The 57,357-nt window shown below is 53.1% G+C and overlaps 2 protein-coding genes and 1 long non-coding RNA gene across 4 annotated transcripts; 2 read left to right on the top strand and 1 right to left on the bottom strand.

The window, feature by feature from the left end:
• The first annotated feature begins 5,363 nt into the window (after nucleotides 1-5,363).
• SPACA6 (sperm acrosome associated 6) lies at nucleotides 5,364-15,916 on the top strand. The gene is made up of 9 exons (XM_059665857.1): nucleotides 5,364-6,647; nucleotides 7,479-7,556; nucleotides 13,227-13,295; nucleotides 13,893-13,916; nucleotides 14,269-14,346; nucleotides 14,464-14,573; nucleotides 15,000-15,156; nucleotides 15,252-15,462; nucleotides 15,818-15,916. The coding sequence occupies exons 1-9, from the start codon at nucleotides 6,434-6,436 to the stop codon at nucleotides 15,849-15,851; spliced, it is 975 nt and encodes a 324-aa protein (XP_059521840.1). The 5' UTR covers nucleotides 5,364-6,433; the 3' UTR covers nucleotides 15,852-15,916.
• Nucleotides 15,917-21,279: 5,363 nt separating this feature from the next.
• On the bottom strand, nucleotides 21,280-32,358 carry HAS1 (hyaluronan synthase 1). Of its 2 annotated transcripts, none has more exons than XM_059665831.1 (5): nucleotides 32,208-32,358; nucleotides 27,679-28,392; nucleotides 25,626-25,847; nucleotides 24,886-25,022; nucleotides 21,280-22,345 (listed from the first exon to the last, which is right to left on the bottom strand). In XM_059665831.1, exons 1-5 carry the CDS (start codon nucleotides 32,214-32,216, stop codon nucleotides 21,670-21,672), a joined length of 1,758 nt encoding a protein of 585 aa, XP_059521814.1. In that variant the 5' UTR covers nucleotides 32,217-32,358; the 3' UTR covers nucleotides 21,280-21,669. The 2 variants fall into 2 exon arrangements, with proteins under 2 accessions (XP_059521814.1, XP_059521815.1); XM_059665832.1 differs by having other exon boundaries at nucleotides 27,679-28,389; nucleotides 32,208-32,342.
• On the top strand, nucleotides 24,883-27,093 carry LOC132216560 (uncharacterized). Its single transcript, XR_009448768.1, has 2 exons — nucleotides 24,883-25,022; nucleotides 25,626-27,093. It is a non-coding gene; the product is annotated as an uncharacterized LOC132216560 (long non-coding RNA).
• Nucleotides 32,359-57,357: the final 24,999 nt, after the last annotated feature.

Here is a 57,357-nt window from a genome sequence, read left to right as displayed (position 1 = left end):
GATTGAGGGATACCATGGATAGAAATACCCAATCCAGGGCCTGTCTCTAAGTATGTGGTCAATAAAGGGTATGTTTGTCATTATTCCTATCATTAGTAAGTAATAATCAATTTTTTAAAAATATATTTTATTGATTTTTTACAGAGAAGGGAGAGGGACAGAGAGTTAGAAACATCGATGAGAGAGAAATATCGATCAGCTGCCTCCTGCACACCACCTACTGGGGATGTGCCCGCAACCAAGGTACATGCCCTTGACCGGAATCGAACCTGGGACCCTTCAGTCCGCAGGCCGACACTCTATCCACTGAGCCAAACCGGTTAGGGCAGTAATAATCAATTTTAAAAGAACTATTAGTATTTATCAACTATCTAGGTTCAGAGGCTTAAGAGCATCAGAAGCAATCAGTAAAAAAACAAATAAACCCCCAGTGATTTGCATATGCATAAGCATGTTTCTTTATGTAAAAAAGATCTCCCAATTGAATAAGTATAAATACATTTATGCATTGGGATACTGTACAGTCACTAAAATGAACAAGGTAGCCCGGTTAGCGTGGCTCAGTGGTTGAGCGTCGACCTAGGAACCAGGAGGTCACGGTTTGGTTCCGGGTCAGGGCACATGTCCAGGTTGCAGGCATGGGGGGGGGGGGTTGGGTTGCAGGAGGCAGCCTCTCCATGATTCTCTCATCATTGATGTTTCTCTCTCTCCCTTCCTCTCTGAAATCAATAAAAATATTAAAGTAAGTAAATAAAATAAAATGAACAAGGTAACTGCTAACATGGATATAGGAGACTGCCGGAAAGTGGCTCAGTGGATAGAGCATCGGCCTGCAGATCCCGGGTTCGACTCCGGCCAAGGGCACATGCCTGCAGGCTGGATCCCCAGTGTGGGGTGTGCAGGAGGCAGCCAATCAGTGATTCTCTCTCATCATTGATGCTTCTATCTCTCCCTGCCTCTCTGAAATAGAAAATAATAATAAATAAATAAAAGTGTAGAATAATGTGATCCCATCCGGGCATAAAAAGGAAGAGGGTGCTATAATATATGTGCATACAAGTGCTCTGGAAAGATTCACAAGAAATTGGTGTTAAGCTGCCCCCAGAGAGATCTGGGTGGCCAGCCTACAGGGTGGGAGGGAAATGCATTTTTCACTGTTGAGCCCCAGAACTGTACACCTACCACTGCCTGAATGTCTTCCCTACATGTCCCCCTGGACCCCAACCCCAGGCCCCTAATGGCCACTGGGTTCCAAGCTGTGCCCAGCATCTTCCCTCTCCTGTACCCTCTTCTTCCTCCTGGTTCCCCCCTGGACACAGCGCTAGTCCCCTCAGGTCCTGGGCCCGACTCCCGGTTGTCCATCCCCACGCCTTCCCTCCCGGCCACCTCCCCAGAGTCTGTCCGTGCTCAGTCCCTCCAGCCGCCACACACTCGCTGCCCCACCCCTGCTCTCCGTCCCCAGGGTCCCAGCCCCAGCCCCGGCACCCTCCTCCCCAGCCTCTCCCCCTCCACGCATCCCCCACCCCCACCCCCACCGGGCCCAGAGGGGCCTCGCGGACACCCGGCTCTGCCCCTCCCCTTTGCTCCTCACCCTCCAGGGCTCGCGTTCACTCTCAAGAAAAAGTCCCCAGCCCGGCCTCCCGGCGCTGCCCCGCCGGCCCCGCCCACCCCGCGCCCCGTCTTCCCAGCCGCCCGGCTCCAGTCCTCGCAGCCTGGACTGCGGCGCTGCCCTCCCAGGCTCGCCCCTGCCTTCCTGCCTCGGCGCCTCCGGCCAAGCTGTGCCCTCTGCCTGGCACGCCCTCGCCCTCAGCCATTCAGACCGAGCTGCGCCCGGTTCCTGGAGGTCATGCCACCGGCGCTGCCTCCGCCGCCGCCGCCGCCGCCGGTCCTTGGGGCTCGTCTCCAGCGGCCGGGAGTCCTCCCTCCCGCCCCGGGCGCCCACCGGACCCCCATCGCCCCGGGATGGCAACTGCCTACGCCTGGGCCTGCCTCCTCCATCAGACGGTGAGCTCGTCTGCAAGGGCAGATGCGGGTCTGATTCACCTTAGAGTCCCTGGGGGGTGGGTGGATGGGTGGGGGGGGTGGGGGGGGAGACCGCAGCGGAGGGGGAGGGAGGGGAAGGAGGCAGGGAGAGAGGAGAGAGCAGACCCTGATGGGGAGATGGGGGAGGGAGGGAGAGAGAGAGAGAGAGAGAGAGAGAGAGAGAGAGAGAATGCTCCGGGCATGGAGGCTGGCAGAGAGCAGGAAGGGAGGAGAGGTGGAGGGGACGAGAAGCCGGGACGCGAGAGACCGGCCGGGCCGCGGGAGGCGGAGGGCGGGAGCGGTGGGAGCGCCGGGCCCGCCGCCTCCCGGCCCTTTTGTCCCTTCCCTCCTCCCTGCGTCACGCTCCCCGGCCGGCCTCCCGCCCGCGCCCCCGCCCGCGCCTCCTCCGGCTGGATGGAATTTTTTCCCCTGGACCCGGGCCAGCTGCGGGGCAGGGGGAAGCCAGGCGCGCAGGGCCGGCCGGGCGGCGGGAGGGGCCGGGGCGGGGGCCCCCCGGGGAGGGGGCTGGGCCGCGGGTCCGGAGCGGGGAGCCGGGCCGCGGCGCCCGGGGGAGTCGGGAGGAGGCTGGCGGGGACGCGGAGGCCGGGGAGCGGCCGGCGGGCGCGGAGGCGGGCGGAGGATGGAGAGCAGCCAGCGGCCGCGGGGCCGGGGCCGGCCCGGGAGACCGTGCCCTCCGACGCGGGAGCCGCGGAGCCGTGAGTCTGCGGGAGGGGAGGGGAGGGGGCCCGGGACCCCGGGGTCCCCGAGGGAGGAGGCCCCGGGGGCCCCGGCGGCTGGGATCTGGGAGGGGGGGGCGGGGGAGGGGGGGAACCCCAGCTCCGGAATTCTTGGAGGCGGCGGCTGGGGGCCTGGATTCGGGATCCGGAGAAGGAGAGGGCGGAGGACACCCCTGGGTCCCTCTTGGAGGAGGGATGGGCTGGGGTACCGGGTTCCGAGCCGAAGGAGACGGGGGTGGAGGTGGTGTTGTGGGGGTGGGGGGGGGGGCGCAAGATGCCCGCCCGCGCCCTCGGGGTAGGTGCCGGGCGAGCGTCTGGCTTTGGCGGTGCCTCCGGCGGCGGAAGGGTTAACGTCTGTCTGGAGGGCGGGGGAGGGGCAGGGAGGAGGCTGCGGGGCTCGGAGGGGTCAAGGGTGAGCCGTGCCGGGGGGAGGGGGCCGCGGGGGAGGGGGAGGTTGTCTGGGCTGCCAGACAGGCCAGGGTCAGCGGCGGGGGCAGGGGATGTCTGGCGGACGAGAGGCCCTGCACCCGGGCTCCCTGGGGGACCTGGGATTCCAGGCCCAGCCCCCCCCTTCTTCCCTTAAACCTGGGGGTCCGCCACCCAGCCCTTCCCTCCGAATTCCAGAATCCGCACCCCTCCCCCCCCAGCCCCCTTCAGCCCGGGACCCAGAAGTCTGGCTTCCCAGCCTCTCCTCTCAGCCTGGGAGGGGGCGCACACGCCAGCCCCAGCCTTCCACGAACCGAACCCCCAGAGCTAGGGTCCCCCCCCCACGAGCCCCTTCCTCCCCAGAACCCAGGAGTCCCCCACCTCCTCTGTAGCCCCAGCTGGACTCCATCCCTGCGGGGGCGAAGGGGGCGGGGCCATCTGGTTGCCATGGTGCCAGACTGTTTGGGTCTGCTCTCTGACCCTTGGGGGCTCCCCAGGGTCTGCAGGGAGGGGGAGGGGGACGGAGACCTGGGGGAAGTGCCGGCCCCTTCCCCAAATCGCGCCTATGGGCCCAGGGAGTTCGAGTCCCCACCGACGCCCGGCCCCGTGACCTTGAACAAGCCCGACCCTCCTCTCTCTCTGGGCCTCAGTTTCCCCGAGGAGACATCTGTCGGGGTGGGGTGGGGGGGGGTGATCAGGTCCTAGAAATCTTTAAGATTCTCAGCTTCCTCTCTCTCATCCCCCTCCTCAGGCCCCAGGCAGCCCCGGGGCATGCTGGGAACCCAGGCCTGGGCTCTGGGCCAGGTTGTTGGGGGGGGGGGGCGGGGGCAGCCTCCTCCCTTCCCCTTCCTCCCCACCTTGGCCTGACTCTCGCCCCCGCCTGAGGGTCTGGGAGGTTGGGAAGGAGGGAAGGGGGGATGAGAGCTGGGGCCGTGGACCCGTCCCTGGCCCCCCGCCTCCCCCTCTCCTCCTCCGCCCCTTCCCGCCTCTCCTCCCCCTCCTCAGCAGGTCGCTACCCCAGCCCTGGGCCCCTTCTCCAACCACCCCCACCCCGCCCCCAGCTCCAGACCTGGCTCGGAGCGGCGAGGGGGAGGGAGAGAAGGAAGGAGAAAGACAGAGAGAGAGAAGGAGAAGGGAGGGAGACAGCCAGAGAGAAGGGAATGGGGGGGCGGGGGGGGGGGAGGAGAAAGACCTAAGAGGGAGGGAAGGAGAAAGGAGGCGAGGGAAGGAGAGAGACGGAGGGAGAGCCGGAGATGAGAGATGGAGAGAAGGGGGAGGGGGGAGGGAGAGGAGGGGGGAGACTGGGAAATTGAGGGAGAGAATGAGAGGGACAAAGACGGAGGGAGGGGGGGCGGAGAAAGGGAGGAAGACAGACAGAAGGTGAAGGGAAGGAGTGAGAAGGGGGCGACGGGGAAGAAAGCGGGAGTCTGAGAAAGGACCTGTGAGCCGGGAGCCGGGAGGAGGGAGGGAGGGAGGAATGCACAGATGCCGGAGGAGATGGGATCCAGGTGAGGCCGAGGCCGCGACAGCCCCGCGGCGCCCCGCCGGCAGCGAGCGCCAACGGTGGAGCTGGAGCTGGATTTTGGGGGGCGGGGGGAGGGGGACGCAGTGAGCTGAGACCTAGGGCTGGCCGGAGGGAGAGCCCCCAGGGGCCCCGACTCTAAGCCCAGAGGGTTGGGAGGGTGGGTGCTGGGTGCCGCCCACCTGGGAAGCCGCCCCCTCCCCCCACTTCCAGGGGCCAAGTCCCTGAAACTCCCTGAGGCTCACCTGCAAAATGGGGGGGGGGGGAGGGGGAGTGCTGAAGGTCCCTGGGCCCCGGGACCGAGATGGCCGAGGCCTGGGGCAGGTTGGAGCTCAGGGATCAGAGCTGCCTCCTTGTGAAGGGAGGAGAGAGGGGAGAAGAGACCCAGAGACACTTTGAAGCTTTTGTGTCCCCTGGGCCGCCTCGGCCAGATGCCGGATTCCTGCGCCTGACAGGTGGGTGGGGAGCCCCCTGGTCCCAGGGGCCAAACTCCCCAACAGGTGAGGCTTCCTGGACCCGGGCAGCAGGGCTGCCTGCGCCTTCCCCAGGGAGACAGGCCTGGCTGGACTGGGGGCTGGGGGGGCGGGGGGCAGGGAGGCCTGGGGCCTGGACTCCAGGGACCTTGTGGAGGGAGGGAGTGGGGGGGGGGGGGCACTGAACTCCTGGGTCCCTGGTGAGGATGGGCCAAAGGGACTGATTCCCGGGGTCCTCGGGGAGGAGGGGGCCGGGGGCCCGCATTCCTGGGTCCTGGCACCCACCCGTAGAACCGACCTTGCGGGGCCTTCGCCGCACACAAGCTCGTGTCTGTGGGTCCGTGTCGGGGGCTCACCATCGCAGCGGGGGCCTCCCCGGCCCTCCCCACCCTCCCTGGCCCTGGGGGAGGGATCCCCCCTCCCGCGTCTGTCCGTCCATCCGTCTGTCTGTCCACCTGCCGCGCCCCCCGGGCTGAGGTAGGAGGTTGTATAGTTGAGGAGGACACCCACGGAGATCACTATACGGCCTCCTAGCTTTCCCCAGGCTGCGCCCTGCACGGGACGCCCACCCGGCGGGGACCACCCCCCCCCCCCAGCCCCTGCCCCACCCCGCTGGGCTCCTGGGGGGCTGCCTGCCTGCCTGCCGCAGGGACCCTGGGAGGAGGAGCAGCAGCAGCAGCGAGCAGGGCTGCCTCTCCGGTCCCTGTTCCTTCGTTTCCTCCTCCCCTTCCCGCTAAGACTTTCCCCTCCAGAGCCCGCCCTGTCTGCTTTCTCTGTCTCCCATCGCGGCTGTGTCCTGCGCTTCCCTTGTGTCTGCACAGTGGCCTCGGCCTCTCCATCTCTCTCTCATTGTGCGTTCTGGTGTCTCCCCGTGTCTGAGTTTCCATCTGGGGCGCTCACATCTCTCTCTGATTCACCCGCACACACCACGCGCCCCGACCCCCGGGGCCTGTCGGGCCACCGCACACCATACTGCCGGCCTCTGGGTCCCTGAGACCCTTTAACCTGTGAGGACGTCCAGGATCACAGGTGAGGTTCTTGGGAGCCTGGCATCCGGCCCAACCACAGCCTGAAGGTTGCAGGCCCGACACCTGACCCCTGACCCCTCTCTGCTTCCTCCCTGCAACCCCAAGCCTGACATTTGACCCGCAAAAAGAAATCCGGCCTCTGACCTCAGACCACAGGCCCCTCCCCTGTCCCACAGTGACCTCACAAAGGTCACCGGCTTCTTCCCAGGCGGAGCCCCCTCTGCGATGGCCCAGCTGGCTGCAGGCAGCGCTGTGCCCTGCGCCCTGGTGGCCCTCACGGTCTTGGGGGCCCCCGCCTGGGCCTGTCTCCTGTGCTTCACATCCTACAGCGAGCGCATCCGCATCTGCCAGACCTTCGTGGGGGTGGCGGGCCCGAAAGTGGAGAAGTGTGAGAAGGCGCTCGAGGCTGCCTTTGAGGGCCTTCTGGACACTGAAATCAGTGAGGAGACCCCGCCACCATCCTCCAGGGCCCTGGGGGGTGTAGGAGGGAGGGACTGGAGAGACCCAGGAAGAGAGAGACAACAGACTGGTAGATAGGAATGAGGGACAGAGACTCAGATGGGAGGATAGAGGCCGGACAGAAACTAGGGACAAAGACTCCGGCGGACAGGAGGCTAGAGATGGGGGACAGACACCCAGAGGCACAGGAGGCTAGAGATGGGGGACAGACACTCAGAGGCACAGGAGGCTAGAGATGGGGGACAGACACTCAGAGGCACAGGAGGCTAGAGATGGGGTGGGCAGAGACTTAAGGAAAGGTAGAGACTGGACATAGAGACTCAGAGAGGGGAAGATAGAGGCTCAGGGGACAGACTCAGAGGGGAGAAGGATTTTTTTTTTTATTATTATTTTTGTAATCCTCAACCCAGGATATTTTTCCACTGATTTTTAGAGACAGTGGAAGAGAGAGGAGGGAAAGACAGAGAGAAACATCGATGTGAGAGAAACACATCGATTGGTTGCCTTCTGCAATCAACCCCCCCCCCCCCCCCCCACACACACACACACACACACACACTCCCATCAGGGCCCAGGCCAGGGAGGAGCCTGCAATCATGGTACGTGCCCTTGACCGGAATCGAATTGAACTCCGGACTTTCAGTCCTCAGGCCGACACTCTATCCACTGAGCCAAACGGGCCAGGGCAGAGGGAGGAGGATTTGGATGGGAGGACAGAGACGCGTAGCTATAGGACAAAGTCTTAGAGACAGGCGATATGTTAGGGGAGCTACTTCCCTCAGCCTCTGCCCCACCCCCACCCCACCCCCAGATTACGATGAGAGAAGCCACCTGCATGACTCCTTCACCCAGATGACTCTCTCCCTCCAAGAGATAGCCACCGCTCAGGGTGAGTGGGGTGGGGGCGGCAGCAGTGGGAGATGTGGGCTTGGAGCCCCCAGGAGATGGGGGCGTGTGCAGGGGGAAGGGGGTGCCCCTGGGAGGTGGCAGTGGTCTAGGAGCAGATGGCACTGGGTAGCCAGTTTCTTCTCAGGGGCATGATGGCAGGAGGTGAAGGGACAGTCCCCATAGACCGGGAACCTGAAGCCCAGGTCGGATCAGGTAGATGTGAGTTCTGGCCGGGCTGTGTGGCTCTTCTTGGGTATGAAGTTCAGGATGTGTCATTCCTCCTTCTGTGCCTCCACTTACCTACCTATAAGGTGGGACACCTTCCCTGCCTCCCAGGATGGCTTCGGAGCTCAGAGAGAGAGAGGGAGGGGGCCCCTAAGGAGAAGAGCGCAAACAGGAGTTCTTCCTCTGGGATAGAACATATGGTCCTTCTGCCAGAGACTGGAACTGTTGGGGGAAGAAGGGAGGCCCCAGCCCTGTTGTGAAACATAAACTGGCCTCCTCAGAGGTCTGGGGGCTCAGGGCTTATTCCTACAGCTGCCATTACTTCTTGCTTCCTGCTCTTGCCCACCAAGCATTTTGACAAAGATCCCCAAAGGTGGGAAGGGGCCCACCTATCCAGTGGGTGTCTGGGGGTCCAGGATGGAGGAGACTTCAGCTGCGATCCCCTCACCCCCAGGAAGACCTGGAGAATCAGAGCTGGCAGAGATAGGGGGCAAGGGGGCAGGGCAGGACCCCAGGAAACGCCCTTTCTCCCCATGTGGGCCATGTTGTCCCAGAAGATGTTGAAAAGAGGGGACAGTCCAGAGTGGAGGCTGGGAGGACTGGATGGAGGCTGGGGTGGAGGAGGATTGAGCTGGGGTGGGGGCTGTGAAGAGGGAGGTGAGGGGACAGGGCTGAGGGCGTCGAGGGCAGGATGGGTGAGGCTTGGGTCTGATGGGCTGTTCCCTCCCCAGGGAGGGGAAGAGGAAGCTTAGAGGGCAGTGCCTGGGTTGGCTCTATGGGTGGGTGGTGGGTGATGGGTCATCCCTCAGGTGGGGGGTCTAGAAAGAGAAGCAGTGGGGTAGATGGTGAGCTGGGCTAGGACATAGGGACTGTGAGGGACCCAGGGGACATCTAGGTAAATGGGTCCGGGGTGTAGCTGAAAGGTGAGGGAGACTTGAGAGTCTGTCTTGTGAGCCGGGGAAGGGGACAGAGAAACATATGTGAGGAGGGGGTCCCTTCCTCACAGGGTCAGCTCTGGGTATAGAAAGACCCTCTGGGGCTGTGCGGAGGACCTACTGGAGGCCGGGAGAAGCTGGTGCAATACGTTCTGCAGGGATATATTTAATGTGCCGGGAACAAAACTGAAAGTCACCTGCCCTCAGGTTGCTTCTATTGCAGGGGGTGGGGGTGGGGCAGACGGGAAACGCAATCAGTGAACTACTATAGTGTGTCAACTGGTGAACCATGCTATGGAGGAAAACAAGGGAACGGGATTGGGCCCGTGGGTTGGTCATTTTAAACAGGTTGGTCAGGACAGGTGCACATGAGAAGGTCCAATTGAACAAAGACCTTTGTCGGTGAGAGCCACGCAGAAAACCTGGGGGAAAAACATTCCAGGTGGAGGGAAGAGCCAGTGCAAAGGCCCTGGGGTCAGTGTGGTTGGCGTGGTATCACTGAGGGAGAAATCGAAATGAAAATATATTAGTGAGGCAGCCAAGGGCCGCATCCTGTAGGACCTTGTAGGTCAGTAAGATTCTCAAGCCCCAGTGTACGAATTCTCAGAAGCTTTTGGGGGCGTGTAAAAAGGCAGGGTCCTGGGCCCAACCTTCTGCTTCTGACCAGTAGGTCTGAGGTATAGCCCAGAAATGGACATTTCTAACAAGTTTCCTTTGAGAACACACGTTGGGAACTGCTACTTGTACCAACTTGGGCCTTAAGAAGGAGACAGGATATGACTGGGGCCGTGTGGGACAAGGACAGAAGCAAGGGTGACTGGTGGTGGCTCAGACCAATGGCAGTGGTCCAGGTGGGTCAAGATGAGTCTGAGCTGAGGGAGGTGGAACATGAAGATGGAGAGAAGGAAGGTCAAGGATTTGACCGAATGCTTAAACCTGCCCCATATATGGGGCAGGCTGTGTCTGCCAGACAAATGTATTTATGTTACTTATCCTCAAGGATAGCCTCATACCAGTCTGGTGAGATGGGGTTTTATAAACCCCTATTTCTAGATGAAGATGTTGGGGCTCAGCTAGACAAGGAGAACAGATCCAGGAGATAGCTGGACCAGAGTTTTCAGATCTAGCTATCTGATGTTGGGCCACTCTCCTAACCTCTCCATGCTTCCTTTTCCCCATCTCAAACTTGGGGATGGTAAGTGGTCGACCCTTCTGTACCACTCACTGTGTGGCCAGGCACCATTGTAAGTGGTTACAGGCAGTATCTCATGCAGTCACGAAATGGTACCTGGCACATAATTTGGGGTGGGGGGTGGGAGTGCTTTTGTGTTGTACGGCATTAAACGTTCCCCGAACCCAGTGAGGGAGACACCGATATGGTCCGAATTTCCCGAACAAGGAAAGTGAGGAAGGTTAAGTCACTTGGCCAAAGTCACATACGGAGGTGGGTCTGATGATGGGTATCTCAGTTGTGGGTTGGGTGTGCCCATAAGCGGAAGAGCCATGACCGATCCAGACCTTCGAAACACTGGAAGCTTCTCACCATAGACACCTCTTTTGGAGAGATTTCACAGCACCGATCAGAACCACCTTGTGGTTCATGTGATATGACCCCTGCCTCTCGGCCTCTGGACATTTCAACTCTATCTCCCAGAGTTTAATAGATATATAACACCCCGCTCCCATGGCTTCCTTGGTAAATCCCTCGTTCACCCTCACCATGCATCACTTGGTTTGGCCCATAGATATTTCTTGAATGACTCCTCCAGCATCCCGGCCTTTCATTCGAGCATCCCACACTGACCACATCCTCCTAATCATCCTGCCATCTCCCCAGGCCACTTGCCTGCTCTGTGGCCTAGACGAGACCTCTAAGTCCTTGACTCTTCATCTTGAACCCACTTCCTGGTTTCGGTACCCCTCTCTCCAGCTCATACCCAGTGATCATCACTTCAGCCACCCTTGCCAATATCCTCATTTCACTGCCTTTCTATATGGTTTTAAGTCACAGAGGAACCCGAAATGGCTGAAGCCAGCGGGAGGTTTATTTCTCCCATACCAAACGAGGCTTGAGATAGGCACTTAAGGCTAGTATAACAGCTCCATTTTCTTGGGAAGCTAAGGTCCTCCCAGCTTTCTGCTTTGTCATCCTAGGGTGTACCCTTTGTCCTCACGGTCCTCTGTGACTGGTAGAGCCCCAGCCATCCAATCCAAGTTTCAAGCAGCAGGAGAGAAGATGGCACATGTTACTCAATAAGAAGGCTACTTCCCGAGACTCCCACAGGGACACTTCCACTTGCATCTCAAGAGCCAGGACTTAGTCATATGATCATCACTAGGTCATATGATCACAGCTAGCTGCAAGGGAGGCTGGGAAATGTAGTCTTTTGGCTGGGGGTGCTTTTCTGGCTGAAAGCATTCTGTTAACTAAAGAGTAATAGATGTTTGGAGGAAACTGGCAATTTCTGTGTATTAGTTTGCTGACGCTGCTGTACCTACCGCAAACTGGGCGGCTTAAACAACAGGGATTTATTTTTTCACTATTCTGGAGGCTAGAAGTCCAAAATCAAGGTGTCAGTGTCAGCAGGGTTAGTTTCTTCTGAGGCCTCTTTCCTTGATGGGGTTGCTCTCTCTCCCTGTGTCTTCACATGGCCTTCCCTCTGTGTTCGTGAGTCCAGATTTCCTCCTTACAAGAAGTCAGTCACATTGCATTAAGGCTCAACCTAATGGCCTCATTTTAACTTCATTCGCTCTTTAAGACTTTGTCTCCAAGTACAGTCACATTCTGAACTACCAGGGGTTAGGACGTCAACATATGGATTTGGGAGAAGCACCGTTTGGCCTAAAACACCCTCTGCTTTTCTGACTTCCAAAACCAACTTCCACCACCAAAACAATCCAGCCATCCACTTTGGAAAAAGTGACAGAACCTTGCAGTTTGGAAGACGATGGTCAGAACTCAAAACACCCGTAAGGACGGAGAACGTGAAGGAATGAATGAGGAGTGGAAATGAATCCAGGTGGGGATTATGGAGAGGTGTCAGGTACATGCCATGGCTAAGGGGGCGGTTGCTGCTAAGCTCCCAGCTAGTTGCAGCCTCGTGGAAATACAGCTCTTCCAAATGTTTTAAAACATATGCAGACATTTTATGTGACTTTCCCAAATCTTACAACGGCAACTGGTTCATTATTTCAACATTTTCCAGGTTAAATATAACATCCACGGGGTGGAATTGGGCCACAGGCCACCCTCCGTTGTGGTCTCCACCCCAGTTGAATACTGGAGTTCTACACATGATTACTGAACACTTAAAAAAAAAAAAAGTTATAATGTTTTATTGACTTTTAGAGAAAGGAAGGGAGAGGGATAGAGAAACATAAAAGAGAGAAGAACATCTTTGATCAACTGCTCCCAAAAAAACCCCTACTGGAGATTGAGACTGCAATCCGGGCATGTGCCCTCACAAGGAATCGAACCAGCAACCTCTTCGTTCACGGGTTGATGCTTAACCACTGAGCCACACTTTCTAAGACTCAGAGCCGGCTCCTGGGTTCTAGGAGCACAGCACTAAAGGAGAACATGTTTACTTAAGAGATAGGCTTTAAATGATCACCATATATATAAAACAAGTAATTACAACCTGATGAGAGCTATGAATTCCATGAAGGGGGAACTAAGAGAAAAATAGGGAACTCAAACAAATTGGGTTTGTAGTCAGGGAAAACCTAAGTAAATGACACAAGGTATGCCGTGAACTCTTTTTTAAAAAAAATATTTTGTTATTGATTTCAGAGATGAAAGGAGAGGGGGAGAGAGAGAAACATCAACGATGAGAATCATTGATTGGCTGCCTCCTGCATGCCCTGTACTGGGGATCGAGCCCGAAACCCCAGCACGTGCCCTGACTTGGACTTGAACCTGGGACCCTTCAGTCTGCAGGTCAGACTCTATCCAGTGAGCCAAACCAGCTAGGGCTGACGTGAACTCTTAGGAACTCTCAAACGCCTTTGTAACTCATGTCTATGTATGCATGCACTGTCTAGGTAAGGCATGGCATGAAGGATGAAGAGGGGCAGGGGGAAGATGTACTAGAAACAAGCCGGCATGTGCAAAGGTCCTGAGGTGCTAGAAAATATTCCTTCCCATTTAGGAGAAGTGAAAGGTGCACAATAGGGATGAAATGGAGAGTGAAAGGAAACTAGGCCAGACCTAGGAAGCCTTGGTGAGGAATCTGATCTTTAACCTCCCTCTACCCCTCAACAAGATAAGCACAGATGATACAAGAAGGGCTTCTGCCAGAGAGATGGGCAGGAGGAAGAAGGAAAGCGATTGGGAATAGACTAGGTGGGAGGAGGAAATGGTGTCTATACCCAAAACGGGTAGAGAGGGGCTGGGAAAGAGGCACAGACACCATTACGGTGAGTCCAGCTGAGCTCGCCCAACCGTGGAGGGACGGGTTGGTGGAGGAGGGGAGAGTCTGGACCACAAGGCCTCCCCCTCCATCCTCCAGGGTCCTATGAGGTTGCCTTCCCTTACGCTGCAGAGAAAATGCGGGAGGCCATTGCGCAGCTTAAAGAAGGTAAAATGGACTCCAACTCCTTCCCCCAGGTACACACACAATTTTTTAAAAAACTCAGCCTTAAAGCGGCCGTTCGCCTGATGGAGCTCTGAACCGCTTGCCCTGGGTGGGACACAGGTTCTACTCCTGCGGGAACGAACCACTGGGGATCTGGCCCCGCCCCTGCGATCTAAGGCTCCCTCCCCAGCAAGGATCCCTTCGTGGGACGGTCCTGTCCCAGATTAGCCCCAGCCTCTGGCTCGGACCTGGCCCCGCGCGCTGTGAGAGTGGGCTACTGGCTTCAGGCCTGGCCACACCTCTAACCCGGCCCCTGAGGATCGCCAGGGGTCCGGCCCCGCCCCCTCGGTGGAATGCACCGGGGCTCGCCCCGCCTCCTCCCTGCACACAGCAGGCCTGTCGCCCTTAGATGGCCAGAAGCCACCGGGCCTGACCTCCAGTGCAGTTCTGCAGGCCCGGCCGGGCCCCCCGGTGGCATACAGCAGGCCTGGCCCGCCCCCTCCGAGGAATGCACCCAAGCGCAGTAACATCCCCCAGGGGAGCCCCAGGTGGGCACCCCCCTACACTCCCAGGGCGGTAACGCTTCCTCTCTCTCCGCAGTTCAGGCCTGCATCCCTCCCTGCGGTAAGCACTTCCCTCCACGCTCAGGATCGCGGGGGTAAGGGACGCGGTCCGGGCCGAAACGGGGGGCGGGGTGGTTCTAGTGGGAGCGCAGGGGTGGGCTTCCGATCCGATCGGGAAGCCAAGAAGAGCCCTGGAGAAAAGCAGGCATTGCACACCGAGCTCATGGAAGGCGGGTCCGAGAGCCAAAGCAAACCAATTAAAAAAAACGCAGAGGCCGGAGAATGGTGAGAACCAGCCAATGAGCGCGGAGAAGGCGGGGCCCGGGCTCCCGCCGATGGGACCCAGGAAGGCTTAGGGACGCGGCTGGGAAAGGCTAGTGGCGCCCAGCCAGACCCAGCGCTCCCGCCCGCAGGGGTGCAGGAGCTCTCCCGGCGTTTCCGCTGCCGCGGGTGCTACTCCAAGGTCTGCGACCTCCCGCTGGACTGCCCAGGTGAGGGGCGCGGCCCCGGAGGGAGGGAACCGGAGGAACCCGGGAAAGGGCTGAGCTGGAGGCGGGGCGCGGTCGGTTCGAGGGCGGGGCCGAGGTGGTGACGCGGCCCGCCTGCAGTTCAGGACGTGACGGTGAGACGGGGCGATCAGGCCCTGTTCTCCTGCACCGTGAACTTCCAGCTGCCCAAGGAGGAGATCACCTATTCCTGGAAGTTCGCAGAAGGGGGTGTGAGTAGGGGCGGGCCCCGCGCGAAGGGCGTTGGAGGCGAGTTAGGCTTCATTGAAGATGAGGAGGCAGGACGCAGGCGTGGGGTTCGGGGGGGCGGGGGGGAGGATCTCGGCCTAGATTCAGGCTTCGTGCAAAGGGAGGGTCCTGGCATTCAGGGGAGGAGTCGAGGCTCACGCTGCTGGACCCGGGCTGGGGGACTGACTTTGCGTAATTGTTCAGGGCGGGTGCGCAAGTCTCAGACCCCAGGGGCGGAGTCAAGATTCAGGAGGCGGGGGGATGCGTGAACGGTCGGCGAGTAAGGGCGGAGGGTGGGGCCCCAGAAGGCGTGGTCTAGCTCGGGGGCGCGGCTTGTCGGTGCCGGGTAGCGAGTCCGGCGGAGTCCGACCCGGGGCTGCCCCGCGGTTTGCACCCGTGCGTCCCTGCAGGTGCGGACTCGGGACACGTCCTACTTCCGAGATATGCCGCGGGCGCACGGGTACCTGGCGCGGATCCGGCCAGTGCAGCCCACGCACCGCGGGACCTTCTCCTGCGTGATCACGCACGACCAGCTCCCCCTGGCGCGACTCTACTTCTTTCTGAACGGTGCGGGCGGGGCTGCAAGCGGCGCGGGGAGGGGCGGGGCGGGCGGGGCTGCAAGCGGCGATGCCCGCGCTCGGCTGACGTGCGCGTCCCCGCAGTGACGGGCCCTCCCCCGCGCGGGGAGACCGAGCTCCAGGTCGCCTTTCGGGAAGTGCTTCGCTGGGCGCCGCGAGAGGCGGAGGGGGTCGAGCCCTGGAGGCCCAGCCTGGGCGAGCTGCTGGCCAAGCCGGGGGCTCTGACGCTCAGCAACCTGGGCCTGCTCGCGGCCGCCGCCGCCTTAGCCTCAGCCGGTGTGACCCTGCTGGCGTGGTGAGTACCCCGGTCCCGGATCGCAGCACCGGGCTCTCCTTCCTGCCACCGAGTGTCCAGTTCCCTCGTTTTTCAGACCCAGGGTCCAGGCCCCCAGCCCCTCCTCCCTCAGACCCAGGAGTCCAGGCCCCCAGCCCCTCCTCCCTCAGACCCAGGAGCCCAGGCCCCCAGCCCCTCCTCCCTCAGACCCAGGAGTCCAGGCCCCCAGCCCCTCCTCCCTCAGACCCAGGCCCCCAGCCCCTCCTCCCTCAGACCTAGGAGTCCACGCCCTCTCCACCTTTGGGACTCAGACTTCCAGGACTCAGACATCTGCTCCCCAACTTCTCCACACACAACCACCTCTCTATTTCCCCAGGATGTTCTTTCGATGGTACTTCAGTGGCAACTAACAAAGGTATCTTTCTGTTCCCTATCCTGTTTCCATCCCTTAAATAAAGAAGATATTTGAACGCTACCAATGCTTTCATCTTTGAAGGTGGCTACTGCCCGTTTAGGTAGGAGGGGGCCAGCATTGCCCCAAATATGCCCCGGGGACTGTGCCTCCAGAATGACTGTCATATTATCGCCTGTCACCATGCAGGCCCTGTGTTCAGGGATTTAGGCGTAAGCCCGACCAACCCCAGATTTCTGGCAGCCTCCTTGCCATTTCCGGGGGCAGAAGACACCCTCAGCAAGATTTTTCTCACCCCTGCAGGACCGGGGTACATGCTGCTTCCTGCCTAAAATGATGTTTTCTCCCTTTTTTGTCCGATTAACTCGGTTCTGATTCCCCCCCCCGTACAGCCTTTGCATGTACAGTAAAACCTCGAAATTACAGACTAATTTGAGCCAGGGAGTGTCTGTTAAAGCCGAAAGTCCACTATATAGTAAAGTAGGTTTTTCTGAATGCGTATGTTAAAGAATTGACAGATTAGTTTACCTGTTTTTACTTATGTAGACACATTTTTGTAATTAAAATTAAGTATGTATGAAAAGTTTAACTTCACAGAAAAGCTTTCTTTCTTTTTTAAAAAATATATTTTATTGATTTTTTACAGAGAGGAAGGGAGAGGGATAGTCAGAAACATCGATGAGAGAGAAGCATTGATTAGCTGCCTTCTGCACACCCCCTACTGGGGATGTTCCTGCAACCAAAGTACATGCCCTTGACCAGAATCGAACCTGGGACCCTTCAGTCCGCAGGCCGATGCTCTATCCAGCGAGCCAAACTGGCCAGGGCTAGAAAAGCTTTCTATATGTCTTACTGTAATTTCAAGTTTGTACTGAATAGGTGTAGCAAATGCGTGCCTTCACCAGTCACCAAGAATAAACAAATGCACCGGCTGGGGCGTGGCTTAGTGCACCTGGGAACATCCCCTCACAGAGTTAAAACTGCTGCAGAAAGTCAGGCCACTGGACAACAGAACCAATTAACCCACGGGATGCGATGCGATCACATACTAAGCATTCCCCAAACATCGTGTATGAGCAGGGACTCCTGGATTTAAATATGTAGACTATCATCTTAGATATGTAATATTTATTTATGTTGGCAAAATTACTACAGTGTGTTTTACAACATATGGCCAATTCACAATAACAGTGAATAACAACAACAACAAAAATAACCTGTTGATTTCATTATAAGCAAATTTTGGTTAAAAGCATTTTAAAATGAATAGGGTGTTACTTTTCACATATGACACATGAACCGGAAATTTTGTCCGTTGAATCTGAAGTTTGTTGAATCGAGGTCTGCAAAATTGAGGGTTTACTGTATTAACTCATTTAATTCCCAAGACAACTCTCTTTTTGTTCCTTGAACATGAAAAGCTCGGTCCCAGGGGCAGGCCTTTGCATGTGCTGTTCTTTGTACATAAAATGACTACCTCACTGCACAGGTCCCAGCTCATCCTCCTATTTTATTTTACTTTTTAATGTTATTGATTTTTAAAGAGAAAGGAAGGGAGAGGGAGAGAGAAAGAGAAACATTGATGACAGAGAAACATCACCAATCAGCTGACGCCTGTACGCCCTCTAGTTGGGATCAAGCCCACAGTCTGGGCATGTGCCCTGACGGGGAATCGAACCAGTGATCTCCAGTTCCTGGGTCAAAGCTCAGCCACTGAGCCATGCTGGCCTTGCTCATCCCCATAGTTTAGCACATGTGTAGCACTTGCTCGGAGCTAACGTAAACTTTTTTTTTTAATCTGGTTTTGTGTTTTCCCCACCTAAAACATGAGCTCCCTCTGGGCGTGTACTCATTCTCATTCACTGGCGTGTTCATATACTCAGTGAGTCTTTACTAAGTGCTTAGTATGTGCCAGGCATTTTGAAGGTATTGTCAAGACAGCAGTGAAGAGATCAGAACAGATGAAGATCTGCACCCTCATCGAGTTTAGGTACTAGTGGACAGTCAGACAATGGACAAGAAAATTAAGCAAAATAACATTTGCCTTCAGTCATCTATATAAATAAAAGCATGATATGCAAATCGACCAGGTGGCGGAACAACCGGTCGCTATGACGCACACTGATCACCAGGGGGCAGACGCTCAACATAGGAGCTGCCCACAGGCCCTGCTGGCCAACCTCTGGGTCCTCTCCCACCCCCCGCCCCCCACCCTCCGCAGGCTCCGATTGCTGAATGGGAACAGGGAATCTGGGGTGGATGGTGGGGGCGGGGGGGCAGAGCCAGCTGCGGGCCACCGTGGAAGATAGCCCTGATCATGGGCCAGGCCCAGGGACCGTACCATGCACGAATTTTGTACGCCGGGCCTCTAGTATAATAATATGTGGGATGGAGAAAACACAGCAGGGAAACTGAGATAGGGAAGGTTGGGAGGAGGGAGGGAGCAAGAGGAGCTTTGGAGAAAGCTTTATATTTATTTATTTATATTTTTAAATATATTTTTATTGATTTCAGAGAAGAAGGGAGAGGGAGATAGAAACATCAATGATGAGAGAGAATCATTGATTGGATGCCTCCTGCACACCCCCTACCGGAGATTGAGTCCACAACCTGGGCATGTGCCCTTGACTGGAATCGAACCCAGGACCCTTCAGTCTGCAGGCCAACGCTCTATCCACTGAGCCAAACCATCTAGGGCTATTTATATTTTTTAAAATATGCTTTTATTGATTTCAGAGAGAGGAAAGGAGAAGGAGAGCGAGTTAGTAGTATCAGTGATGAGAGAGAATCATCCATTGGCCGCCTCCTGCAAGCCCCCTACCAGGGATTGAGCCCACAACCCAGGCCTGTGCCCTGACCAGGAATTGCACCATGACCTCCTGGTTCATGAGTTGACCCTCAACCACTGATCCACACTTGCTGGGCATAGGCCCCACATTTAAATAAATAAGAGGCCCTGGCCTGTGTGGCTCAGTCGGTTAGGCATTGGCCCATGCACCCAAGGGTTGCTGGTTCAATTCCAGTCTGTGCACATGTATGGGGTGTGCAGGAGGCAGGTGATCATGTTTTTCTCTCACATCAATGTTTCTCTCTCTCCCTCTCCTTTCTCTAAAATAATATAATAAATCCATAAGGGGATGAAGTGTGAGCTATGTGGGTATTTTTGTTAAAGGTGTTCCAGCAGCCCAGCTGGTGTGGCTCAGTGGTTGAGCATCGACCTATGAACCCGGAAGTCATGATTCGATTTCCAGTCAGGCCACATGCCTGGGTTGCAGGCTTGATCCCCAATGTGGGGTGTGCAGGAGGCAGCCAATCAATGTTTCTCTCTCATCATTGATGTTTCTATCTCTCTCCCTCTCCCTTCCTCTCTGAAATCAATAAGAATATTTTTAAATAAAAAAAAATAAGGGTATTCTAGCAAAAGAAACAGCAGAAGCAAAAGCCCTGAGGCAGGAGTGTGCCTGGTTAGTGTGTGGTGGGGAGGAGGCTGGGCAGGGGTGGGGGGGAGCAGCGGGGAAGGGGGTTGGCAAGGAGGCCAGTGCAGCTGGTGCAAGGCTGTAGGAAATGAGTATGTGGTGAGGTCATGGGTAGCACCAGGACCAGGTCACGCAGGACTTGGGCCACTGTAAGGTCTGGATTTTTCCTCTGTGTGAGCTCATGGGTCCTTTTTGAGTCAAGGAAGGTGATGATTTTATTTGGTGTTCACTGTATGGATAACAGAATCTGAGGGCGAGTCTGGAATTCAGGGGGCGAGGGCTGATCTGAGGATAAAAATTCCAGAGTCCCTTTTCCAGGCAGGGAGCGTGCAGGAGGCCTTCGGCGCCACAGGACCGGGTGCACAGAGGAAATGAGTGCCGCCGGACAAGAAGATGATAAGTTTCTCTGTTACGCAGGAGGCAACATTAAGAGGAAGGTTGCTGGTTCGATACCCGGCCCGGGCCCATGCCCGGCTTGCGGGCTTAATCCCCAGTAGGGGGCGTGCAGGAGGCAGCCCATTGATGTTTCTCCCTTCTCTCTAAAATCAATTAAAGACATTTTTTATTATTTTGTATTTTTTTAAAAATATATTTTATTGATTTTTTAACAGAGAGGAAGGGAGAGGGATAGAGAGTTAGAAACATCGATGAGAGAGAAATGTTGATCAGCTGCCTCCTGCACATCTCCTACTGGGGATGTGCCCGCAACCCAGGTACATGCCCTTGACCGGAATCGAACCTGGGACCCTTCAGTCTGCAGGCCGACGGTCTATCCACTGAGCCAAACTGGTTAGGGCAAAGGCATATTTTTTAAAAAAGAAAGCATGTCAACTGGAAGGGGTTGGCACTGAGCACAGACAGGTCACCCTTGGTAACAAGGGGGAGGGTGGCCTGTGCGGGCACAGATGCAGATGAGTGAGGGTCATGGGGGTGAGGACTTGAAGGGCTTTCTCGTCACTTTCTGTCTGTTTTCGCAGTGAGAAGGTGAGGCTGGGAGAGGAGGAGCGGGAGTTCTGAGGGGAGAAGGTGTGAGTTGCCCTTTTTTTAAATATTTTTTTTATTGATTGCAGAGGGGAAGGGAGAGGGAGAGAGATAGAAACATCAAGGCTGAGAGAGAATCATTGATCAGCTGCCTCCTGCACACCCCACACTGGGGATTGAGCCCGCAACCTGGGCATGTGCCCTTGGCCGGAATCGAACCTGGGACCCTTCAGTCCGCAGGCCGACGCTCTACCCACTGAGCCAAACCAGCTAGGGCTGAGTTGCCCTTCTTAGAGAGTAGACTGAGTGGACCAGGAAAAACCACACACAGAGCCTAACAGTGTCCACATGTAGTGGGTGCTCAAGTATCTGAATGAGGAGTTGAGAGATCCCACGCTCACAACCCTGACCCGTCGGTGAATAGTCCTGTTTCTCTCCAGGGAACTGAGGCTCCGAGAAAGGAGGTTATCCTGTCTGGTTTCAAACAGCTGGGCCTGGCAGCGTGGCTCAGTAGTTGAGCGTGGACCTATGGACCAGGAGGTCACGGTTCAACTGGTTGCAGGCTCATTCCCCAGTGTGGGGCGTGCCGGAGGCAACCGATCAATGATTCTCTCTCATCGTTGATGTTTATGTATCTCTCTCCTCCCTTCTTCTCAGAAATCAATAAAAAATGTATCTTTTTTAAAAAGCTGGAGTCCTAGCTGGTTTGGCTCAGTGGGGAGAGCGTCGGCCTTTGGACTGAAGGGTCCCCGGTTCGATTCCGGCCAAGGGTACATGCCCGGGTTGCAGGTTCGATCCCCAGTGTGGGGCGTGCAGGAGGCAGCCCATCAATTATTCTCTCTCATCATTGACGTTTCTCTCTCTCTCTCTCTCTCTCTCTCTCTCTCTCTCTCTCTCTCTCTTCCTCTCTGAAGTCAATAAAAATATATTTTTTTAAAAAGCTGGAAACCAAGGCTGAGCCAGAAGTCCCCAATTCTCAACCACCCAGCCCCCTTCATTGACAACAGAATGGGAGAGGTTCGGAAGAAAATAAATAAAAACTTTTATTACAACCTAATCACACAGTACAAATGGAGATTAAATAAGAGCAGGGAGAAGGTGGGGGCCCCTTCCCCCCATGCCCCTAAAAAATCACACCCTGATCAATAAATACCCCCCCTCCCCCCGAGACCCAGAAGTCCCAGCCCCAGAACAGTCCAGGCTGGAGAATCTTGAGTTTACCACCCCCTCCCCTCACTTCATAGAAGAGGGAAACTGAGGCCCCGAGGACTCCCCCCCGGCAAGTTCGTGGCTCCTGGGGCGCGGTAGGTGTCTCATCTCGCGTGCATCCCCCCCGGGCCGGCGCCCGCGCACCCGGACTCACACCTGCACGCGGTAGCCCCCCGCCCTGCGCCGGCAGATCCTTCGCACGCCCACCCAGTAGAGCGCGAGCATGAGCGCCCAGTAGCCCAGGTAGGCGCCGGCCCCGGCCGCCAGGTGGCGCGCCTCGGCGGCCCGCGCGGGGCCGCTCCAGTCGGCCCGGGCCTCCTGCGCCACGCTGCGCACCAGGCCGCCCAGCAGCAGCAGCGCCCACAGGGCCAGCGGCAGCACCGGCACGTAGTTGGCGGCCAGCTTCCGGCGGCCCGAGGTGCCCCAGCCGCTCTGGTTCATGGTGGCCAGCGCCAGGAACTTGGCGGGCAGCAGGCCGCCCATGTAGAGCGGCGCGTAGAGCGAGAGCAGCAGCATGCGGGCGCAGCCCCGCAGCCAGGCCGCGAAGGCCGCCTTGGCCAGCGCCACGCCCTGCACGCACAGCAGCACCCACAGCAGCGCCCACGGGCGGCCCGCGTAGAAGAGCCGCAGCACCGTGGCCGCCACGAAGAAGGGGAAGAGGCCCGAGACCACCGCCTCGTAGGTCATCCACGCGTGGTGCCGGTGCCACCACAGCGCGTTGTACAGCCACTCGCGGAAGTAGGACTTGGACCAGCGCGTCTGCTGGCTGAGCCAGCGCAGGAAGGAGGCGGGCGTCTCCGAGTAGCAGCGGGAGCGGGAGGTGTACCTGCGCGGGGAGAGAAGTGGGCGTCAGCGCGGCTCTCCTTGGCGGCAGGCATCCCCAGCCAGAAATGGCCACGAGCCATGACCCCCTGGGCAAGTTTTCTCAACCTCTCTGAGCCTCCGTGTTCCCATATTTAAAAAGGGGTTCATATGGTTCCTCCCTAGCCCTAGCCCCAGCCCCATGTGGCCTGCGGACTGAAGGGTCCTGGATTGACCCCGATCAAGGGCACATGCCCAGGTGGAGGGCTAGGTCCCCAGTAGGGGGCGTGCAGGAGGCAGCTGACCAGGGAGTCTCTATCTACCTCTCCTTTCCTCTCTGAAATCAATCAAAATATTTTTTAAGGCTGGTTTTTAAAAATAATAATAATGCCCTAGCTGGTTTGGCTCAGTGGATAGAGCGTCAGCCTGCGGACTGAAGGGTCCCGGTTGGATTCAGTCAAGGGCACATGTCAGGGTTGCAGGCTAGATCCCCAGTAGGGGGCATGCAGGAGGCAGCTGACCAGGGAGTCTCTATCTACCTCTCCCTTCCTCTCTGAAATCAATAAAAATATTTTTTTAATATATTTTATTGATTTTTTCACAGAGAGGAAGGGAGAGGGATAGTCAGAAACATCGATGAGAGAGAAGCATCGATCAGCTGCCTCCTGCACAGCCCCCTACTGGAGATGTGCCTGCAACCAAGGTACATGCCCCTGGCCGGAATCGAACCCGGGACCCTCCAGTCCCCAGGCCGACGCTCCATCCACTGAGCCAAACCAGCCAGGGCAATAAAAATATTTTTTAAGGCTGGTTTTTAAAAATAATAATAATGCCCAAGCTGGTTTGGCTCAGTGGATAGAGTATCAGCCTGCGGACTGAAGGGTCCCGGTTGGATTCCATCAAGGGCACATGTCAGGGTTGCAGGCTAGATCCCCAGTAGGGGGCGTGCAGGAGGCAGCCGATCAATGATTCTCTCATCGTTGATGTTTCTTCTTTTTTTTTCATCATTGATGTTTCTATCTCTCTCCCCCTTCTCCCTTCCCCTCTGAAATCAATAATAATAATAGCTCCCAACTAATTGTGAGACTTCAATGCCAAGTGCTTAGGACCAGTATATAGAGCACTTGCTCAATACATGTTATCTACTCAGTACTACTGTTTTTACAATGACTAATAGTATTATTGCCATTACTAATATCATTACGGTTACTAACACTATTACTAATACTGTCACTAATCTATTACGAATACTCTGGCGCTGACTGTTATTGGCGGGCCCCATGGTGAGGAACAAGCCAGGCATGGTTCCTCCCCAGAACAGGCCACGTGTTAGGGCCTCTCCAGGGAACCATCAACCTCCCTTCCTGTGGCCGAGGCAGACATCACTAATCAATCCCTGCGGCTTCCAGCCACACCCACACAAGGCTGGAGTCCCTTGCATGGCACGTCATCAGGTGGCTGCCAGCAGTCAGTCAGGAGGGGTCCGGCTCTTCTGTTCCCACGGCATTACCTAACAGTGTGTGTCCCGTCTCCTTCCCCTGTGTCACTTGGCATCCTCAGCGGCCTCCCTGCTGACCCCCTTGCCCCTTGCAGTCTGTATTCAAAACAGCGGCCAGAGCGATCCTGTTGCAACATGTCGCCCATCTGCTGGACACCCTCCCTCATTTTAGACCGAAGCTCTTACCCTGCCCACAGCCTTTCATGAGTGGACTCCCTGCGCACTCTGTCCTCTCCTGCACTCTCCCTTGCACCATTTTCAGCCTCCATCCCTCTCTCACCTCTGGCACCATATTTAGCATTTCATTCCCTCCCCTTAACCTTCCTCTCCCTCTTCCTGGCCATAGCCTGTATCAGTATCTGCCATACTATATGTTCTATACTTTTCTCACTGTTATCTGTCTGCCTGCCCAGTCAGCGTAAGCATGCATGGTGTCTCTTTCATTAACTGCTACATCCCCAGACTCAAAACACTGTAGGCACTTAACGTCTGTTGAGCGAGTGAATGCCTGGGCTTGGTTTTACCCCGAGTTCTTTCTGGCCCTTCCCTTGGGTCTAGCTTTGTAGAAATCACTTTCCCCTGAACTGCTCGAGCCCATACTCCCCCAAGTCTCATGGAGTTACATCTCTCCTTCCTGAAGCGCGTGCTAGTGTAGGCGCTCTCCAGCTCTGTTACGTAGTTCTGCTCGCTTGCTCTCTATTCATCTCTTTCCCTTCCTAACTCACTCTGAGTAACTGTGCTGCCATGGTAACCTGTGCTCTCCGGGACATTGCCATCTCACCCATCCCGTATTGTATCCTGAAGGCAGGACTCCCCACCCCACCTGGCCTCACTTGGTAGAGTCCATAGAGTCTCATGGTTCAGTGCAAACGCTACCTCTGCCCCTGATGGGCTCTTCCTCTCCCCCCTAATGTCTCACTTGGAAGAGCCCGTTGTCCTGCAAGTGACTCTGGGTTTGGGGAATTACACACACACACACACACACACACACACACACACACACACACACACACACGGGATACTCTTTGGCCTCCACGCCCACTCAACCACCTGGTCCCCTCACTTACTTGGTGGCGTAGCCCATGCTGAGCATGCGGTTGGTGAGGTGCCGGTCATCCCCAAAAGTGCAGTGGGTGCCCAGGAACTTCTGGTTGTACCAGGCCTCAAGAAACTGCTGCAGGAGGTGGTTCCTGTATAGGCCTAGGTGGGTGGGAGGAGGGGCGGGGGCGGGGGTTACAGAGCGTCAGCCTCTGCTGTCACCAACACCATCCCCACTCGAATCCCAGCTCATCTCCAATTCCAACCCCATCCTTAACCACTTCAATCCCATTCTCAGCCCTATCACCAACCACAACTCCAGCCCCAATCCTGTTCTCAACCCCAAATCCTTCCTCGACCCCACACCCATCCCAAACTTGCCCCAACCCTGTCCCTGATCCATACCCACTCTGACAGCACCCAGACCCTTCCTCAATCCCAAATCTATTCTCCACCCCTCCCCTACTCATCCTTATCCAACCCTTCTCCAACCCCCACCTGGCCCCAACCCTGACCTTGACTCCAGAACCATTTCATCCCCTTCCCCAAAACCCTCCCCCAGCCCAGTGCTCATCCACACCCTTTCCTCAACCCATTCCCAACACCAAACACCATCCCCACCTCCAACGCCCTATCTTATCCCTCTCACCAATCCCTGTCCAAGCCCCATCTTTGTCCACAATCTTAATTACACCCTCAACCCTTCTGCCACCCCTTCTCCCTCTCACCCCATCCGGAGCCCTCCCAAGCCCAGCCCCTGCTCACCTAGGGGACCACTGATGCAGGACACACAGTGGAAGTAGCTCTGACAGGCCCGCTCCACGTTGAAGGCCACCCAGTACCGCAGGCTGCTTAAGAAGCTGACCCAGGAGTCCAGAGGGTTGAGGATCCGCACGTCCCCCCCAACAGCCCCCACCCGGGGGTCATCGTCCAGCACCCGCACCAACTCCAGCAGGGCCATAGGGTCCAGCCTCGTGTCTGAGTCGCAGACCTGTGGGGTAGAAGGGACCAGGATCAGGCTAGATCTCTGAATGGAGCTGGTGCTTGAGGGGAGGGCACCTAGGGGTGGGGAGCCGCTGGGACACTCTGCAGCCAATCCTATATAATAAAAGGCTAATATGCAAATTGTCCCCTCGACCAGGCGTTCGACCAGGGGGCAGGGCCAGTGGGCCAACCACCCATAGCCCCTCCCCCTGGCCAGCGCGAGATGATGGGCCCCGATTGGGACAGGCCAGCCAGACCCCACCCGTGCATGAATTCGTGCACCAGGCCTCTAGTTTGAACATAACCTTGAATTCTTAGTAATTTTCAACGTCTAATCACATTTTAAGATGACCGGTACCCTCCCAAGACCCATGCTGTTGTATAATAAATACCCTCTCTGGTGTTTGGGCTGGACCTGTATAACTTTCTTCTAACAGACTATGGCAAAAGTGATGGGATGTAACTCCCGTGATTATATAACCTTTTATGGGAACGGTGAAGGGTTTTGTAATGTCAGTAAGGTTCCTAATCTCTTAACTGTTAATTAATCAAAGGTAAATTATGCAGGGCGGGCCTGACCTAGTCAGGTGAGCCCCATACAAGAGGGGCGAGCAGTTCAAGACTTTCTGTTGCTAGTCTGGGGGAGGCAGGCTACCATGAGTTTTATGATGGTGAAAAAAAAAAAAATCTGCCAACAAATACATGAGCTTGGAAGAGGCCGCTGAGCCTCAGATAAGACCCACGCTTGCAGCCTGATGGTACCCTGAACAGAGGACCCAGCTGAGCTTTGCCCAGACTCCTGAGCCATGGAAACAAGGAGATAATAAATGTGTTTTGTTTCAAGCTGAACAAGGTATGGTCATTCGTTATGCAGTAACAGAGAACGAATGCCATGCGTTGGTGAATGAATCGCTACACTGAACGAATGAGTGAATGACTAAGTGAACAAATGACTCTCTAGATGGAATAGATAGGTAAATGGATGAAAATAATGAACAAGAGAATCTTAACATTGAAGGAAGGAAGAGAATGAAGGGATCTCTAAATTTAATAAATAGCCCTAGCCAGTTTGGCTCAGTGGATAGAGCATTGGCCTGCGGACTGAAGGGTCCCAGATTCAATTCCGGTCAAGGGCATGGACCTTGTTTGTGGGCACATCCCCAGTGGGGAGTGTGCAGGAGGCAGCTGACCAATGTCTCTAACTCTCTATCCATCTCCCTTCCTCTCTGTAAAAAACCAATAAAATATATTTTTTTTAAAAAAATAAATAATAAATTTAATAAATAATTCTCCGGCTGGTGTGGCTCAGTGGTTAAGTGTCAACCCATGGAACCAAGAGGTCCCGGGTTGGATTTCGGGTCAGGGCACATGCCCTGGTTTCAGGTCGATCCCCAGTAGGGGGCGTGCAGGAGTCAGCCAATCAGATGTCTCTCTCTCTCACCCATGTTTCTCTGTATCTCTCTCCCTTTCTCCCTAAAATCAATAAAAACAAAATGAAACAAACAAATAAATAAGTTGGATAGATGGATGCTTGAATGAATGCGTGAAGAAAATAATTTCTACATTGGATGAAGAAAGGAATGAACCTACATTGGATGGATGAATAAATAAAGGAATGAGTGACCTCTTATTGGATGGATGGATGGATGGATGGATGGACGGACGGACGGACGGACGGACAGATGAATAAGGCAAGGAAAGAATTTCCATACCGAATGGATGAATGAATAAAGAAAAGGAAGGAAGATTTTAATTGCAATCGGCCCTGAATGAAGGCCTTGTGGAAGTGGGATTCGGGTGTCAGGGCCACGAGGGGTGTGGGGGCGCCTCCCACTCACCTGCACGTAGTCCACGGAGTCGCCCAGCGCCTTGAAGGCGGTGTACATGACCTCGCGCTTGCCGCCCCAGCGCTGCGCCACGCACACGCACCGGCGCGTCCTCACCAGCGCCTCCACCGCCAGCCGCCCCGGGTCCTCGGACTCCACCTCGCGGTAGGCGCCCGCGCCCGCCCCCGCCGCGCCCGCCGCCGCGGGTTCCCAGGGCTGGTGGTAGTTGCCGTCCCACACGTAGGTGGCGGGGTCCTCGTCGGCGAAGACCTCGCGGAACATGTCGACCATGTAGAGGTCCTCGGCGCGGTTGCCGTCCACCACCATGAGCACGCGCAGCCGCGCGCGCGGGTACACCAGGGCGCGGGCGGACGCCAGGCACTGGCGCAGGTACGCGGGGTCCTCCTGGTACGCGGAGATGGTGAGCGCCACGCTGCGCGCCCGGGCCGCGTCCGGGGGCCCCCGCGCCGCCGCCCGCCGCGCCGCCGCCGCCACCCGCCGGTGCTCCAGGTAGGCGAACAGGCTCTGCGCCACCAGGTGCGCCGAGAGGAAGGCGCCGTAGAGGCCGAAGGCGAGGAGGCCGTGGCGATCGGAGGCGAGCGGCACGCCGGCCGCGTAGGCCCAGGTGATGAGGACCAGGATGAGCAGCGCGAAGGCGAGGGTCAGCACCCGCCGGGCCGGGCCGGAGCACTGGCGGGCTGCCCGGCTGGGTTTGGGCACGTCCTGCTGGAGACAGAGAGGGGATGGCAAGGTGAATGGGTGGTTTCTGGAAGGGAGATTCCTGGGTTTTTCCCAAGCCAAGGATAGCATCCCTTTTCTTGTAAAAAAGTAAAACTAAAAATAAAAAACTCTGAGTATCCAGTGTTATTGGCATAAGTTAAAATAATTGTGGCAAACAGCTATCAAGGCATTCCCGGTTGCATTGATTCAAATGCATTTCCCCACGTTTTTGACAGCTCTTAAATCCATGAGGGTTACATTCAGTGAATTGTCACATTTAATTAACAGGAATCCCCCCCTCCCCCCTTTCTTGATGGCACATAAAATAATGATTCGGCCCTCGCCGGTTTAGCTCAGTGGATAGAGCGTCGGCCTGTCGACTGAAGGGTCCCAGGTTCGATTCTGGTCAAGGGCACATTCTGTCCGGGTTGCAGGCTCCATCCCCAGTGGGAGGCGTGCAGGAGGCAGCTGATCAATGATAATTGATGTTTCTATCTTTCTCTCCCTCTCCTTCCTCTCTGAAATCAATAAAAATATATTTTAAAAAATAATGATTCATCTCACGATCAAAGGTTCCTTACTGTGGAGACGATAATAGGAATAATAATACACTGTACATCTAAAAGAACAATACAGCCCTAGCCGGCTTGGCTCAGTGGATAGAGCATTAGTCTGCGGACTGAAGGGTCCCAGGTTTGATTCTGGTCAAGGGCACATGCCTGGGTTGCAGGCTCGATCCCCAGTAGGGGGCGTGCAGGAGGCAGCCAATCAATGATCCTCTCTCATCATTGATGTTTCTATCTCTCTTTGTCCCTTCCTCTCTGAAATCAATAAAGAAATATATTTTTAAAAAATAAAAGAACAATACAATATGGTATGTACCAGGGGCTGCTCTAAGCCTTTTTCAGGAACTTAATTTAAACCTCACAACAGGTACAGTTATTAGCATCCTCATTTTTTTACAGATGAGTTCACAGGTGCAGCCGCCTGCCCACGCGCACACCTGGAAAGCTGAGGAGCCAGGATTGGAACCCTAAGGATCCAATCACTAAACCACAACCTTAGTATATATACTGAGTTTCAGCCTCTGGAGAACCCCATGGACAGGGTAATGTTTACTGCCACCATAGAGATGGCAAAACCGAGGCCCAATGAGCCAGGCGTGCGTTGCCCAAGGCCAGGGAGTAGGTTTCTCCGATTCCCCCAGGCGTGGCATGGTTCACCTTCTCCTCTCCTCTCTCCCTGCCAGGACCGGGTGCCAGTCTGTCGGCTGGAAGAGTCCAGAATCAGAGGGGAGGGGTGCCTCCCGTTTTATGGACTGAAAAATGGGGATTTAGCTTGTGCCACGTGCTAAGCACTGCTCTAGCGAGGTGGGTACTGTTACTCTCTTCCGTTACAGATAAGGAAACTGAGGCACACAGGTGTCTTCTCTTGCCCAAGGTCCCTCAGCAGCCTGGCTCTGTGTCCTCCTCTCTGCTAAACTGCCTCCTGTGGCACCAGTCCCCACCTTGGGGTTTATTATGAATTGAGTTAGTCATTAAGATAGAGAGCTGTGCCCTGGCCAGGTAGGTCAGTTGGTTAGGGGCAACATCCTGAACTGCCAAGGTTGTGGGTTCGATCCCAGGTCAGGGCACATACAAGAATCAACCAATGGATGCATAAATAAGTGGAACCACATTGCTATGACTGGTTTGGCTCGGTGGATAGCGCATCAGCCTGTGGACTGAGGAGTCCCAGGTTCGATTTCAGTCAAGGGCATGTGCCTTGGTTGCGGGCACATCCCCAGTGGGGGGTGTGCAGGAGGCAGCTGATCAATGTTTCAACTCTCTCCCTTCCTCTCTGTAAAAAAATCAATAAAATATATATTTTTAAAAATAAGTGGAACCACAAATCAATGTCTCTGTGTGTGTCTTTCTCTCCCTTCCTCTCTCTCTGAAAATCAATCAACCGATAAAACTTTTTGTTAAAGGATACAATACAGGAGTCACCGGCTTCATGTGGCTGCTGAGCCTTTGACATGCAGCCAGGATGCCTGAGGAGCTGAATTTTTCATTTTATTTAATTTAAACTAATTTAAATATAAACGGTGATTCTTGGTTCAGTTATTGAAAAGTGCTAAGGGGGGAGGGGGTTGGAACAAGTAGGGTCTTTTTCAACTGTAAACCTTACGAAATCCAAGTATTTCCATGGAAAATGTAGCATCTGTATCAGATGGGCTACACATCTGGCTTTCGAAGCCTGAGTGTGCAAGACAGAAAGTAAAATGTCTCATTCATATTTTTGTATGGATGACCTACTAAAATGAGAATATTTTGATAGAAAGCAACTGTATATCTGTGGCCCAGTGCCCGCTGCCCTTTTCACTACGGCCCGCAAGCTCACACGGGCGTTCACGTTTTTAAGTGGCTGGACAAAGTCAAAAGAGGAACCATATTTTGTGGCACATGAAAATTACATGATGTTCACATGTCAGGTTTTGTCGGCACACAAGCACGCCCATCGTCACATATGGTGTCTGGCTGAGTTCACACCAGGCCAAGGTTTGGCTGCAAAGGAGACCGTATGGCCGGCAAAGCCTCCACTATTGACTACCTGGCCTTGTACAGGCAGCTTGCCAAACCCCGGTTCAATTGGGCTAAATAAAATATATTACTAACATTAATTTCACCTGTTTCATTTTACATGGTTTTAGTGTAGCTACGAGGAAATTTTAAACCACGTACGTAGCTCACTTTCTGTTCCTATAGGACAGGGCTCAGGTGGAGCGCTCAGCCTGGCGCAAGTCATCACTCCACACTGACAATTATTATTATTTCTCCTGCGATCCTCTTGCTCTGCCCCTTTCCCCCAGGCGGAGCCCTGTCTGGGTTTCTGGGGGTGGGGGGATTGGCCTACTTCCTGCTGGGAATAACCCAGTTGGATGGGTTTCAATCCTGACCACAGGCATGAACACGCATGTATCGGCCGTGGGCACCCACCCATGCGTACATACACATGACGAGTGACACACAGACACTCATGTCCTAGAACAGTGGTTCTCAACCTTCTGGCCCTTTAATACAGTTCCTCATGTTGTGACCCAACCATAAAATCATTCTCGTTGCTACTTCTTCATAACTGCAATGTTGCTACTGTTATGAATCATCATGGAAATATCTGATATGCAGGATGGTCTTAGGCGACCCCTGTGAAAGGGTCGTTCGACCGCCAAAGGGGTCGCGACCCACAGGTTGAGAACCGCTGTCCTAGAAGACGCCCAGACACGTGTTCTAAGGCAGAACTTGGTGATCCCGAGACCCCACTGACAGGTGAACTGGGACATCCGCCTTTTGGCAAAAAGGAGCAACACCGGGAGGAGATGCTCACCCCACAACAGACCCAGGCGCCCTCCCCCCGCCCCCCCACCCCAGGGTCTGGACAACAAAACAGCAATAGTCACAGTGGGGTTCGAATCATATGAAATTGCCATTTTTACAGGTCGAGAGAGACTACATGTCAGGGATTTCATTTGGTTCAACTTAAACTGAACACATCAGAAGAGAAATTTACATCCACCTGTGAAGCAAACACCTCCCCCCCCCCCCTCCAACCCCCATTCAGCACACAGACATGCACGGACTTACAGCCACACGAACACGGACATGCCACACACTACATACAGGTGGGACGGCCACCCGCATAGCCTGGACCCGCACCCTCAGCCTCACGTGGTCGCTGTCACACACCTGGGCTCACACCTGAAATCTCCGCACACGCGGTCCCCCCGCACACGTGGTCACACGCCTGGCAGTGTCCCCCCCCCCCCCCCCCCCCACACACACCTGTCTCATTGATGCGGGTCCGGCTGGGCTCTCTCCTCTCCGGCTGCTCTCAGCGTTTCTCTGCGGCCCGAGGGCTGGGGGGTCCTTTGTAGAACAGCGGCGGCGGGGGCGGGAGGAGGGGCTGACGTCAGAGCTGAGCTGGTCCAGGGGCTCTGAGGTCACGGCCGCCGCCGGGCAGCTCCACCCGCTTCCCGCCACTACCCCCACCCCCGGCGCCCAGACGGGCCTGCCCTCCAGGTCCCCCATCACCACCGCCCTCCCTGCCCCTCCTGGGTCTCCCCCATCACGCCCCTCCCCCTCCCCGTTTTTCTCATCTCTCTCCTCTCTAATCCCTGTATTTCTCCCCCTCTCTCTCCCAGTGTCCATTTCTCTCTCCCCCCCACTTTCTGTATTTCTCTTCATCCCTCCCTCCCCACCATTTCCTCATCCCCCATTTCTCTCTCCTCCCCACATCCTCAGCTCTCCTGCCCTCCCCCTTCTCACACAGACATTCCTCCCCCCTGCACACGGCCCCTCCCCTTCTAGCCCCAGACTCCGTCCTGGGTTGGGTCCCCCAGGGACTTGTCTGGGGAACTGGCAGGAGGAATGAAAGGACACACGTGCGTGATTGTGGGTGTGACTGTGTGTGAGCCGGCCTGTGAGGCACGCTGTCTGGAAGGGGAGCTGTGAGTGCATGTCTGTCCCTTCAGCGCCCAATTGACAGGCCCACGTGTGTGCATGTGCGTGTGTGTATGTGCGTGTGTGCGTGTGCGGGGGGCTGAAGAGGAGGCTGGGGCACTGGAGTTTGTCTCCCAGGGGATTGGGGGTCATCTCAGAGTTGTTGACCAGCTTCCCCAAAGAGCTGCCTGGGAAACGGAGTCAGTCTAAAGGTGTGTGTGGGGGGGGGGGGGCCCTGGGGCATCTGAGCCCCAGCCCCTCAGGACCAGAAGATAAGCGTCATTGCTTCCATGCCCTTCTTTCCAGGATTAGAAACAACAAAACAAAACAAACCTGCATCTAATTCTTTTCAAAAAATACATATTTTATTGATTTTTTACAGAGAGGAAGGAAGAGGGATAGAGAGTTAGAAACATGGATGAGAGAGAAACATCCATCAGCTGCCTCCTGCACCTCCCCCCCCCCTTCCTGGGGATGTGCCCGCAACCAAGGTACATGCCCTTGACCGGAATCGAACCTGGGACCCTTCAGCCCGCAGGCTGGCGCCCTATCCACTGAGCCAAACCAGTAAGGGCCCTCCATCTAATCCTTTCTGTCTTCTCTTATGAACTGATAATGTTTCTCTCCTTCCATAGCTGTCTTCCTGTGTCTGTGACCCTGATTCTTTTTTAAATATAACTTTATTTTATTGGCTTTAGAAAGAGAAAGGGAGATGGGGGAGGGAGAAACAGGGATGGGTTGCCTCCAGCACGGACCCTCACCAGGGATCAAACCTGCAACCTGGGTATGTGCCCTGACAGGGAATCGAACCTCCAACCTTCCTGCTCCAACCAACCGAGCCACACAGGCCAGGGCTGTGACCCTGATTTTTTTTTTTAAATATATTTTATTGATTTTTTACAGAGAGGAAGGGAGAGAGATAGAGAGCTAGAAACATCGATGAGAGAGAAACATCGATCAGCTGCCTCCTGCACATCTCCTACTGGGGATATGCCCGCAACCCAGGCACATGCCCTCGACCGGAATCGAACCTGGGACCTTTCAGTCTGCAGGCCGACGCTCTATCCACTGAGCCAAACCGGTTTCGGCGACCCTGATTCTTTATCCCTGTGTCTCCCCATCTTTCTCTCTCACTTTGCCGCTGTCTTTCTCTGAGACGATCATTTTGTCTCTGTCTTCCTGGCTCTGTTTCTCTGTCCATCTGTCTGGTTCGCTTTCTCTGTGCGTTCCTGTCTGATTTTCTCCATCTCTCTCTCTCTCTCTCTCTCCCTGCTTACTCTGGGTTTGTGTGTGTTTCTAAATTTCTGGCTCTGTCTCCTTGACGTTCTTACTCTGTTTATTCTGTGCCTCTCTCTCTTTTTGAATGCCTCTCTTTCTCATCCATCCTCTCTCTCTCTCTCTCTCTCTCTCTCTCTCTCTCTCTCTCTCTCTCTCTCTCTCTCTCCCCTTGAGTTTCTCTCCTTTGTCTCTCTGTATATATTTCTATTTCCTTCTCTCTGAATGACTGTATCCCTACCACTTTTCTTTTTCCAGCTTTTGTTTCTTTCTGTTCCTCTTAGTGGCTGCCCATTTCTCCTTTCCCGCCTCTACCTACCTATCCATCAGCCTATCTATCTGGGTCTCCATCCTCCCTCGGTTCTCTGCATCTCTGGGTCTCTTTCTGAGACTCCATCTCTGTGTGTGTTTCTTTCTCTCTTCTCTCTCTCTCTCTCTCTCTCTCTCTCTCTCTCTCTCTCTCTCTCTCCTTCTCATTCACTGTTTCTCTGTGTTTTCCTGTCTCTAAGTCCCCCCCTTCTCCCTGCCCCTGGATTTCGTCCCCCCTGTCCGGGAGCTCTCCCCTGCAAGTGCCAAGCCCTCACTCCCCGGGTTCCCGGGAGAGGCAGGCTGTGCAGGGCCAGCTCCAGGTTGGGCCTTGGCCTGCGCCTGACTGTTGGGGGAAGAAGGCCAGTTCTGGGCCCCAGCAAGGGGAACCCCGCCCTCCCCCCAGAGCACAGCGGGCCTGTGCTGACGCGGTTGCCAGGAGCCGGCCGCTGCCTGGTGTCTGCCTGTGTCAGGATGATGGGTCCCCGGTGGGAGCTGAGCCAGGGCAGGAGGGAGGGTGATTCCTCTACCCCAGGGTGGGGCTCGGGGCAGTCCCGGCTCCACTCAGGAGCTGGGTATTTGACTACCCTACGCTCCCCCCCACCCGCCAGGGTGGAGCCGCTGTATAAAACCAGATGCTTCTAAAACCAGAGTGTGGATACGGGAGGAGGGACCAGGGCTTTAACTCCAATGGTTTCCTCCTTTAGGGTCCAGGAGTCCAGGCCCCCAGCTCCTCCTCCCTCAGACCCAGGGGTCCAGGCCCCAGCCCCTCCTCCCTCAGACCCAGGAGTCCAGGCCCCCAGCCCCTCCTCCCTTAGACCCAGGAGTCCAGACCCCCAGCCCCCTCCTCCCTCAGACCCAGGAGTCCAGACCCCCAGCCCCTCCTTTCTCAGACCCAGGAGTCCAGGCCCCAGTCCCTCCTCCCAGGCCCCCAACCCATCCTCCCTCAGGCCCAGGAGTCCAGACCCCCAGCCCCTCCTCCCTTAGACCCAGGAGTCCAGAGCCCCAGCCCCCTCCTCCCTCAGACCCAGGGGTCCAGGCCCCCAGCCCCTCCTCCCTCAGACCCAGGAGTCCAGACCCCCAGCCCCTCCTTTCTCAGACCCAGGAGTCCAGGCCCCAGCCCTTCCTCCCAGGCCCCCAACCCCTCCTCCCTCAGGCCCAGGAGCCCAGGCTCTCAGCCCCTCCTCCCTCAGACCCAGGAGTCCAGGCCCCCAGCCCCTCCTTTCTCAGACCCAGGAGTCCAGGCCCCCAGCCCCCTCCTCCCTCAGACCCAGGAGTCCAGACCCCAGTCCCTCCTCCCAGGCCCCCAAGCCCTCCTCCCTCAGGCCCAGGAGCCCAGGCTCCCAGAATTCCTTGCAGGGAAATGACCAAGGCTGGAAGAGAAGACGGAGCTGAAAGCCAAGGACAAAGGAAGTGGGGCCCTCCCACAGCAGGCAGGAACTGGTAGAGGTGGGACTACCTCCTGCTCCCCTCACTAACAGCCATTTCTCCCAAAAACCCACACTCCAATGGGGCTGATCCCCGGTCCCTGTCCTGGGTCCACCATGGCCCTCCCAAGAGTTCCATTGTGCTCAGAGAACCTCAGAGCGCGGTTCCAGACCAGGACACAGGACAGCAGAGCTGGGGGGGGTGGGGGGGGGCGGGAGACAGAGGGAAGCACATTTGTTCACTGTAGGGATATCTCTGGCACTGCTGGCAGGCCAGGCCCCCATTTGGGCGATGCCAGGCATGGAGATGACTCAGACTGGGACCCAGCCCTTGAGGGGATGCCAGTCTGGTGGAGGAGACAGCTGTGTAAACAGAGGGCCACAGACCAGTTCGAGGATGCACCAACCCAGCTGGGGAGTCAGGGAGGGCTTCCTGGAGGAGGTGATGTGCTGGAAGAGTTAGCCAGAGTAAGGGCAGGGGTGCAGAGAGGGCATCCAATCAAGGCATGTCCTGGCCAGTCAGGAAAGTACAGGTGGGAGCATAAATGGTGAGACACAGGGATGTGTGGGGGTGGGGTGCATAGCAAGGTCCACCGGCAGGGTTTTGAATGCCAGATTCAGAGGCTAGGACTCTGTCCTGGGGGCTCTAGGGGGGGCCAGGGGAGGGCTGTGAGCAGGGGAGGGGCAGGGCAGGGGCAGCTCTGGCACTTGTGAGGGACACACTGAACGCACAGACTGGGGACTTCTGGCCATGGTGTCTGGGTGGCAGGTCACATCTGGGTGCTCCTGGGCTAGAGCAAGCTCTGAGCCTGAGCCTGAGCCTGAGCCTGAGCCTGGAAGGCGTGGGCCAGAGGAGACTCGGGCTGGGACTTGCAGAGCCTGGTTGACCCTGAGGAGCAAGGAGACGGGAGACGGACAGCAGGCGTGGCGGGCGGGCTCCCCGTTCACTGGAGCTGTTCTGATTACAGCTGCACCATTTCAGGGACCTTTCTGTTGCCTTAACCGTTTGCGGTTGTATTAAATTTGGACATGGGTGTCGTACTGGTCGGAATTAATTTCCATCGAAAGAGCAGGGATACATAACATGCAAGATTATGAAGGATCAACAAGATTTATTAATTCTTTTTTGGAACTACATCACTACTCATAGAATCACTACAAACGTTATCACTTTCTACGTCAGAGTCAGCATTCAAGGTGCCAAAATAAAACTCTTCATCGTTACTTTCAGATTCGCAGTACGCTTCTTTCGGTAACTTTCTTTTTGCCATTTTGGAGGATTATTTTGAAATATCTTAACAAGCGAGAATGCCCAATTACAGTTAAACGTAATTTGTAAAGCTTTATTTGAAATTCTGTGAAGTATCTCCGAAGCTTGTCGATTTCTTCACTCTCAAAAGGCGACTGACTCGCCACGGTGTTTGGCATGGCGAGTGTGGAACGACCGCGTTTGTTTATATCGAGTTCCGATATCTCCAATTTGTCGGGGCAATGTTTTGGTTCGTGACAAGGTCTCTTAGACACTTAAGAGCTTTCAGAGAAATGATGAACTGATACATGAATGAATAGAGTTAAGATTCGTACGGTTCCTTGCCGTGGTGGCTGAGAGCAGACATACGACCGCAAAGGGTTAATATTTTATTACGAGAGAGATCAGGGGCCCAGGGAAGTAACCTGAGAATGACTGTGTTCTGTTAAATACTTGAGTGCAGGCAAATGATTTCTCTGCAAGGCGTCCTGAGGGAGTGGGTTTTGGGGGGGGGTGCGTGCTTTGGGACAGGTAGATACTGAGCAACAGAGGAGAGAGAAAGGGAGGGGGGGCTCACCTGATCCCCCTGTTTAACATGACCCCTGCCCCACCCCTGACCCCCTCTAACCTCCTCTACTTTCTCTCTTTTCCTGGGCATTTATCCCACATAAAGTACTAGTATAACTCGCCCATTTATCATCTTTTTTGCATATTAGGCGTCTCCTTGGTTAGCCCTACCCAGGCTGCCATCTCCACTTGTTTTGTTCAAGACTCTGTTTCCTCGGGGTCCGGTACATAGTAGGTGCTCAATGCGTACGTGTCAAATGAATGCGTGAGGTCAGGACGGTCAGAATGGTAGGCGGAGAGTGGGAAGAGAAAGAGGAGCAAAAGGAGAGGAGAGAAAGGAGGGAGGAGGGATAGAGAGGGGAGGATGGGGGAGAGGGCGGAGGGACGGGGAGGAAGGCAGAGGGGTGGGAGGGAGAGAGCCCAGCAGCGGGGAGCCCCCCACCACACCCAGCATCCGAGTGTCCACCCCTCAGAGTGGCCAGGCCTGAGAGGGGCGGTGGGAGGAGCTGCCAGGGAGGTGGGACCCTGGGCCAGGCATCCAGATCAGCCAAGATCCGAAACCTGGAAGCCGACTGCCCTGGAGTTCCCAGAACTCAAGGGCTTGGATCTCGGTGGCGCTCTGGCCCAGCTGGAGTTAAACGCCCCTCACACCCACGCTCTGGAAAACACCTAGGCCTCCAGATTCCAGCGAAATGCTGGGAGGGACGGCGGTGGCGATGATGGCACATCCACCTTCTGCCTCTGGAGAGAGCTGTGGCAGCTCTGGGCCAGGAGGAGGGGGCCCTGACTGCCGTAACGGTGTCCCTCCAAGTGAAGATCTCAAACCGGCTTCCTCCATTGCTCCTACCCTTTCCCGGAGGGAAAGGCGTCCTTGTCCGCAGCTCTGTCCTCTCTGTGTGCCTCCCAGGGAGCCTCTTCCGGGCCCGGTCTGTGGTGAAGGCTGACCCAGGACTCAAGGTGGACACGGGCCTTCGGCAAGGGAGTCAGGGAGGCACCAAGCAAAGCACGTGTGCAACCGAACCTGGGTCTGAGGAGGAGGGGCCGGGGGACTGGACTCCTGGGTCTGAGGGAGGAGGGGCTGGGGGCCTGGACTCCTAGGTCTGAGGGAGGAGGGACTGGGGCCTGGGCTCCTGGGTCTGAGGGAGGAGGGGCTGGGGGCCTGGACTCCTGGGTGCTGCAGAGGGGGCCTGGTCTGGCCTCTGGAGTCCATCCCTCGGCTCTGACAACCTCACAGACCCAGGGTCGGTTGCTCACATGCTTTGCTCGGTGCCTCCCCGACTCCCTTGCTGAAGGGCCGTGATCCACCTTGGGTCCTGGGTGGGCCTTCACCACAGACCGGGCCCGAAGAAGCCTTCCTAGGAGGCACACAGCAGCCTGAGTCAGAAGACAGATGCGAGAATGGGGTGCCGAGGGACGGGGAGGAGCCGGTTACTTGTGTCATCTTGGCACGGGGCGGGTTTTCTTGTTTTCCTCTGAATTTACTGAGGTGACCCCGGCTAATAAAACCACCCAGCTGTCAAGCGTAGAACTCTACAACATCACCTGCACGCTGCATCGTGCGCTCGCCACCGTTTTATTCCCCGAGCCTCTCTCGTTTCATCTGTGAAATGGGACTATCAAATGGTCCCTCACACTGGAATATTTTGTGAGCGTTAGCTGTTCCTCAACCAGCAGCAACTCAGGGTCCCCGGGATGGACTCGGGCTGCAAGAGGGGGACCCTGGCTGCCCCGGCTTTGGTCTGGGGAGTCAGCCTGGTTAGGGCTGGGAGGACCCGGACCCTGGAGTCACGCTCCTGGCTTCCAGGGCTGGTGCCTTCGGGCCAGAACCCTCCCGGCCGGGATAGCTTCCCCCCTCCACCTGCAGGCAGCCGAGCCCATGGATATGCGTAGCTGAGACCCTGCTGGCCAGCCTCGGGATCCCTGGGCCCCAGCTTCCTGGTGCCATGAAGACCCGCCCACCCCAGGCCATTTCAGAGCCTGGCACAGCAGGAAGCTCAGAAGTTTGGGGGGCGGACAGACAGCGCAGCACAGAGGGGTGCCATCAGGGGGCGCCTCCACATAGAGGAGGCCAGAGGAGCAGAAGGGGAGGCCCCGCCTGTGGTCCGCGCGGCTGGCACGCAGTCCCGGGTCCCGCCGGGAGGAGGAGAGAAGAGGAATGAACGCCGTCACGCTGTGCTGTCCGCCGGTGTCTGTTGTCGGCACCAGGCTGTGGGGTTCAGCCCAGACCCCATCCTGGCCGAGGTTCCCTGAGCCCTGGGACGACACCCATTTCCCAGACGCGGAAACTGGGGCTCAGGGAGGGGAAGAGGGGGCCCAGGAGCACACAACCCGAAGCCGGCCCCACCCTCTGCTCCAGGCATCATCCCCGAGTCCTGCAAATAGGTCTGCGGGCGCAGAAGCATCCCGGCCCCCCCTCCCCCCACTCTCCCGCCCCCCCTCCCCCACTCCCCCGCCCCCCCTCCCCTACTCCCCCGCCCCGGGTGCACTGGTTAAAAGTGCAGATCACGGAGCCCCACTCCCACATCCTGACTCAGTGAGCTCGGCGCCCCCGAAGTGACTTACACGAAAGCCCCAGAGTTTGAACCGTATGAAATTGCCATTTTCTCAGGTCACCAGCGGCCAAATACCTGTGATTTCGTTTGGTTCAACTTAAAGGGAACACATAAAAAGAGATTCAGACCACGTGTCAAGCAAATACCTCCCCCCCCCCCCCCCCTTCCTCCTTTTTCTCTCCGGGTAAAATGTTTACCGAGACCTCGGAGCTGGCGGTCGGGTGTCCTGCGGCGCCGCGGCGTCCTCCCCGTCTCCTTCCCCCCGCGGCGCAGGCCTTCATCGGGTCACATTAACAAAAGCATGATGGGGTTACATGAGCCAACAGATTTTATTGTTCTTATTCCTCCCGTCGTTATTACAGTCATTTTCCTCTCCTTCTGGCTCTTCATGAAAGGAACATTATATGATGAAGTTCTTGCAAAACAGAAGAGAGAACAAAAGCTTACTCCTACCGAAACAGATACAAAGGCGGCAGAAAGGAGAAAGAATGAAAAGAAAGACATCCAGAACGGGAGCCTTCATGAGTCCGATGCGGAGGGTGTACCCGGGGCTTTACACTAGCTGATGCCTTGGCTGTAGGAGCTGAGCACCTTGTACCTGTTCCGCTGAACATGGGTGAAACTTCTCTGGTGTTAGAGCAGCGGTTCTCAACCTCGGCTGCACATTAGAATCACTCAGGAATCCTTTTAAAATCCCGATTTCTGGGCCTCATCCTCTGGAAATTCTGTTTCTTTGTGATGGGGTGGGGCCACAACATGAGTAACATAGAAACAGAATTTCCGGAGGATGAGGCCCAGAAATCGGGATTTTAAAAGGATTCCTGGGTGATTCTAATGTGCAGCCAAAGTTGAGAGCCGCTGTGTAAGAGAAAGAAAAAGGAAGGAAGAGAAACACCAGCCTGTTCCAGAAGAGCAGGTCCCCAAAGAAAGTGATGCATCAAAGATTCCAAGCCGCCCTGACCGGTTTGGCTCAGTGGATAGAGCGTCGGCCTGTGGTCTCAAGGGTCCCAGGTTCGATTCCGGTCAAGGGCAAGTACCTTGGTTGCGGGCACATACCCGGTGGGAGTGTGCAGGAGGCAGCTGATGGATGTTTCTAACTCTCTATCCCTCTCCCTTCCTCTGAGGGGATTTTTTACAGAGAGGAAGGGAGAGGAATAGAGAGTCAGAAACATTGATGAGAGAGAAACATTAATCAGCTGCCTCCTGCACACCCCCCAGCGGGGATGTGCCCGCAACCAAGGTACATGCCCTTGACCGAATCGAACCTGGGACCCCTCAGTCCGCAGGCCGACGCTCTATCCACTGAGCCAAACCAGTTAGGGCTCAATAAAATATATTTTTAAAAAAATAAAGATTCCAAGCCAAAAAGTAGACCCTGTCCCAGTTACTAACTGCCCCCCCCGCCCCCCCCCCCCCCCAAACAGCTGCCTCAAAGAAGAAACCAGGACAGAAGAAGTCTAAAAATGGAAGCGGTATTATAATCCATTTAATCCATTTAACTTTATTGGCTGATAGTATTTGTTTTTAATAACTTTAGAGCTTGAAATTCACACCTAGTAAAGTATTTGCTGTGCATACAAAATGTTAAAAAAATGTTTACTGAAGCATGATATACTGTACACACAGAACACTGCTCATATAAACGTCCCATTGGCTAATGTTCACCAGGTTAACACGCCTGTGTAACCAGCACCCAGATCAAGAAGCAGGGCCCTGGTTGGTTTGGCTCAGTGGATAGAGCGTTGGTCTGCAGACTGAAGGATCCTGGGTTAGATTCCGGTCAAGGCCACATGCAGGCTCCATCCCTAGTGTGGGGCAGGCAGGAGGCAGCTGATCAATGATTCTCATCCTTGATGTTTCTCTCTCTCTCTCCCTCTCCCTCCCTCTCTGAAATCAATAAAAATATCTTCAAAATTAATTTACAAAAAAAGCAGGCATCCCCAGCTGCCTCCTACCAGCCACCTACCCCCCCACCACACACACACACACATGCACACACACGCGCACACACGCACACACGATGGACACTGCTCTAACTCCGTCGGCACAGGTTACCCCTTTGCACCTGTCATGGAGACAAATGGCACCGTACATCCCTATTGCGCCGGCTTCTTTCTCAGGACATCAGGCCTATGAGATTTGAGCAGGTTCTGATCATGGGCTCAGCGCCTCCCTGTAGAGCAGCATGTGGCTGTGTGATTGTTATGCTGTCTCTCGTCACTGAGCAGAAATTCCTCCGCAGGAGGGAGTGTTCATAGTCTAGTTTACAAGTGAGAAGACAGAGGCTTTAGGGAGGACGCCCCGGTGCCAGGAGCCTGGGTCCCAGGCTCAGTCAGCTCAGGGCTGCGGGCCCGGCTCTCCCGCTCGCGGGTCGTGTCCTCGAGTCCTGACCAAGCAAGCTTCTCGGGCAACTCTTCTCAGGCGTCAGTGGTTTCGCAAGCAGCAGAGCTGGGGGGAAAGGAGGGAGAATACCCTGCCTCCACCCTCATCCACAGGCTCCCTTTCGGTGGTTCCAGTGACCCACGGTCGCCTGGGGTCTGAAAATAAGAAATGGAACATTCCAGAAATGAACAAGTGGTAAGTTCTTAACTCCACGCAGCCCTGAGTAGCCTGATGACATCTCACGCCATCCCACACCGTCCCATCGAGTGCGTGAACCATCCCTCTGCCAGGACCCCTTGCGGTTCACACCGCCTGCCCGCTAGTCGCTTCATAGCCCTCGCAGTCACGACATGCACAACCGCGTGTGTTTAGTGGTAACCCTTATTTTACTTAATTATTATTATTTATAATTATTTACTTAATTACACTTTGTTATTAGTTTGCTAACCTCTCCCTGTGCCTAATTTATAAATTAACCTGTATCCTACGCATGTATACACAGGAAAAACCATAGTACATATGGGGTTCTGGACTATCCACGGTTTCAGGCACCCACTGGGGGTCTTGGAAGATATCCCCTGCTAATAAGGGGGGTGACTGTAGACCTGGTCCTACCATCCATGCTGGAGTTGATTTGTGATCTTCTGGGGCAGAGGACATAAAGGTCTCTCTGAGGTTTTAAAGGTTTTCAGAAAACGCCACTGGCTACCTCACAAACACACGGGTCAAAAGCAGAGCGAACACGGGGACAAAAACAAATGCGAGAGCGTGAGGCTTCTCCGTTCTCCATATGTCCTGGGGCCCGTGCCAGGCTCTGTGGCCAGAACTCGGAAGCAAGCTGGATAAAGAACAGCCCTAATCAGCTCGGTGTGGTGGAGGGAGTGGGGGGAGGAGAGGGAGGCCCTCGGTCACACGAGAGCCACCCTGGCCAAGCCCCTGGCCACTAGCCATATGCAGCTATTTACATTTAAATGGGTTCAAGTGAAAGGAAATGTATAACCTAGTTCCTCCACGGGGGATATGGACTCTGCGCTGGATACATGGCTGCCATGATAAAGGGAGCAGTGAATGAGGGGGGCTGTTGGGAGGTGCCATGGCCCAACTGTGACCCCGATTTCATGTCTGGGTTTTTCCCTCACAGCAAGCGATTCCTCGGTACCAGCCGGGTGTGCCATCACTGAACTCAATTCCGACACAGACTACCCAGGGATAGCATCAGAGCCTTGTAGGAGGGCTCAGTCCTACAAGCCTGCCCCTCCCCCCTGTCCCACGGCGGATGCCAATCGTAAGTCCAGGCTGTCACCTGTGCCTCTGACCACCAGCTATAGGTCGCAGGTTCCCAGCGCTCCCTCCTTGGGGTCCATTCATTTGCTAGAGAGGCTCACAAAACTCAGGAAAGCCCTTTACTCACTAGATCGCCATTTATTACAAAGGATATATGAAAGGGTACAAACCACCAGCCAGGTGAAGAGATACCTAGAGCGAGGCCTCAAACCAGGGGTCCTCAAACTTTTTAAACAGGGGGCCAGTTCACTGTCCCTCAGACCATTGGAGGGCCGGACTATAGTTTAAAAAAAAACTATGAACAAATTCCTATGCACACTGCACATATCTTATTTTGAAGTAAAAAAACAAAACGGGAACAAATACAATATTTGTATTTGCATGTGGCCCGCGGGCCGTAGTTTGAGGACCCCTGCCTCAAACACAGGAGCGTCTGTACCTATGGATTTGGGGGCCTGACATAGTGGCACATGGAAGCATTCTGGTTCCCCAGCCTGGAAGCTCTCTGAACCTCATCTGATTATTTATTATTTATTTCTTTTTCACAGAGGCGTCATTACAGAGCCATGATTGCTTAAATCATTGGTGACTGAACTCAATCTCCAGCCCCTCACTGCTCCCTGGAGATCCAGGCGCGGGGCTGAAGGTTCCAACCCTCTAATCACAGGGCTGGCTCCTCTGGTGACCAGTCCCCACCCTTCGGTGCTTCCCAAAAGTCACCTCATTAGGAGACGCAACTCGGAGTGGTGAACACACAGCACAATATACAGATGACGTACTGTAGAATTGTATAGCTGAAACCTATATGATTTTATTAACCAATATCACTCCAACAAATTCAGCTAAAAATAAATAAACAAAAGGGGGGGAAAGTCACCTAATTGATATAACAAAAGACACCTTTATTGCTCTCATTATAGGCAACTCCAAGGGACTGAGGAGCTCTGTGCCAGGAAGCTGGATAAAGATCAAATACATATTCCTTCCTATAAATCACACTATCAACCCGGCCGGTGCAGCTCAGTGTTTGAGCTTTGACCCACGAACCATGGGGTCACAGTTCGATTCCCAATCAAGGCACATGCTGGGGTTTTGGGCTCAATCCCCAGTGGGGGGCATGTAGGAGGCAGCCAATCAATGATTCTCATCACTGATGTTTCTATCTTTCTCTCCCCCTCTCCCTTCCTCTCTCTGAAATCAATAAAAACATACTTTTTTTTAAAAAGAATTTTTTTGCCAAAACCGGTTTGGCTCAGTGGATAGAGCGTCGGCCTGCGGACTGAAGGGTCCCAGGTTCGATTCCGGTCAAGGGCATGTACCTGGGTTGCGGGCATATCCCCAGTAGGAGATGTGCAGGAGGCAGCTGATCGATGTTTCTCTCTCATCGATGTTTCTAACTCTCTATCTCTCTCCCTTCCTCTCTGTAAAAAATCAATAAAATATATTTAAAAAAAAAAAAAAAAGAATTTTTTAAAAATCACACTATCACAGGTGCCCCCCCCCCCCAATTGCTAACATGGAAGCCACATGCCAGGCATAATACTTAGCTAAAGAAGAGACGGTTCCTGCCCTCTAAGAGAAAATATTGGGCAAAGGGTGTGTAACAAACAGGCACTCCAACAAAAACTTACACAGAGAGGTGTTCGTAACAGCATTCTCCACAACAGCCTGGAAGTGAGCAACTACAATGCCCGCCAGTGGGTGAACGGGGAAAAAATGCAGTCTATCCGTACAACGCGATGCTCTTTAGCCATGAAAAGGAATGAAGGACTGGTACCTGGTACAATGCGGATGAACCCTGCGAAGGGAAAGGAGCCAGACACAAAAGGTCACACTCTGTAGATTCCATTTAGATGAAATATCCAGCAGAGGCAAATTCACAGACAGAAAGCAGATGGGTGGCTGCCGGGGCTGGGGCCTGGGGAGTTACTGTGTGATGGGTGGGGTTTCTGTTTGGGGTGATGAGTTCTGGAGGAGGTGGTCTGGACTGCACGGCAACCTCAATGCACTCAGTTCCATGGGTGATATACTTACCATGGTTAAAATGCTAAATTCTAGGTGGTGTATTTTACCACACTTTTTATCCAGCAAAGGAGGAGGAGGAGGAGGAGGAAGAGGAGGAGGGGGGGATGCAGGGGGGCAGGAGGAGGAGGAGGAGGAGAAGGTAGAGAGGGAGGAGGTAGAGGAGGAAGAGGAGGAGGGGGGGGGGAAGGAGGAGGAGGAGGAGGAGGAGGGGAAGGAGGAGAATGGATATCAGAACATCGCCTGAAGGCTACAAGATATGCAACTTCTCCATCCCAGATTCTGCCCCCCTTCTCTCCTCGGGGGCATGCAAACCCCTTTTCCTCTGCCATAGTGAGAGGCCAGGCTTTGTACTTGGTTTGTTTCCAAAGATGGGCAAAATGGATCAGTGAGTGCTAACAGACATGCGGAACCAGTATTATTATGTCTTGTGGATTCCTGTGCCAGCGGAAGTGAGAGCAGAGGCCCCTTTCCCCCTCTTGTCTCTGGTTATCTTCAGCAGACAGATGGGAAGCACTTGTCCATCCATTGGGTGGGCTCAGGACGTCTGGGGTTAATGAAGAGCATCATAGTAATCAACAGTCCAATATGGGTGTAAGATCTAGTTACACTGCGTACTCACAATACACGCCAGGCTCCTGCCAACAGCTCATCTCCCTGGCCTGGCCGGTGTGGCTCAGTTGGTTGAGCATCCTGTGCACTGAAAGGCTACTGGTTTGATTTCCGGTCAGGGCACATGCCCAGGTTGTGGGTTCGGGACCCGAGAGGCAACCAATCGATGTTTCTCTTTCACATACATGTTTCTCTCTCCCTCCCTCCCTCTCTCTCTAATATCAGTAAAAACAGATTTTAAAAAGAGCTCATTTTCTCTTCCAAACCTTGCCTCAGCGTCCTCAAATGTTTGTTGTGAGGATGAAATAGGCTGATACCGTAAATCACGGGCTGGTGATTAACACACAGTAGGTACGAAATCATGTCAGGTTTTTGTAATTATTCTGCGGGTGAGGCAACTGAGACTTACAGCACTTACGTTAATTGCTTAAAGTCACCCCAAAGCTCAGACTGTCGGATACCAGCAAAGGTCTCGTCCTGCCCTGCCCTGCCCTGCCCTGCCCTGCCCTGCCGCCTCTGCAGTCGAGCTAACATAATAGGCACTCACACTGCGTATTGTGAGCACTTGAAATATGGTAGACCTATGAGAGATGGGCTGTAAGAACAAAACATCAGACTTCAAAGACTTAGAATGAAAAAAATAATGGGAAGTATCTTGTTAATAATTTTTATAGTGACCACATGTTGAAATGATGATAATCTGGCAACATACGGTGAAGTAAAATATTTTATAAAAATTAACTTCAGCTGGCCTTAGCTGGTTTGGCTCGGTGGATAGAGCGTTGGCCTGCAGACTGAAAGGTCCCGGGGTTGAATACGGTCAAGGGCACATGCCTGGGTTGCGGGCTCGATCCCCAGTGGGGGGCGTGCAGGAGGCAGCCACATTGATGTTTCTATCGCTCTCTTTCCCTCTCCCTTCCTCTCTGAGATCAATAAATTTTTTTTAAAATTAACTTCATCTGTTTCTTCTTACGTTTACAAAGTGCCTTTTTAAAAGTTACACACGTGGTTCACATTTCTTTTGAACTTTGATGCTCTACAGCCTGGCAAATAATTTTTAGATGTTTTTCCACCCCCATCCAACCACAGAGATATTCTGAGGGGGGTCTGTCCTCAAGAATCTCTAAGATGCCTTGGCTGGTGGCTCGGTTGGATGGAGCATCATCCTGTATACTAAAAAGGTGCAAGTTCGATTCCTGGTCAGGGTACCTACCTAGGTTTCGGGTTCGATCCCAAGTCAGAGTGCTTACAGGATGCAACTGATCTCTCTCTCTCTCTCTCTCTCTCCCTCTCTCTCTCTCTCTCTCTCTCATTCTCGCTCTCTCTCAAATCAATTAAAAAAACACACACATTTTCCCAGCTGGCGTGGTTCAGTGGTTGAGTGTTGACCTGTGAACTAGGAGGTCACAGATCTATCCCGGTCAGGACACATGCCCAGGTTGTGTGCTTGATCCCCAGTGTGGGGCATGCAGGAGGCAGCCAATCAGTAATTCTCTCTCATCACTGGTGTTTCTCTCTCTCTCTCTCCCCCTTTCCTCTCTGAAATCAATAAAAATATAAACAAACAAACAACACACATTTCCTTGGGTGAGGATTTTTTTCAACTAAAACCCAAGACATCTCTAAGGCAGTCATTTGAAACAGTTGGCGCAATGAATAAGGAAGATTCTGCAATGGCAGGAGGGGACACACCGGAAAGGAAAAGCTGTGCAACTGGGACTCCATCAACGCTGGAGGGTGAGGGAGAAAACCTCTGATCTCCGACCAGTCACGCTGGTTGCCTGTTGCTGAGCTCCTTTTATTGGGGGGGGGGGGGGGCCACTCACTATATGGAATCCTCACCTTCCTTGCCTCTGAGCTCAACAAGCTGGGAACTGGCTAAACATCACCACCAGCGAATGACAGAAGAAGAAACATGGGCTTTGAGAGCGGAAGTGACTGGCCTACGGTTTAAGGGTGCAATTCTGACAGCAGAGCTGGGTCCTGATGATGGGCCCCACACAACACCCAGGGCCAGTCTCTTCATGTGCAGACACAACCCTGCCCTGGGAGGCCACCTCTTCCCTATTATACTCACTCCCCAGGACCCATAATAACGATTATTCTGGCCCTTCTGCTTTCTTCTTCAAGCTCTGAACCTCCTCTGTCATCCCGCTCAGAGCTGCTGTCCTTGCCTCATACCCCACCAAATCCACGCCGCTGTCTGCTCCTGCCCCGCTGTTCTCTGCTTCCACCACCATGGCCAGAAAGCCGGTATCCCCACCCAAGGCCCATGCTCTGCTTGTTCTCTGAATCCCACCCCCTCATTTTCTCAAGAACCTCCCTCCTTCACTTATCCCCTCTCTCCTGCAGCATCAAAATTTTCGTTCTAGCCCTAGCCGGTTTGGGTCAGTGGATAGAGCATCAGCCTGCATACTGAAGGGTCCCAGGTTCAATTCCGGTCAAGGGCATGTACCTTGGTTGCGGGCACATGCCCAGTAGGGAGTGTGCAGGAAGCAGCTGATCGATGTTTCTCTCTCATCAATGTTTCTAACACTCTATCCCTCTCCCTTCCTCTCTGTAAAATATCAATAAAATATTTTTTTTAAAAAAATTTCGTTCTACTCTATCTTTCCCATTAGCACCCCAATATGACCTCTTATCTTTAAAAACATTTAACCTTCAACTCCACATCCTTCTGTAGTTTCTAACAAATTCCTTGGCTCTCTCACATCCTGAAAGAGTTGTATGTGCTTGTTGCATTCATTTCTTCACCTTGTATTTCTCTAGAACTCCCTCCAAAGCGTCCCGTGTCCCCGCTATTCTGCTGAGTGTGCGCTTGTTGAGCTCCCCGGCCCCTCCTCAAACTGTGGTCCTTGATCTGGACAGTTGTAAGTTCTGGTTTCCTGAGGAGAATGGCTCTGGCTCTATCATCAGAAGATACACAAGAGGGACCCGGGAGGGGCAAGGGGAAACCAGGGCCCCCTGTGCTTCTCAGTGGCCCAGGACACCAAGAATAAACCAACATGGCACTGGTTTTAACAGCATTTAGGCAGTAGACTGGGCCCTTTCAGAAACTCAAGTACCTGACTGTTTTCCTCAACCTCAATCTTCTGTGGGATGCAGAAGTTCAACCCTCTCAATAGCAAGATCAGGGCATCCAGGAACTTTCTCTCTCAATGGATCAGCGTAAATAAAGGAGCAAATACTAAGGTGAGAAGAATAAGAGCTAAGCAATGAAAGGCAGAGATGACAACGAGAGAGACAGGAACCGGAAATAGAGACAGCTCCCGACGAAAGGCAGAGAAGCTGAGACAGTTGGACAAGACAGAGCACTCCCCACCCCATCGACCACAACCAAGATTGGTCCCATAATCCTCTGTTCCTGTGAAATTCACTTGGAAGGCTTCTAGTCCAAAGAGATGAAGGTTATCCCAAAATTGCAAGTATTATCCAAGGGTATCAGGAGTGATATAAAGAATTACAGGAAGACAGAGACAGAGGTAAGGGCAGTCATCCTAAAAACATTATTCCCAAGGCTTTGTATCAATTAGAATGCTTTCAATTATAACTAATTTATAATTTACAATTATCTATAATAATAAAAGGGAAATATGCTAATTAGACCGGATGTCCTTCTGGACATCATTCTGGATGAAGCCGGGCCAGAGGGAAGCAAGCCCGGGTCCCAGGTGCCAGGAAGAAGCTGGTACCAGCAGCCAGGGGAAGGAAGGCTTACTTACTCTTGCACGAATTTCGTGCATCGGGCCTCTAGTACCTAATAATGGCTTAAACCAAGACTACAGCCATAGTTTACAAGAATTTTTGAGCTGGGTAGTGCTAGGTTGGGTTCTGTCTGAATAATATCATCAAGAACCATGTTTATTTTAGTCAACCTCAATGTGGTGAATTTCTTCCTGGAGATTGCCACCTCATGGCAGCAAGATAACGGCCATAACTCCTGACTTCACACAACAGTGTCCCCAGGCATAAATATGCAGATGAAATGGGGAATCACTGAAGATTTTTAATCAGAAGTGAGATATGTTCAGATTTGCATTTTACACAAATTTCTTTGTGGTCATACATAAAAGACAAATTTTAGAAGGCTGCCAAGGGAGGAAGGATAAAAAATGTGGATGTGATCAAGAGTCAAAAGGAAGCCAAATTAAAATGAAAGTATGGCAGAGGGCACTAGATAGTGAGAAAAAAACAAGAGGCATGGGACTCCACAGAGAGTAACTGACAGATCCCCAGGGATCTATATAAGTCTGGCTGAACAGACATATAAAAAGATGCTCAATTTCACCTGTCATCAGAGAAATGCCAATAAAAACCACAATGAGATTCCATCTCACACCTATCAGAACGGCCATCATCAATAAATCAACAAACAACAAGTATTGGTGAGGATGTGGAAAAAAGGGAACCCTCATGCACTGTTAGTGGCTATGCAAATTGGTGCAACCACTATGAAAAACAGTATGGAGGTTCCTCAAAATTTGAAAAATAAAAGTACCCGTGACCCAGCTATTGCACTTCTGGGTATTTACCTAAGAAATCCAAAACACTAATTTGAAAATATGTATGCATCCCCATGTTCGCTGCATTGTTATTCACAATAGCCAAGACATGAAAGCAACCTAAGTGCCCATCAATAGATGATTGGATAAAGAAGATGTGATAAATATGTTCAATGGAATATTACTTGGCCATAAAAAGTAAAATCTTACCATTTGTGACAACATGAATGGACCTAGAGCAAGCATGTCAAACTCAAAGGCTAACAGGCCAAATAAACAAAGTTTAAGTTTATGTGGGCCACAAAAAAACAAAAGCTTCAATTTTCATAGAAACGTAGGTTTATTTCAATTGAGACATGCTGAATACAAAGGGCTGAAATAAATGAATCATCATTAATAAGTATTTGTTGTGGGCCGCATGCGGCCCGAGGGTCGCAAGTTTGACATGCTTGACCTAGAGCAGTGATGGCGAACCTATGACACGCGTATCAGAGGTGACGCGTGAACTCATTTTTTTGGTTGATTTTTCTTTGTTAAATGGCATTTAAATATATAATATCAAAAATATAAATATGCAAATATCAAAAAATTTCTATATGTGACACGGCACCAGAGTTAAGTTAGGGTTTTTAAAAATGCTGACACGCTGAGCTCAAAAGGTTCGCCATCACTGGCCTAGAGGGTATTATGCTAAGTGAAATAAGTCCAAGACAAATACCATATGATTTCACTAATATGTGGGATCTAAAAAAATCAAAGTAAACAAACAAAACAGAAACAGACTCATAGATACACAGAACAAACTGATGGTCTTCAGAGGGGCCGGGGCGGGGGGGGGGGGCGGTTTGGGTGTATGGGTAAAAAAGGTAAAGGGAGTAAGAAGTACAAGTTGGCAATTATGACATGGTCATGGGAGTGTAAAGTACAGCATGGAGAATACAGTCAATAATATTGTAATAACTATGGATGGTGCCAGGTAGGTATTAGACTTATCAGGGGGGTCACTTCATAAGTTATATACATGTCTAACCACTGGGCTACCCATCTGAAAGTACTATAATATTGAATGTCAAATATAATTGAAAAGTAAAAAAATAAAATGAAACAAAAGTCGGGCTGTTCTTCCTGGAACTGCATGTTTCCCATAAGCCCTTTTACTGAAACATAAGAAGGTTCTGTTTTGTTCCTTGCTACCAAGTAGCTCCTGATTAACCAGAATTTGATAAAATGGACAAAGGCAACATGACTAGGGTAAGAAAAAAGGAGAAATGTTTCAAATGGACTCCCATTTTGGAGTGGCCCCACTACCTAACCTAGTTAAGGCCAAAGGGGAAATGACATTGGGGTTAACCTGGGGCAAATTCTTGCCTGTGCTGCAAAAACCCCTCGCTACTCTGGTAGCTGATGTCTGAAATGGCCTCTGTCGCAGTAAATGAGGGTGTCGGAGACGGGAAGCCAGATTTCCGGGCTGGACACCCAGATCTGCAACTGGTAGTCATTTGACCCAGAGGTCAGCAAAATGTTTTCTGTAAAAAGCCAGATAGTAAATATTTTACATTTTACAGGCCCTAAGGCAGTGGTTCTCAACCTTCCTAATGCTGCAACCCTTTAATACAGTTTCTCATGGTGTGGTGACCCGCAACCATAAAATCAGTTTCATTGCTACTTCATAATTGTAATTTTGCTACTGTTATGAATCATAATGTAAATATCTGATATGCAGGATATATCTTCATTGTTACAAATTGAACATAATTAAAGCATAGTGATTAATCACAAAAACAATATGTAATTATATATGTGTTTTCCAATGGTCTTAGGCGACCCCTGTGTTCCCAGAAAGAACATGGAAGGTCTCTGTAAACACTCCCCTATACCTTGCCCTGTGTATCTCTTCCACTTATCTTTCTTGAGTTGTACCCTTTATAATAACCTGGCAGACATGTAATTTGTCCTCCTGAATTCTATGAGCCATTCTAGCAAATTATCAAACCAAAGGAGAGGGTCAGGACAACACCTGACTTATAGCTGCTCAATTAGAAGTACAGTTCGCAACCTGGGATTTGCAATTGCTAACGCTAGTGAGAGCAGCCTCTGGCATTGAGCCCATCACCTTGTGGGATCTGGCCCTAATTCCAGATAGACAGTGTTAGCCTGAAGTGTAGGATACGCAGTTCAGGTCCACGGAGAACTGGAGAATTTCTCGATGGAGAACCAACCTACACATTTGATGGCAGAAGTGGTATGTGAGTAGAGAAACAATTTGTTGTTTAACCATCAACTCTGGTTTTTGTTGTTGTTTGCCTCAAGTTCTTCTCACCTCAGTACTTGTTCCTTTCATTTCCCTGAATCTCTGGAAGAGAAAGGGCCAGGACACCCAGCCCTTTGATATTTAGAGGATTGAACTCCTGTCTCCCACAGAAGGTGGGAGGCGAGGGGAACATTCAGATGTTAAGTTTCTTAAGGATAGCATGCTGACGCTATATCGAGAGTGACTTATGGGAACTGAAAAAAGCTCTGAGTTTCTGTCACCTGACTGATTCCAGCCCCATCGTCCCTCCCCCTTGCCCTTCAATAAAGTGCTGAAGCCCTCCTGCCTGAGTGACTCCACAGGAAGACAGGAACTGGCCACAGGAACAGGGTCTCAGCTGGTGGTAAGTCAGAAGCCTGATAATGTAAAAATTATTATTTGAATATCTACTCTGTGGCAGATACCTCCTGAGCTCTAGAGCTGGACTGTCCAATAAGAATCCACTTGCCACATATGATTATTGAGTTCTTGCTAGTCTGACCTGAGAGGTGTTGTAGTCAAAAAATGAATTTTGTATACTCTAGACTTAGTACAAAAATGATATCAAATATCTTAGTGGTAATTCCTATATTACCTACATGTTCAAATCATATGTTTTGAAATGTTGGGTTAAATAAAAATACTATTAAGATTAATTAATGTAGCCCTGCCAGTGTGGCCAAGGTGGCTGGGCGTCGTCCCATGCACTGAGGGATTGCCGGTTCGATTCCTGGTCAGGGCACATACGCAAGTTGCTGCTTGGTGGGCAGCATGCAGGAGGCAGCTGATCGATGACTTTCTCTCTCCCTCTCAAAATCAATTAAAATAATTTAAAGGTAGCCGAAACCGGTTTGGCTCAGTGGATAGAGCGTCGGCTTGCGGACTGAAAGGTCCTGGGTTTGATTCTGGTCAAGGGCATGTACCTGGGTTGCGGGCACATCCCCAGTAGGAGATGTGCAGGAGGCAGCTGATCGATGTTTCTCTCTCATCGATGTTTCCAACTCTCTATCTCTCTCCCTTCCTCTCTGTAAAAAATCAATAAAATATATTTTTTAAAAAATAAAAATAAAATAAAATTATTTAAAGGTAAAAAAATGAAATTAATTAATATATTACTAAAATTGATTTCTTTTACTTTCAAAAAAAAATGCAACTCACATAAGTGGCTTGCATTTATGTTTTTATTGGATAGAGTGACTGTAGAAATACAGTACTGAAAAACCTTGGTAATCTTTGCAGCATATGTACTAATGTGGAGGGTGTTTAGAATAAAAATAAATAAATGGAAAATAAACAAGAACAGTACCTAGTGAGACAGACTGTACCTGGGGTAGCTGCTTTACATTGTGAGTCAGCAAGGACCTCTCTGAGAATATAATATCTAAGCTAAGAATATTCAGAAAGAACCACATGTGGGAAACTTGGAAGAAAGCATAGTAGGCAGAAGGAACAGGGGGTACAAAAGCCCTGAGATGGCAATGAGGTTGGCATGTTCAAGAAATCGAAGGAATTCAGTGTGGATCCATCACAGTGTGTGAGAAGACAGCAGGTGAGAGAGGACCGCAGATGTGTGAGGTCTGAGGGTTACCCAGGGAAGACCCACGAGTGCTTGGTGAGCTAGAGTTAGGAGTTTGGAAGCCTTTGGAGGGTGTTGAGCAGAATCATGTCATGCTATGATTTGTGTTTATAAAAGATCACTTGGCTTGTGTCTGGAGAATGGGGGGGGGGGGTGCAGCATCAGTGGTAAGAAGAAGCTATTTACAAAGTTAGTGCGAATACAGTCAGACAAGGACCAGGGACAAGGGTAATGGTGATAAAAATGATTCCAGGTGCCAACTCAGTTGCTTTGTAAATAGAATTGATTGACCTGGATTGGATGGTCAGGGAAAAGGAAATCAAGGATAAGTATTACATTTGGAAATTCAATTACTGAATGTTTTGTTTCCAAATAGACACAGAATATTGGGTGAGCAACAGATATGAGAGGACGGACGAACTAAGAGTTGGGTTTAGGCAATGTTATGTTTGGGGTGCTTATGGGATTTCCATAGGGCAGTGGTTCTCAACCTTCTGGCCCTTTAAATACAGTTCCTCATGTTGTGACCCAACCATAAAATAATTTCCGTTGCTACTTCGTAACTGTCATGTTGCTACTGTTATGAATCGTAATGTAAGTATCTGATATGCAGGATGGCCTTAGACGACTCCTGTGAAAGGGTCGTTCAACCGCCAAAGGGGTCGCGACCCACAGGTTGAGAACCGCTGCCATAGGGAGATGTCAGGTGTCAGATGATTACATATCAGGCGAGAACTCTGCGGAGAAGCCAAGGCTGATTACGTAGATCAGAAGTTATGAGTATAATGTTATAAGCTATGAGACCGGATGACATCGCCTATGGAACAAGTAGAGAACAGAGGAGGCAGGAGCACCACAACATTTAGAATTAAATTTAGAGGAGGAAGAGGCTTCTGTCAAGGTGGCAGCATAGGTGAAAGTGGTGCTCGCCTCCTCTCACAGCCACATCAAAATGTACAACTAAGCCTTGGCCAAGTTGTCTCACTGGTTAGAGCATAGGCCTGTGGACCAAAGGGTCATGGGTTTGATTCCCGGTCAAGGGTACCTCTGTTGCAGGTTCACCAGCCCTGGTAGGGGTGGGTGTGGGAGGCAACTAATCCATGTGTCTCTCTCACATGGATGTTTCTCTCTCTCTCTCTCTCCCCCTTTCCTCTATCTGAAATAATTGAGATATGGTCAGCAGAGAAGAATGTGGGAGCCCAACCGTGAGGCTCAGTTGGTTGAGCGTCATCCCATGCTCCAAGATGTCACTGGTGATATTCCCAGTCCGGGCACATGCCTGGATTACAGGCTTGATCCCAAGTAGGGGACGTGCAGGAGACAGCCGATAGATAATGTTTCTCTCTCTCCTTCTCCCTTCCCCTCTCTCTCAAATCAATAAAAACATATTTTAGAAATATACACTTGGGTGAGGATTAAAAAAATGTTTAAAGAAAAAAAATGAAGAAATGGATATTGGGTAGGAATCCAGCAATGAATGTTACAGTGGTGTAGTAGAGGAAGGACTAGAAGTCAGATCAAGCTGGATTGAAGTCGTACCTCTACCACTTACTACCTAACTGACCTTCGAGGTCTCATAATTGCTCTGAATATCAATTTATTCTTATGAAAACTAGATATAATGACCATAATGGAGTCGTGTGTAAGTCATAAGTCAACTGGATATATATATACACACACATATATACATATATATATAACAATGCCATTTAATAGAATGCATGGTTTCTAATAACAACCCCACAAATATTAACTAAACCTATTACTCTCATATTTTCTGTGCCACAGATTCTAAAGCTATACCAAGGGTGAAAATTCCTTGTATATCAGACAGAGAAGAGCTCCATGGTAAACAGGGACAATGGAAAACAGAAAGGCCAAATTCACTAACCTCTTCCCACACAGACTCCTCAGAATGTCATGTTACAATATATGACCAGTAACTGTTCAAAAGGGCCTTCAGCCATAAACTCAAAACCACACCCTACAACTTAAAGACTAATCCATCAACAGGTCAAGGATTCTCACAGGGGAGGAACAGAAGCTGGGAGTCTGTGAGAACCTGGGGCTGGAAGAGGTTGCAGCATCTATGCGTTGAGTCATGGGTGGAAGAGTTGTGACCATACTCGCTCTGAGTGTAGTGCTTTCTCACTGTGCCCAAGATGCCTCCCATCGGTTTTATGTTGTTTATACACACTCAGCTGAGAATTCCGCTGATGGACAGGAGCCTTGTGAAACTCTTAGTTAAGTGATCAGCCTAATAGGTGGAATGCATGTTAATAATTATGGGAATATGGAGAAGTGTCCTTTCCCAAAGGAACAGCCAAGAGTCTGTCAAATTTCAGTGACTAGCCACAAGGTTCAGGAGAGTGGGTTTGGAGAGGAAGCTCTAGTGGAAGTTGTTGGCCTGAACAGAAATGCTGTAAGATGGTGCACAGCTGACAAATTC

This window comes from Myotis daubentonii, chromosome 15 (assembly GCF_963259705.1).
Source record: "Myotis daubentonii chromosome 15, mMyoDau2.1, whole genome shotgun sequence".
Lineage (NCBI taxonomy): Eukaryota > Metazoa > Chordata > Mammalia > Chiroptera > Vespertilionidae > Myotis > Myotis daubentonii.
The sequence above is the reverse complement of the archived record's forward strand: the minus strand, read 5'-3'. Positions and strand labels throughout refer to the sequence as shown.

Excerpts from the sequence above, each read along its gene's own strand:
- SPACA6 (XM_059665857.1), top strand. The coding sequence starts at position 6,434 with ATGGCCCAGCTGGCTGCAGGCAGCGCTGTGCCCTGCGCCCTGGTGGCC. Across the intron at positions 7,557-13,226 it reads AGAGATAGCCACCGCTCAGG|GGTCCTATGAGGTTGCCTTC; the intron begins GTGAGTGGGGTG and ends TCCATCCTCCAG. Across the intron at positions 13,296-13,892 it reads CATTGCGCAGCTTAAAGAAG|TTCAGGCCTGCATCCCTCCC; the intron begins GTAAAATGGACT and ends CTCTCTCCGCAG.
- HAS1 (XM_059665831.1), bottom strand. Across the intron at positions 25,848-27,678 it reads ACTCCGTGGACTACGTGCAG|GTCTGCGACTCAGACACGAG; the intron begins GTGAGTGGGAGG and ends TCTACCCCACAG. Across the intron at positions 25,023-25,625 it reads TGTCCTGCATCAGTGGTCCC|CTAGGCCTATACAGGAACCA; the intron begins CTAGGTGAGCAG and ends CCTCCCACCCAC.